Source organism: Lolium rigidum, chromosome 2 (genome assembly GCF_022539505.1).
Source record: "Lolium rigidum isolate FL_2022 chromosome 2, APGP_CSIRO_Lrig_0.1, whole genome shotgun sequence".
Lineage (NCBI taxonomy): Eukaryota > Viridiplantae > Streptophyta > Magnoliopsida > Poales > Poaceae > Lolium > Lolium rigidum.
Window position 1 is genome coordinate 22,996,526 of NC_061509.1, and position 72,089 is coordinate 23,068,614.

Sequence of the window (72,089 nt, forward strand, 5' to 3'; positions counted from 1 at the left end):
AAAAATATACACGAAATATGGAACAATCAGTATATAGTATTAATTAATAAATACATAAAAAAGGTTAAAATGAAACGCCATGATTTATCACAATTAAAAAAATTACAATTATAATACAATAGTGGCCTATGCATGATACTAAATTTTCATTATTTGGTAATGCAAGAAGAAGCAAAAGAAAAATGCAACGCCGTATTGAGAAATCGGCAAAGACTAAACCAAGCAACATCTTTAGAAAATAAAAGAGATAAACAACAAGAAAGTAGATCTATATTAACGTTACCCTATAAACCCAAATACTTTGAACGGGCAAACTAAGGGTCCTCACAAGAGTAGGTGACCATACTTATTGTCTAAATTTAAAAAAAATCATCTACTAAATTTAAATTCAATTATTGTCCCATCTTTTTTTAATCTCTAAGTCTCACTTGGGCTTCTTCTCCAACTCAAAATCTACGCACATGGGCTCGTTATTTAGGGGAAACCATATATCCAAAATTAACTATCGAAATATTCCATATGACCATGTGGTATAGTTGATAAGACTAGAATATATTACTACTTTTATTTAAAAAAAGGTTTTCAGTGAACAATCATCAACTTAGGTAAGAATCAAGTATATTCTTGTTTTTGTTCCATCATGCAAGAAAATTTGCTGATAATAGGGCCCACTCAATGATTCCATGACGAATGAGGAATCTGCTAAGGAAGAGCTAGGATTTAGCCTTGACTAGTGTCAAAAGGCCAAAATGAGTAGTACCTCTATCCGAAGGCTTAAGGCTTATATTTCTTTAGAAAGTTAAACTATGTCAAGTTTAATTAAAAATTTATCAGAAAATATTAATTTAAAAAATACAAAATCAGCATCATTAGATAGATAATGAAATATATTTTTATATGGTATCTACAAAATATCATTTTTGTTGATAAATTCTTCTATTAGTTTGATCGAACTTTGCTTGGTTCGACTTTTCAAAAAAAAAAAAATCCTTAAGCTTTGGGAAAGAGTTAATAGTATATTAGGCCAGTGAGGTCCATATCTAGTATTAGTTGGATCAAAATGTGTGTATGCATAGCTAGTGTAATGATGCTAACCAAATTTATTTGATGTTAATTGAAGTGAGCCACACACCTAATGGATACTTGTGAACTATCAATGCATTGATTACGTTAATCTCACCTATATGGATTCATATGGAATTTCAGAAGGTAGAAGCATTATTTTATATTATGATTTCTAGTTAATTAACATCAAGTCTCTTGGCAGTTGCTACTATTGACGTTGTGAAGCCATGTAAACTTTCTTATTAGCACTTTAGATCTCATTTAAATCCATTTTATATATTTTTGAAAATATAAATCATGTAGAATTTTCTATTTATTTATAACTAACATACACAACCCTTTTGTCTAGAAACATCTGATAACATATTTGGATCAAGACATTAGAGGATGCTAGTACAAAAGAGAAGAGCATATACACTATAATTTAAATTAATATCCAGAGTGATGCGATTTGTTTTAGTTTGGTGAGGTCCTTAGTGGAAAGTTTTTAAGAGGCAAGGTACTAAATGAGAAATAATCAATGTAACTTGTGTCGTAATATGTTATTGAACTTTCGTATAAAAATGTATTGACAACGAGCAGCTTCAAACATGCATCCTAAAAAATTTATTTTAATATATTCTGGTGAAAATATAACTTTATTATTATTATTTAAGTGTAATAGAAATTTTAAGAGTGGTGACCAGTGGTGATTGAGTTTTTAAAGTGGTAATTGCTCCAACATCAATGTTGCCTTGTTTTCCCCTAGTGAACAAACACACACACATATCGCAAACTAATAAAGTAAGATCATGCGGACTGGACCTCATCAAAGTGAGAAACATCAACCCAAGTTTCGTCCACAATACTTTCAACCCGACGCGTCTTCTTTCTCTGTTGTTCTATACATGGAGAGAGAAGATATAGACACATAAAAAAATATGTAGCTAGTGGAAATGGCACTAATAGAAAAGAAGGACGGTAAAAAATATTTGGATATGCGACGAGGCATTTGTTGAGGTGGTATCATGTTGGATTTAGCGCTTAATAAGATATTGTTATGTGCATTTTACTAAAATTCATGTCTCAAAAAATTATTATGAAGTTACTAATAAAAAATATAATATTAGGAGCATAAGAGAACATATGGTATCTTAGCTTGCCTTCTGCTTGGCCATGTTGAGCTTGCCTTTAGGGTAGCGATGTGAGAGAACACAAATCACCGAAGAGTGCTTGAAGAACTTCTTCGTGTCTTCGCCACTAGTTTGCATCCCACCTCCCTGTATAACATGTATACATCAAAAACACATAACCTATTCATGTGCATCAGAAGCCTGGATCCTAGCGTCTGAGCTATCACACCAAGGGTCTCTTTAATTTGTGTCGAAGAATTCCCTTTGGTATTTGAGAATTCTAATCAATACATAGGTAATTTCAAGGTCGCATTTAAGAGGGTCATGCACTATTCAATTATATATGTTATTTCTTTGTACTTACAATTATGCTATTTAAACAGATCTAAAATTTTGTGTGGGAAACTGTTCGGACACCACTGAGATTAATGATCAGTAATTTTAGAAATTAAGGTCTTTAGTTTAGCAAATGTCACAAAATTGGTACGTGTCACGTGATCCAATCTATTTAGCGATGAATATTGTACCGTATGCATTGTTGCTGTTCATGTTGCTTAATACATCTAGTATGTTCAATTTTCACATGTTAGTAGATGCTATAGTGATGTTCTATATTTTAGAATTAATCACGGAAATTGTGCCTAATTATCGAACAATATTTACACGATGTTTCATGTTAATATCTTTGTAATTACATTTCTGTTATTTAAAATAGACATGAAATGCTCGCCCAAGATATTTTCGTTTACAACCAAAGGTGACGTATTCGACTGATTTTACCGAGTTATACCTAGAATCAACACAAGTAGTTCCATACATGTATAGTAATCACGTTCCCAAAATTTTGTGTGGGAAACTGTTCGGACACTATTGAAATTAATGACCAGTACATAATTTCAGAAATTAATTAAGGTCTTTAGTTTAACAAATGTCCCAAAATTCTACTTGAAATCCACTACAGATTTGAGTAAATTGGGCAAAGGTGTGAATTACGATTGAAGTAGCTAGCTCCAGTTCATGATGTGTCACTGAGATAATCTGACGGAGATCAAACTTCTTGGTACTACATGAGATGAGCGAAATCTTACGAAATATCATTGGAAACAAGAATTGCGTGTGAGAGGATGAGGATATATACCGTGCTTAGGAAGAAGCTGTGATGTTCGGAAACGAGGAGGCAGACGCGGACGCCCTCCTGCGACTTGTACTTGAGCAGGTCTCCCAGCGTCATGGCATCCACGGCCACGCCGGCCAGCGCCCTGACCTCGGCCGCCTTCTCCGCCATGGCCGGCGACATGTCCTCCCGCAACAGCCTGACATTGGCGCCGACGGCCCACCCTGCGACGTACACCAGCTTCTGAGCCCCCAGCACCGCCATGCACACGTCCTCCCAGCACCGCGCACGCTCGTACGAGGACGGCACATCGACGGCTGACACATGTGCATCCTGGTACAACTTGACCTCGCACCCGCCCCGCTCCGGGAAGTACGCGGGCACGCCGTGGTGCCGACGGGAGTACAAGGTCGCCGGGGTGAAGGTGGCGGAGACGCGGATGGCGGATCCGGGCTTGGGCGGGCCACGGCCGTAGGGGCGGAGCAGCTCGAGCCACTCGCCGACGATGGGCTCGCCGTCGAGGAGGGCGGCGGCGGGGATGCTGGCGGCGCCCATGAGGTCGGAGCCGAAGGGGTCGGAGTCCCTGACCTGGAAGACAAGCCGCGAGGCGACGTGCGCGAGCGCGACGCGGACGCGCGCCGACCATTCGGGCGCCTCGGAGTTGCGGAAGACGTGGGTGCGGGCGAGCGTGGTGTCCGGCGGCGACAGCGCGACGACGGCGTAGGGGTCGGAGGTGGGGAGTATGCGGTGGCCGTGCGGCTGGCGTCGGTGGAGCGGGCTGTCGGCGTCGGTTTCGGCGTCGCCGGGGACGGAGCGGGTGGCGAGACGGCGGCGGCTGCGGCGGATGCAGAGGCGGCGGAGGAGGGTGGAGAGGACGTCCATGTTGGGGAGGCCGCGCGCCTCGTGGATGGTCAGGTCCAGGTCGCCGTGAAGGAGGACGAGCGGCTCGTCGTCGCCGTCCGTGGACGACATGGCCGGCCGGCGTGCCTACGTCTGCGTCCGATCGTCCGGGCCTAGCGGTCACGCTCTGGGTGCTTTATGAGCCAGGAAGGGAATCAAGGGAGGAGTCAACAGCGTTTACGATTCACTGACAGGTGGGTCAGAGATAGAGTTTGCCCTGCGTGTGGATCCTTTTCGTCAGTGACTAAGCAGTACGCATGCATGCATGGGTGATGTGTGTGCAGAGGCGGGAATGCGATTCTTGGCTTGCATTAAGGTTGATGCTAGTAATGCTCATGTATTCCACCTCCACGACCACGTCCCCACTGACCCACCACGGGAAACGGTAACAAGGCCATTTTTTTCAGGTTCGATCTATTTCATCAAACAAATATATTTCCTCGATTCATATTACTTAACACTAATACAAATGTATCTAGATATATTTTGATTGTAAATACATTAATTTTAGTGTCAATTAATATGGATTGGTCGGAGCCTCTCTTCTTTAGAGAAGATGTTCTAGATACTCCGTCCGTGCACGTGCACTAATGTAACATGTTTTAGATATTTTTGAAGTAGAGTAGATACAGACTAAAAGAAATGCACCTACACACTAAAAGTAGATTAGATAGAGATAAAAGTGAGTGAATCTATAAAAAAGCTAAAACGTCTTACATTTCTAGACAGAGGGAGTATCTTTTTTTGTCTATTTAGGTTGATGCCTGGCCAGAGGCTCCGCTTTTTCCCAATCCTTTTGTGCTGGGCAAGCCTAGCAGTGCGATCCATTTGATCTGCGTTAATTTTTTTCCCCATTTCATCTAATTGCACTAGTACAGACCGGGCCGTCATACACGGTTAAAATAGGTTGTTGCACATGATAAATCTAACGGTCGCTAACAAAAAGTGGGTGATCGGCCCAAACAAAGCACGCGGTTCTTGAAACCGTGTGCGACCGGGCATGCTATAGCACACGCTAAGTTTACGGAAACCGTTTCCGATAAGGAGACATGTTGCAAATGGTGTTATGTATTCTACCGTGTGTGTTCCTGACGATCAAAAACAATGCAACATTTCGCAGAAACACAGTACCAAAATTTCATTATACTTGATTGTACATTTGATACAACACTTGCATACATGCATTATGACATGCATTCGATTGCTAGCTATACGATGAGTCATTCTTGGTTACGTCTTTGCCTTCTAGACAGGTTCCCTTGAAAAGATCTACCAAAGTCTACCCAAGACCATGGTTTGTAGCCTTTTTGTTGAACCTTGTCCGTGGTTTTCGTGTTTGTTTGTTACTTGGGACTTGGGAGGTGGTTCCATAACCACACGCTAGCCCTCACAATCCTGACATGCTATACTAGCAGATGCACCACGTCACACACCTTCCTTCTTGGTAATGTTTTTGTCTATGTGATCTCAGCATGTCCTCAAATCACGACATAAGATTGGTAACCAAATCTTCTTATGTAGTGTTCCCAGAATTCTATCCCTATTATAAAATCTCAATGTATAGTTAAATATGTGAAACATGTAGCAAAAATAGTTCTAACATGAACATATTTGTACATCTAGACTAGCTAGAGATACACATCATGTCAATATAACACAATATTAGTACATCTGCAGTAAACATTAGCCAGAGATAATAGATCAGTGCCAATATAACGCAATATTGTACTACCTCTAATCTATTTTAATCAATGCGCTGAACTACCTATATGTGTGTCATGAGTACGTTAACTAGGTATACCACGCCAGGGTCTCATTTTCGGTAAGTCTGGGTGGCCCATAGATGGCGATGAGACATATGGCCCATCGAACGACCTAGTTACCGGAGGAATCAAGATGGAGGAGTCCAACCGAATGTGAGTGGCCGGATCCATACCGACCTTGGAACGCACTTCTCCTTAAGTAAACTTTGTCTCGTTCATGTATTTTAACTCGTATTATATGTAGACCTTCAGTCTATATGCATATAATATATGGATATGTAGTAACTTTATTTTTAATAATTAAATAATATATTTTAGAGTCACTGCTAGAAATCACCTGATAAAAATATCCACCTATAATGTATTTGGTCGTATCCGAGGTATTCATATCCACATCAACATTGTAGTAGTCGTTATTGATCGGGAGGGCTTGAGAAAACTACAAATTGTTTGTGAGACCAAAAAGCGCAACATTGGTCCGAAGAGACTTCAAAAAACCATTTTGAGAAAGGTTGAAGGTAACATACAATGCAGCCACTGCATTCACTTTCATTATCGATCTGCATCATCGTGAGATCACCACCGCCACAGCACGCGACCCGCCCAATAACCGAAAGTAAGAGTGGTGTATAGTCCTTGTGAAATGACTTGACGGTGGTGAGTCACACCAGCTAGTGAGATGCGCTTGACAAGTTAGCACAACGATGTTTGACCATTTGTCAGTGTAGGATCCAGTGTAAACATCGCGTACAATCCATGACACACTAATATAAATCTCCCTCCTCCACCGCGGCATTCCAATTTGCCGGTCATGCTCACCATGTACTACGACACCATTATATGCCATTATGCATTCTGCCATGACCCATACATGTTCGAACCCTCGCTAGTCGTCGTGATAGATCAATCGATTGGGTAGAAAACTGGTGCATTTATCATACAATGTTGAAAAATTCCGTCGGGATATGACATATGTTCTTGTAGTGCCTTACGAGGGCTGTGTGTCAAACAATTAATCCACAGATTTTGTAAAAACTTATTTTGTACCTGATGAAAAAAGTTGCTTCTATTTCCTATCGTATCGCATTTGGACACCTATTGGTGAAGTGTACATAGTTTTTATTTTAGATGAATTGTGTTTTTGCCAGAGCAATGGTCTACATTGATGGAATCATGAAAATGACCCATGGCCTTCCATCAATCGGCCCAAGCCTAACATACCTAGTATTAGGCTAGAACCTGGTTGCCATACAATACTTATCTCTTGGGAGGCCCGGTGAGAGCTCCTACCTAGCCCAGTAATGCATGTCTGAATCCACGATGAACTAATACACTGAACGTAGAGAGTATCTACGTCAGCCAATAGGATATGCCTTCTCCAATAACCGTACGAACATTTGGCATAAACCCTAATTAGCATATTAATTAACCAGCGGGCCTAAGCATCCGGTCGCTCGTTCGTCCAGGTTAATGATAAACTTGTGGCAACTGGCAAGTAGTTGCGGTGCAGGCTTTATCCGGTGTTGGCTGCCGCTGGAATCATCTTGCCTTCGTTTCGACACATCTTCTTGGATGGATTGATCTAAGAGTAGTGTACCGGTGAGTGAAAGCATATTCCACATAGATCTAATCCTGTCCATGTGTATGTGACGCGGCGGGTTGACAACGGCTACCGAGTCGCGCACGCATGCAGGTCCCCACGTCTCAGGCTCTCAGCTCCGCTAGTTTCCATGTCTAGCCCAAAGTCAAACTCTGCTACCTGTAGTACGTAGCGGCTATCCAAAATGGCAAGTACTCTATAGTATACACATGGAGTAGCCTAAAATGGCAACAGGGAGATGCTCTTGTTTTTTCATTTGCTTCCTTCTGATTGTTTAGGATATCCCATTGCCATTGGCCCATGTTGGGTTAGTTTAGCTTATCATGCTGTGGACGGCATCTAGGTTCAAAATTTTGATGTCAGTGTGGACTAGTGATCAAAACTAAGCTAGCTAATGTAGACATGATTGACCTATGTGTCTAGATTGGATGAACCCAGTGAGACTAAGTATTTGGGATGAAACTAGGTAGCTTTGCGGGGAGAAAGGCGAAATGGCTCCCGAGGGATGAGAGTAGTTCGATTCACGGTGAGAGACAAAATGGCTCCCGAGCATCGGGCAGAGCCATAATATGGACATGGGGATAAGGGGGCTAGGGTTTGACAAACATTACAAGTGTTCGTATATTTAGGGTGGGTACTATTGTCATTTATTTACCTTTTCTACAAAGTATTCACGCTGTATAGTGGGGGTGGGGGCAACTACAACATTACCGCCTTTCATTTCACTAGGGAAATGAAGCCCACGTGGATGGGCCTTTGGTCGCGGTTCGTAAGTAACTGCGACTAAAGGGGGCCTTTAGTCGTATATAATTAGTCCCGATTACGAATGCGGGATTAAAGCCCGTTACCAACAGAGACAGTGCGCGCGGGGACAAAGGAAGCTAGCTAGTCGCGACCCAGTGCAGCGCGCGGAGAAAAAGTCAGCGAGATGCGGTCACGCAATTCGAGCGATGTTTGCCCCAAATCGGTCGGCCGATTAGAATCATTTCCCTTTATAATTAGCTCACAACCGACAATCCCGCCCATTTGATTAGCTCACAGCCGAGAATCCCACCCATTTGCTTGATGATTTTCCATTTTTGGGATGCTTGATGGTTTCTTCGTGATACTCTGCAATTTTTGAACGTATATAAACATGTGGAAATAGATGTAACGAAGCAGGGTGGGACTAAACGTGAGTCTGCCATCGAGCCCCGGTCAGCCTTGAGTTGTTGAAAAGGCACTCAAGTGCCCAACTTTAAATTAACAAAGCCACCAACGGCGAACAGGATACAAAATGTTGAACCCAGCTTACAGATCGACACCACAAACCCACACGAACTACCAAAGAAGTTACAACCGGAAGCGCGGCCAATAGGCTCGGCCAAAACGCCTACGAGGACTCGGAGCAGAGCTGGAAGCTACAGTGTCGGGCCGGAGATCACTCGAGAGCGAGCCAATTTCATGCGTGCCGTCGACAGAACCCCTCCGTCGCAGAAACGCCACCGGAAGCCGACCACCACCAGGAGCCAACCCACGTTGCTCACAGACCGGAAAGCAGCACCAAGGAAGCTCGACAAGGGAAGGGCACGGAGCAAGCCTTGCCGAAGATCTCCGAAGAATCACCTCCGTCACAACCATCGGAGAGCCTCGTGTTGTGGGCTCCAAGACGGTGTCTTCAAGAAGATCACGACACCGGAGTGCCGCCACCGCCCGATCCGAGGATCTTGGGTTTTCACTCGGAGGAAGTAGAGGGACGGAGATTGGCCTCACGGCGCCTTCAACAAGGGAACGCCGTCCGCGGACGCCGCCACCGTGGCCCAAGGGGCAAAGGTTTCCCTTTGGAAAAATCACCGCCATCTACACCCCGCAACACTCAACTCGCCGACAACCACGCCACCCTCACGGCCGTGGTCACTGTCCAGCACCAGAGTCATTGACTCGCCCATCGCGACCAACATGACTCCCACCTTCCAGGGCGCCGCCCCGGGATCCCAACCCTGGCCACCACGAAAGCGAGGGAAAAAACGAGACACGTCGCTTTGAGGGCGCCGGGCGCCGACCGAGGAGCAGGCCCGCCACCACCTCCAAGCCCCGAAACCCGACGAGGGAGCGCCACCGGCCAGATCTGCCAGCTGCAGCCCCCATGGCTGCCGACGGCCACAGATCTGAGGCGAAAGTGGGCTCGAAACGGGCCCAGGGCCCCTGCCCCGACGCGAAAACGAGGCGACCAGATGCCGCATACCACCACCACGCCAAGCTCCCCACCGAGCCGGGTTGGATGGGTGCCGCGCCGCTGCACGCCGCGCCGGGCCCAACCCGCGCCGACCCCATATTCCACCGCCCGCCATGGCCGGGATTCGCGCCGCCCACCGTCGAGGATGCTCCCGAGAGCCGCCACCACCGCAGGCGCGCCAGATCCGCCAGGCGGCGGCGAGGGAGGGGGAGGGGGTGTTGAGGGGGGCGAGGGGCGGCGCCGCCAGGGGCCCTCGGTCGCTCGCGGGAGCGACGCGAGAGCCAACCCTAGTTCAGTCGAAGGAAGAGGACTCCAGTTGTTGAGAAGCTCGATAGCCTCCCAAGGAAGCTAAGCCATAACGTTATGTTTTATTGAATTAGCTTTTTTTTTTGAAGGCTTTTATTGAATTAGCTAACCCAGAACGTGGATTCCAGCGTAGAACGTGAGAGACAACCAGAACAAAGGCTGGGCCGACTTTTTGTTCCACCACGCCGACGGCCCAACTTAGCGACGGGTCAATGGAACCACAAAATGTTTGCCCTGTGAGTTTGCGAACCGGTAAGAGCAGTATTATATATTTCATACTCCTGTGGGTAATAAAAAGTTGAACGGAAATTTGGCAGAAACCTTAACTCCTTTTATGACGGATCAATGGAACCACAAAACGTTTGCATGCGAGTTTGCGAGTGCAACTGCAGTACTCCTATTATGTATTTCGGTGGGAGTGCGAATCGGTCCAATAAAAAATTGGACGAAAATTTTGGCAGAAACCTTAACTCCTTTATGATTAGGTATAGATTCGCCTATGTCGAGCTCAATGCAGTGAGAGATCACAAACCAGAAAGAAAATAGAAAAAAACTTGTGCAAAATCGATTTTCTTTTAAAAAGAAAAGGAGAAGCTGGTGGTTTATCGATTCCATGCCACCACGGTCTTGAAGCCATCCTCGCCGTCGCTCAAAGGTCACCAACGCGAGGCCTAGGAGCAGACAAGGCGAGTGCAAGGTCGGGGATAGCAGCAGCACAACCACGCGGGAGGGAACAACCTCCACCGCCCGATCTGGCGGTAGTCGACCGGAAGTAGCAGCAAAAACTAGCCAGCCCCGAACTGGCCTGGCAAAGTGCTCGCTGCCACGCTGCAACAGGCCGGTTGTGCGCCGCCGTCGCCAACCACTGCCACCACACCTTCGCTGCTACCAGGGGGACCAACATCGAGCTAGGGGCCGGAGGCCCGCCCCAACCCAGATCGGACCCAAATAGCGAGCGCCACCAGCTGCCCGGCTAACCCCGCCGCAACGCTGCCAACAGTAGCGCCTCCGCGCAACGGGTAAAGGCGGCCCCGCCAGGTCGACCGCCGCCATCGAGGATCCACCCGCGCCCCCTCCGCGCAACGGGTAAAGGCGGCCCCGCCGTTGCCGGCACCGCACGGACACCGGCCGGCGGCCCACGCCGACGGCGGCGGCGGAGAGATCTAGGGGAGGGACGAGTAGACTGAAACTAGTAGCTCCTCCGGATGGAAACTGGAAATGGAGTCCAAGTTCAGAGAGTCTTTTATGTTTAAAAGTTCGAGATTGTATCAAACAAGATCAAAAATAAATAAATCTGGATCGAGATAGTGAATGATGTATACTATAAGTATGAAAAATACAGTATATTTTGGGCTACACAAAATCAAAATGACAAAAGTGCAGACCAAAGTATATATACCGAATGATTAAATAAAAATTGAGCTCAGGACCATTTGTCCGCAGTCCTCCACGCCAGGTTATAAGGGTCACTCGTATTTTATGTTTTATCGATTATCAATTTAGTTAATTAAGATTTAAGTTATTTGTTATATTATTTATGCTACTTTTTTTTAAAAAAAAGAGACACGCTGTCTTTGGCGTGAGAGAAACAGTTGAGTGTTTTATAAGTTTGCCTCGATGCCCACAGAGAGGTATGCCGCAAGGTTAGAGTGGAGTTTGAGCGGTTGAAGAGAGCGAAACTCTGTGGATCATTATAAGAGAATACAATGGTAATTAAAAAACGATGTAATTTATCTCTAACAGGTAATTTAAGCACCGGTGGTCTCATTTGAGGGCTGTATGAACGAATTTAGCATTTGACTGGGACATAGACGTACACTACTATATGCGTGTCGTGAAAAGTAGGATAACAAATTACGACGGCGAAGACTGTCCAAATCCACGCGATGAACTAATACACTGAACATAAAGAGTATCTACGGCTGCCAATAGGATATGCCTTCTCCAATGACCACAAACCTTTGGCATAAACCCTAATTAGCATGTTAATTAACCAGCGGGCCTAAGTACTGCCGATCGCTCATCCAGGTCAATGATAAACTAGCGGCAAGTAGCTAGTTGCTGGTGGAAGCTGGCTGCCGCTGGAATCGTCCTGCCTGGTTCCGACACATCTTCTTGGATGGATTAATCTAATGAGTAGTGTGCCGGTGAGGGAAGGCATATTCCACATAGAGCTAATCTGATCCATGTGTATGTGACGCGGCGGATCGACAACGGCTACCGAGTCGAACACGCATGCGGGTCTCCACGTCTCAGCTCCGCTAGTTCCAATGTCTCACCCAAAGTCAAACTCTACTACCTGCAACAGCTATCTTATAATATGGCAAGTACTCTATGCAGTGAGCCAAGGAGTAGCCTAAAATGGCAACATAGGGATGCTCTTGTTTTTCAATGGCTTCCTTCGATTGTTTAGGATATCCCATCGGCCCATATTAGACTAGTTTAGCTTATCATGCTGTGGACGGCATCTAGCTAGGTTCAAAATTTTATGTCAGTACCGTGGAATAGTGATCAGGACAAATTAAGCTACCTAATGTAGACACGATTGAACTACTATGTGTCTATATTGGATGAACCTAGTGGGAGCAAAGTTTTTGGGGATGATACTAGCTGGCATTGTGAGGAGATAGGAGAAATGGTTCCCGAGGGCATAGTTCGATTTACAGTGAGATGTGAAATGGCTCTCGAGCATCGGGAGAGCAATAATATGGACATTGGGATAAGGGGCTAGGGTTTGACGACATTACATGCCTTTGTCTATTTAGGGTGGGTGTTATTGTCATTTACCTTTTCTAAATATAATATTCATGCTATATAGTGCAGTGTGTGTGGCTTTGCGGGGAGAAGGCGAAATAGCTCCCGAGCATCGGGCAGACCCATAACATTGACACAGGGATAAGGGCTAGGGTTTGACAGTATTACAGGCTTTTGTCTATTTAGGGTGGGTGTTATTGTCATTTACCTTTTCTAAATAGTAGTGCACAGTGTGTGTGGCTTTGCGGGGAGAAAGGTGAAATGGCTCCCGAGGGTATCCTATGGGATGCAAGAGGATTTACAGCAAGAGGCGAAATGGCTCCCAAGCATCGGAAAGAGCCATAATATGGATATATGGATAAGGGACTAGGGTTTGACGGCATTACAAGCTTTTGTCTATTTACGGATATGTACTCCCTCTGTCTCATGAAACTTAATTAGTATCTAGATACATCCAAATTTCATGAGAGAGAGGGAGTGCAACAATCCATGGACTTGACTTTCTAATTGAGTAAAAACACCTAGAGCAACAAATCTGAGAAAAATATTTAATTGCTTCCGTAGATATTTAGGATATCGAGTTGGCCCATGGATTACATACTTTAGCTTATCATGATGTGAAGGGTATCTGGATCCAAGATGTTGAAGTGTTTGCAATGTATAGACATGATTGAAGTATGTGTTTAGATTGCATGTACCAAGATTGGCTAACCATTTGGGATGAAACCAACCGATTATCTGGCAGAGAGGCGAAATAGCTCCATAGGAATTATCTGAGATGAACCAATTTATGGGGAGAGACAAAATAGATGGCAAAGCAAGTACTCGCATATATATAGGGGCGGATTGACGAAGAAAAGACATTACTTCCTTTCACCTGTGTAGAGAACCAAAAAGGTTTTCACCAAACTCATGATAAAACTAGGAAAAAGAAGGAGGTATCGTATTATGGAAGATATTTGATTAGTACCCAAAAACCATGGAACATATTAGAGACAAACATGATCAATAAAATGAATAGATCTATTTTTAACATAGTAAATCGGTTTCGGTAGAGACGTCCTCACCTTGTAGCATAGGATCGTCGATGGGAAGGAGCGAGGTGGATGACTGCTTAGGGCCCCCAAAATCCAAAGCCCACTAGGCTATGAATTATCCATCGACTCATATTCCAATTTACCTGACTAGGTCGCAAGACTCTGTATCGCGAGGCTTCAGAATAGACTTACTGTGTTCGACATGATTCAGACCTTGAATTCGAGCGTGATGTATGCCGGGTTGAATTAGAAACCAATTGACTAGGACGCGTTGTCGTACATTGGAGAACTTTTTTTTATAAAAAGATATTTTATGATGAAAAGTAATTAAAATGCGTTATGGAAAGCCATCAACTGTCCGACCGGTGAACCGTCGAACCACAACATTCACCGGTACGGATGTTTACACTATTGTTTCTCATCGCACATAAGCCATCTTAGGACCATATTCGCATTTCAATGCAGCGCCAAAGGGCTCGAGACAAAGCTAAAAAAAGAGCGATACACTACCATAGTCGATGCCATGTGGGCCACATGTTCTAGCCACATCCGGTGATCAATTCGATTACTACCCCCTAGACGTTTTTTTGAAGTAAAAAATATCATATATTAAGTCAGCAAGCCGCCTCATTAAAAACCTTCCAGTCCCCTTCGGTACCCTGGTAAGGAAAAGAGTGCGTCAGAAACTTGCTGTTGTGGTTCACAGGACGGTTACATCATTAAGGAGAGGCTCCCTAATGAAGCTAGGGGGTTCATCGACCCAGTTACAAGATGAAACAGAATTGAAACTATGACTAGCTAGTTCATGGGCAACTATATTACTCTCTCTCCCACAGTGGCTAAAAATAACCTTCCCTATCATCCCTGCAGTAGACAAGATATCAGCATAGATAGCAGTAGATTCGTTCCAAATCCTGTCTTGACTACGAGCACAGCTGAATAACTTCCAAAGAATCCGATTCAGCCTCAATCACATTGCATCCCAAAGAATTTGCAAACATTAAGCCGTGAAGCACAGCAAGAGCTTCCGCCATATGCACCGACGCCACATGCGGTATAAAGTTATTAGATGCTGCAACAAAAACACATTGGCTATTCCTCAACACGGCCCCAGATGCTCCATTCTTATTTTCTTCAGAGAAGGCTGCATCAACATTAAGTTTCAGTATATTTGCTCCAGGTTTTAGCCACATCTTTTTACCTTGGGTATACATTGGGACTTTCGTCCTTGCTGCATTAGCAGCCATCGCCCGAATAGAAGTTACACAATTTTGAATCGGCGTATTTGTTCTCCATGAGATTGGCGTTGGCGTAACCACCAAATATACCATGATGCAATAGCGATTATCTCTTGGACATTCATAGAATCATACCCAGGCAGTTTGGCCACCGGAGACTTGAGTAATTTTTCCAACAGCCTAGGCCCAGACATATCTATTTCTTTCACACGGTTAATGACATCCTCAAGGTCCAAAGCTCTCCAAACATTGACTGCTGTTGGACATTCAAAGAGCATATGCATAACATCTTCTTGTCCCAAACTACAAACCGGGCACACATCTGTAGTACCAATATGTCTTTTCATCAAGATAGCTTTAAGGGGAATAACACCATGCATGATACGCCAACACAGGATTTTTACTTTGGCTGGAACATTCAGATTCCACATTATTTTCCAGCTCGGATTATTCTGAGACGTGCCGGTGATCAAAGAGCGGCATGTCCGGCCATTGTATTGATGCTTCCATTCTATGTGGTAGGCCGACTTAACTGAAAATCTATCCGACCTAGTCCCATGCCATGAGATAAAATCATCAAAAGCATTGAAGTTCAGGGGTATTTGCATGATACGAGCTGAATCAATCGGATGAAAAATACTTGTAATGAGGTCCTCATCCCATCCTCCAGTAATAGGGTCAATAAGCTCATTTACTCTTGTTAGAATACAATCACCTCTCGGCGTGAGAACTTTCCGATCCGGGCTGCTAGGTAACCACGGGTCTTTCCAAATCTGTATTGAATCGCCATTCCCAATCCTCCAAATACATCCTCGCTTGAACGTTTGGATACCTGCAACGATGCTCTGCCAAGTAAAAGAAGAGCCCGCCTTGGGTCCTGCCTTCAATAAATCCCCCGAGGGGTAATACTTTGCACGAAGAACTTGGGCACACAGTGAATTTGGTTCATCAAGCAGTCTCCAAACTTGTTTAGATAACATCACCAGATTGAAAGAGTGGAGATCACGAAAACCCATACCTCCTTCATTTTTTGTAAAGCACATCTTCCACCATGAGTACCAATGCATCTTCCTTCCTTGTTCATCATCCCCCACCAGAACTGAGCAATAATATCAGTGATCTTTTTACAAATGTTCTTTGGCAACAGAAACACCAACATTGCACAGACTGGGATTGATTGAATTACAGCTTTTAAGAGAATCTCTTTCCCTCCAATAGACATGAGTTTTTCCTTCCATCCCTTTATTCTTTGTAAAACTCTCTCCACAAAATGCAAAAAACAATCACTGCGATCCGCCCCAACCAGAGCAGGGAGGCCTAGGTACTTATCAGAGAGAGCCTCAGTATTTATATTGAGGGTATTGCATATTTGGACCTTCACATCAACATCAGTGTTAGGGCTGAAGAAAATACTAGATTTAGACACACTGACCAATTGCCCTGAATTTGCACAGTAAGAGTCAAGAACTTGTTGCAATGAGACTGCAGTATTCAAATCTGCCCTCAAGAGAATTAAGGAATCATCAGCAAATAGTAGGTGTGATACTGACGGTGCATTTCTGCACACCTTAACCCCTTCAATGCCACCAATCTCCTCTGCATGCAACAAACCACTTGATAATCCTTCCGCACAAAGAAGGAACAAATAAGGGGAAAGAGGACCCCCCTGTCTAATGCCCCTAGTTGGAATAAATCCCTCCGTCATCTGAGAATTGAATCTGACAGAATATGAAACTGAAGAAACACAAGCCACCACCAAATCAACCCACTTAATATGAAAACCAAGTCTAATCATCATCCTTCTCAGGAAATCCCATTCCACTCTATCATAAGCTTTATGCATATCCAATTTAACGGCGCAAAGACCAGTTTTACCCTTCCTTTTATTCTTTATCTTGTGAACACACTCATATGCCACCAGCACATTATCAGTAATAAGTCTTCCAGGGACAAACGCGCTCTGTGTTGGAGAGATAATCTCCGGTAGTATCACTTTCAACCTAGCTACAAGCATTTTAGAGATGATTTTATAAACCACCACTACGGGAGAAACAGGCTTTGCCGTGCGAGGCTTTGGACGGCAAAGAGGGCCATACGCACGGCAAAGGCTTTGCCGTGCGTGCACGCACGGCATAGTTTGCACGGCAAAGTCTTCGACGGCAAAGCCGCCTTTGCCGTGCGCATGGACGGATTGCACGGCAACGCCCTTTGCCGTGCGTCGCCATCTCTGCCGTGCGCTGCGCGGACGCTGCCGTGCGAGGCATCTTTGCCGTGCGTCACCATCGCTGCCGTGCGCCGTTGCTTTGCCGTGCGCCCTGCTTCTTTGCCGTGCGCCCTGCGTTGCCGTGCGCAGCAATGTTTGCCGTGCGAGGCTTTGCCGTGCGGCCTCGCTCTGCCACGCACGGCAAAGAACCATGCAGGCACGCCCCCGGAGCTCCCGGGAGCACGGTTGGGCGACACGTGGCCCCTTTGCCGTGCGTGTGCACACGGCAAAGAGACCAAATGTCCTTTGCCGTGTGCACACACACGGCAAAGGGGCCTGATTTTTTCATTTTTTTTCTATTTTTCAATTATCCCTGCATTTCAAATATTGCATTTCACAAATATAGCATATATAACATATATATCAACATAAGATCACCAAACACATCAACAACACCACAAATACATCGAGCACACATAGTTCATGCATACAATCCGTTACATAGAGTCCACATCGAGCACACATAGTTCATGCATAGCAATGTCCATTATTACAATCCATAACAAGTGCGAACAATCCATTGCAACGACGACGAGTGCACGAAGACCATGCCATCAACCTTGTCCTCCTCCGCTTCCGCCGGCCCTCATTGTCATTGCCTTGTGACATAAAATCTATAAGCAGGTTGATGGAATGAACATTTGCATTTGCATATTGAACACTTGAACAAGTACAAGTAGCGGGTTGGGCACAAGAGGACTCACCGAGGTTCATGCTCCGGATGATGTTCATGTTGTTGACGGTGATAGGTGTCCCCGGGGTCCGAGTGGGCGGTGGCGGCATCCACATGGAGTAAGGTGGAGGAGGAAGACTCCCCGGTGGAGAAGACGAGCCGTCCGGCTCATGAGCCAGCTCATACGTGCCTGCTGCTGCTTGCATCATCTGCTGCTTGCTTGTTGCATCTCGCTGCATCATCCGTGTCTGCTGCTTGCTTGGTACTCCGAGATCTGCCGCTCCATGTTCCGTGCGTGCTCCTGGGCCGCCTGCTCCTTCGCTGCCATCTCCTCCTACGTTGTGTTGCCGCGATGTCATTAACATTTCAATGGAAAGCATGTAAAGGAAATGTAGAGACCCGAGGAAGAACATACCCGTAACCGCTCGACGACTAGATCCGAAGCCCGTGGCCGGGCTCTACCTCGGGCTGGCCGCTCTTACGACCACGACGGATCCGGCGGAGAGAGGGAACCCTCGGCGGGTCGACGCACCCGTCACCAAACCATAGGCGGCCATGCTTCAAGCCTTCTCCCGCAAGCACCGCGACCTCGGGGTCAAAGTCCTCGGCCTCCGGATTGGCCTCCTCGCCGTACTTCTGCTTGAACTTGGAGACATACGACGTGCCTTGGGTCTCGGATTGCGGGTTAACCCACACGGACCCCGTCTCGGGATCGGGCGTCTTCCTTTGCTTCATCTTCTTTAGCACGGCAAAGACGTTAGGCTTCGCTCCTGTCACGACTTCCTGCAAAAGAGAACATGTAATTGAGTGAAGTGACACACCCTTGGAGAGTTAACAAATATATAACATGAATTCAAAGAATGAAGGAACCATTAATTTGCTCACCTCCTTACGCAGGTGAAGAGAGATGGGGATGCTGCCTTGGATATGCGATCCACCTCGCATCTCTGCCCGCTTCTTCTTGCCCTCCTCGTGCTTCTTGAGGTGCTGGGGGCATGTCCACCACATGACCATCGCACGAAAGCACCTATCGTCGTTGCCGACGTGCGAGGAGGGTTCTACATGCACAAGATAAACCCATTATGGTAAAATAAACTACATGGCGATAAAGAAATCAATAACACATAAATGCAAATACACCGCAAGTACTGCCACGGCTGCATGAGCGTGTCGCGAGCGTCCTCCTTACTCATGTGGACGAAGCGGTCGGCGTGCCGATCGCGGACGCATTGAACACGTGCCTCGTAGTGCATGCCGGTCACCCTCTTCCTTGCAAGCTGGTGTAGGACATCATCGCACGCATTCTCCTTGCCCTCGGCCCTCTTGAAGAATTTACGCAACATAGGTAAAACAAGGGGCATTAGTGCAATTATTGTGAACCAAGGAGAGTGTATGAATGGTAAGAAGTCAAAAGTCACGTACCCGAATTTGGCAACAACCAAATCCGCCGCGGTGCCGCGGCCAAGAGGATCTTCCGCGAGGCTGTAGTGCGCCCACCTCCAAGCTACGTCGCGGCCACCGGTAGGGAGATTGACTATCCCGGGGAAATAAAATCTAAGTAGGCCCCCAAGGATGTTCGAGTACCCACGTGGCGGTCTCTGCGTCGGGTCTTCAAGCTGGAACGAGCTGCACCATGAAACGACAACATCAATATGTATGTGATAATAATTTTGATAATGACAAAATTGCGATAACGAAATGCCAAAAATTAACATGTACCTCCTTCCATAGGGCACAAGAACAACGTGCCTGTAGCGCCGGCTCTTCGGCGAGGGAGCTGTGTTATCCCACGCCGATATGGCTTCCTATCACGTGGCCTCGGCCTCTCCACGAGCTGGAACGTCTTGGTAATCCTCCGGCTCACACCACTCTAGGTTTGGATCAGGATCGAACACTAAGTTCCCCAACCCCTCATCCTCCGAGAGGTCCTCCTCGTCCCCCTCCTCCTCCTGGTCCTCCTCGTCCCCCTCCTCCTCCTGGTCCTCCCCACCCACCTCCTCCTCCTGGTCCTCCCCACCCCCGTGGTGCTCCTGGTCCTCCTCCTCGTCATCATCATCGGCTGCGGGAGGGGGGCTAGGACTAGGAGTGAGTACCCGCGTCGCATTCTTCCTACGCGGCCGCCACGTGGGAGCGACAGGGAGGGGGCTAGGAGGGGGTAGTAGCTCGGCCCCGCCTCGAAGTCCCTACACCTACCAAGTCCTTGAGCTTCTTTTTAAGACCGCCACCCCTTTTTTTGGCGCCATGCTTCAATCACACTGCAAACACAAATGAAGAGAGTGGTTTATTAGTACGCAATATTGCAAAGAGATAAATATTAGTGAAAGCAACGAAATATAAGTAGATGAACATTAATGAAAGCAACAAATAATGCAAAAGGATGAACATTAATTAGTGGAAGCAACAAATAGCTACCATAGAGTTCTCTCAAACATAGCACGGAGTTCTTACAAATAACCTAGCTAGACAATCTCTATTACACGGAGTTATTACAAATAGGCTAGCCTCACAATTACTACTACATAGATCAGTAGCTCTGTGTCGCCATCCGTGATTGGACCGCGTGTCTCCTCATCGTCATCGGGCTCGGCGAACCAATAATCATCAATGAAACCTGGAGGTGGTCCATGCTGCATCGAGGTCAATCCACTGCTTTGAACGCCTCAAGCAAACTCAGGTCTTCCGGGGCACGGACATCCTCGGCTTCATCTTCTGCATTGTCTCCATCCATGCCCGCGTCTTCTTGTTCATCGTCTACGACCATGTCATCGATAGTCGGCAAGCCGATTGTGAAATGGCCGGGGAGCCCTTCTTCTCGATAAAACTCGACACTCCTTGCTGAGGGGTCTACGCGGCGGTAATCGTCCTTGTTTGGCGGGGGCGGCCTATTGCGTGAAGGCACCGTCATCACAACATCCCATCCATGTAGACGTTTTGTCGGGTTTACGCACGCGTACGGGAGATAGAATACTTGAAAGGCCTGGGTTGCCAAGATGTACACATCCTCTCCCTTATAAACGGAGTTCCTTTCAACTTCGACCAACCCAATTTCGGGATCCCGTCTCACCCGACGTGGGTCAAACCAATGGCATTTGAAGACGACGGGATTTAGCCCTTTGTGAAACCCGTAATTCAGCTCGTATATACCCTCGACTCTTCCATAGTAATGGAGCCCATCATCACCTTGACATACCACCCCACTATTTATTGTCTTCGCGTTGGGCCGGCTTGTTGTGTATTGATGGGTCTGGAAGCGATACCCGTTCACGTCATAGGAGTTGAACGCTTCTACGGAATGGTCAAAGCCCCTAGCAATTTTTCTTAGCTCTGACTTCATCTCTTTGTCAGTTCTTGCCTACAAGTTTAGCACAAGAAGTTTAGAACGAGAAATGACCGATCAATGTAGGAAGTGCTAGCTAATTTGGATAGAATAGTACCAAATTACAAAACCAGCTACTGAAACCGAAACCGCCTCCCTTATCGAAAATTTGCTTGGATTCTTCCGGGGTAGGCTCCCTGTGGGTATTCTTCCAATGTATAGCCTTGAATTTCCTATACCGATGAAAAGAGGAAGAGTTAGCCACGAACATACGAGTGAATGTTTGCGAATAATTAAATGGTTCGCACTTACTCGATGTACGGCTTCACTTCGACCATGGTGTTTAAGACATACGAGTGGATCAAGGTCCGCTCGGGTAGGTCCGTTACTGTACGGCTTCGAGCCACTTGACTTGCCACCAAGCCCCACGAAGATGCTAAGCTTGGGTACTTCTTCATTGTTGGCGGCATTTAAACGGAGGACCGGGTTGTGCTTTGTGGGAATGTTGGGATCATAGTGCTTAGTGGTGAAGTTTGCCACCTCCACGTTCGGGACTGCCTCGGCTATGGATGCTTCGATCTTGCATTTATTGCCGGTCATTTGACGAAGCTTTTGTGTTTCTCTCTCGGGACCAAGCGCCAACGGCCCCAATTCGGGCCCCCCTTTAAGCACTCCTCCGCGAGGTGCGGGATCATGTGTTGCATCGGATTAAAAAACCCTGGAGGAAAGATCTTCTCCGGATCGCAAAGCAACACGGGTGCCTCTTCATCCGGCTTCTCAATCACTTTAGTGTCTAACTCCCTAGCACAAATGCGGCGGAAGAAAAAACTCAACCTCGCTAGCACTCGCCAAGTCTTCTCGGGGACATAGCCTCGAATCATCACCGGCATTATCCGCTCAAGCCATATGTGGTAGTCATGACTCTTCGAGTCCTTGTACTCGCGAGCGTTTCAATGTTCGGGCCCCTCATCCGGTTGGCTGCGAACCCATCGGGGAAAAACAAGGAGTCCTTCATCCATTGGAAGACCTCCCTTTTTTGGGCCTTTGTGAGGCGGAACGGAGCGTGTGGCTTAGTCCAAGTTTTTTGGCACCATTAGGTGGCTGCATGTTCAACTCCGGCCTATCACACCACCTTTCTTGATCAATTCGAGCCTTTATGTTATCCTTCGTCTTCTCGGTGTCCACAATAGTGCTCCAAATGGCTTCAACTGATATTCTTCTCGGTGTGCATTACATCAATGTTATGCGGGAGCTCGAGAAACTCAAAGTAAGGGAGCTTCCATAAGCACGGTTTGTGAGTCCATTGGTGTGTCTCCCCATATCCTAAGAAACCATTCCCATCAGGGCTAGGCTGAAGAGCATCTAACTCGGCCTTGATTTCCGTTCCGGTCTTCGGAATTGGCTTCGGGCCACGGACAACACGGCCTTTCTTGAAACTCTTTACATCACTCCTGTATGCATGCCTCCGCTCAAGGAACTGTCGAGCTTCATCAAAGCATGAATACTTGCCTCCCTTGTTTAGCCAGAAGAAAGTCACGGCCTGTATGCACTGTGGGCAAGGCCACTTCCCATGTGTACACCACCCGCGAGAACAAAGCACGTGCTTGGCAGGTCATGCGGGGACGTGTGGTACCACACATACATATCGAAGTACTCCTTCTTTGATGCGTCATATGTTCGGATCCCGCGACCTTCCCAGCCACGAACCAAGTCATCCACCAGCGGTTCCAGGTACACATTCATGTTCTTGCCGGGTATTTGGGCCACGGGATTATCATCGACACAAACATGTTCTACGATCTCATGCGGACGCCGGGGGGAGGTTCATGGGAATAACAAACAACGGCCAACAAGCGTATACTTGCAGCCGACATACCATATGGATTGAACCCATCGGTTGATATCGCAAGCTGCTACGCTCCTCGGGTCACTGCTTTCAATGGAAATTTCTTCACAAAGTTCTTCCATGCGGTACCATCCAGACGGATGTATCATCTTGTCGGTGTATCTGTTTCCTTCCACGGCCCACCTCATCTGCTGGGCGGTATCCTCGGTCATGAAGAGCCGCTGGATCCTCGGTAGAAGCTGGAAGATAGCGGAGGATATTCTTGGCAACCGTGGTCCGCCTCTTCGACCATCACCATTGCGGTCTACCTCAAAGTACCTAGAGGAATTGCATTTGATGCAATAATTTGTGTCGGCGTGCTCCTCTACGAATAGCATGCATCCCTTTGGACAAGCGTGTATCTGCTGAGATGACATCTTAAGGTCACCGAGCAATTTGGTCGAATAGTAGAAGTTTTGCGGCAAGAGGTGCCCTTTCGGCGGAAGGCTGCCTACGATGACCGGAAGTTCATCGAACCCATCTCTGCACAAGTTCCTATGGCACTTCAAGGCCATAAGGCGAGCGATGGCATCTAGTTGGGTAACCTCTGTATTTGCATGTAGGGGTTTCTGCGAAGCAAACGGAGCCTCATAGTACTCCTTTGTGTTTTCCTCCGGGTCCTCACTTGTCTCCGCATCCCGAGGTGTCTCCACCTCTACATGAGAGCTTTCGGGCACATTACCATTAGCCAAGTTTTCTAAGCACCTATCAAAACCGGTGTCATATTCCCCCTAGGTTGAATCTGCCGCACCTCCTTCCTAGCACGCTTCTTTGCCTTTTCTCCATGGTAAGTCCAAATCACTGTAGGACGGTGTGAACCCAAACTTGATCGGGTGCATACTCATAGTTTCCTTGTCCTGTGCCTTTCGGTTAGCGCACTTACTACAAGGGCACCAAACACTTATAGGTCTGCTAGGGATGGCAAACGCCCTATCCACAAGCTGCTCGGTCTTTTCTCCCCATTCATCAGTATAGTTGCACTGACTGATTCTGCCATCGTACATCCAGCCACGATTATCCATCCTCTAATCAGCAACAAAACAGACGAACATAGCATTTATATATCAAATAGGAAATAAATGCATCATATCTTTATTTTTTTACGCGTGCATCAACCTGAAACTCTACTAGGTGGGCTCCTAGCAGCCGCCGGATCCGTAGATTGAGTACGTTCTCCCAGCTCTACCCCGATCCGAGACAGAATTTCGGCGGCACCTCCCCGCTGCTCTCCCGATACACGTCTCGGCAAAAAGCCGAGAGGGGTGTGCATCCGGAGAACAACGGGGAGGCGCTACCGAAATCCTGTCTCGGATCGGGGTAGAGCACGGAGAACGTACCCAACTACGCATCCGCCAGGCTGTCCCGATAAATGCCGTAAGAGTTACGGTTCATAATATGCGAGACCACTAATGCATATTTATCCGCGTAACCCTTACGGTCGGGAAGAGACGCCTAGGTATCGCGACGGACTTGGTGATCTAGACATAAAGAAAAAACCTAGGTACAAGAGAGGCGAACGGATTCTCACCCTCGAAGCGTGACCGACAGCCGGCGAAGAAGACCAACGACCCTGCGAGAGAATCGTCGAAGAAGATCCGAAACGCCCCGTCAAACACCCCCGCGACGCCGCCCCTCGTGTCCACCTCGAAGCATCGCCTGCATAACAAAAAAAAACAATTAGGGGCTATTAATAATTACCATGTATGCGCGTATATAGAGTATATGGAGCAGTAGAAAGCCAATGTTACTTTTGCTGCTTTGTGAATGAGGTAATGCAATGTTACATCTAAGAAGAGGACAGCGAGGGCTTGGAGCATTTGTCTTAACATGCTCCATCTTCTGGCTTACTACAATAGGCGACGGGTTACACCGATGGGCAGCCGACGTTGCTCCGATGAGAGGCCGGACTTTGGTACTTCTGTTGACCGGTGTTGCTACAGGGCAGCCGGCGTTGCTACATGGTGGCGGCGGCACGGCCGTGTTGCTACGAGCTCGCCGGAGAGGCTGCCGCGGCCCCGTCGTAAGTGGACTCTCAAAGGTTCGAGGGAACGGGGCGGGTTTTTTGGTTGTATTACATATCTATGTCCATGCTACAACATACATTCTTGATCTACACATACGGAACATACAATGCTCGCTTATATAGTTGTGCATTTGTATTACTACCTATGTCCATAAAAGGATACTACAAGTTTGTTTGAACATGTCAAATCTGGGGAGGGGCACCGGGGCACGGAGCGGGGGGGGGGGGGGGGGGGGGGGGGCCTGACCTGGGACGGGTGGCGGAGGGAGGAGCCGCCGGGTGCACCGCGTCCGACCGCGACGCAGCGGCGAGAGGAGGGAGGCGGCGGCGGGGTAGGGCGCGGCGGCGTCGGGGTAGGGCGCGGCGGAGGGTGGGCGGCGTCGCGGGAGGCGGCGGCGTCGCGGGAGGCGGCGGCGTCGCGGGCGGCGGCGTCTGCGGGAGGCGGCGGCGTCAATGGTGTCGGCGGCGTGTGCGGGAGGCGGCGGCGGGGGGAGGAGTGAGGGAGCTCGGCGACGGCAGCGGGCGGGACTCGATCTGGACAGCGAAATAAAACTTGGTCGGGCCAACCCGCACCTTATCCACGCGCCTTTGCCGTGCGAGGACGGCTTTGCCGTGCGGCAGCGGCCTTTGCGCGTGCGAGGACGGCTTTGCCGTGCGGCAACGGCCTTTGCCGTGCGTCTTTGGCCTTTGCCGTGCGCTAGCGCACGGCAACGTTGTTTTTACCATTTAAATTTTCATATATGAAAATTTAGTTTTATTTCAAATTAAATTAAACTTGTTTTTCCAACATGAGTAATATTTCATAATGTTCTTATCATGTTTTCTTAAATCTATAGGGGTGCAAATTCGAGCACATAAATCCTAACACTAACCGTCGGGGTCACACACACCGCCGGAGCACCGGAACCCTAACCACTGAACCCTAAACACTAGCCCTACCCCTAAACCCTAGCCCTCACCCTAACCCTAACCTAAAAGAATGAAAAGTTACATTGGTGCACCCTCGCGCGGAGAAATCTAGGGGGTAGACCCGGCTAGGGCACACGTTTCGCTGTTTTGGGGGAGGAGGGGGATAACGACCGCCGGAGCACCGGAACCCCACCAAACCTTGCATGTGGACCTATGATATGTGTCAAAGTGTGGTGCAAGGTCTAATGGTGCAAAAGTAGGTCCCCTAAACCCTAAACCCTAAGCTGGGAGGCTTCGAGCCCTAAACCCCTCTAAATCCCTAAACCACGACGCCGGAGCTGCAGAACCATGCATCATAAACCCTAACCCTAACCCTAAACCCTAAACCTATACCTAACCATAAATACTTACCCTTTAACCTAAACCCTAGCCCTAGCCCCTAAACCCTAGCCCTAACCCTACACCTAACCCTAACCGAGTAGATCGAGCACACCGTCGATCGTGTGATAATGGCTCTAGCTGCGGGTATATGTTCCAAAGGGTGCCACACATAGTTTTCCATGTGTATATGGACTAAACAAACCTAAACCTATGAAAAGTTACATTGGTGCACCCTCGCCGGAGAAATCTAGGGGGTAGACCCGCGGGGCACAGCGTTCCAGTTGTTTTGGGGGAGGAGGGGGATAACGACCGCCGGAGCACCGGAACCCCACCAAACCTTGCATGTGGACCTATGATATGTGTCAAAGTGTGGTGCAAGGTGTGATTCACAAAATGGTGCATGGCATGGATCCCCGGTCGACATTCCTCACCTTCGGGCGATAACACTTAACGGATTCACGGACGTGTACTGTTGAAGTGTCCCGCCGCGGGTATATCGGGGGCTAGACTGTGCCAAAGGGTGCCACACATGGTTTTCCATATGTCCATGGACTAAACAAACCTAAACCTATGAAAAGTTACATTGGTGCACCCTCGCGCGGAGAAATCTAGGGGGGTAGACCCGCAGGAGCACAGCGTTCCGCTTGTTTTGGGGGAGGAGGGGGATAACGACCGCCGGAGCACCGGAACCCCACCAAACCTTGCATGTGGACCTATGATATGTGTCAAAGTGTGGTGCAAGGTCTAATGGTGCAAAAGTAGGTCCCCTAAACCCTAAACCCTAAGGCGGGAGGCTTCGAGCCCTAAACCCCTCTAAATCCCTAAACCACGACGCGGAGCTGCAGAACCATGCATCATAAACCCTAACCCTAACCCTAAACCCTAAACCTATACCTAACCATAAATACTTACCCTTTAACCTAAACCCTAGCCCTAGCCCCTAAACCCTAGCCCTAACCCTACACCTAACCCTAACCGAGTAGATCGGAGCACACCGTCGATCGTGTGATAATGGCTCTAGGCTGCGGGTATATGTTCCAAAGGGTGCCACACATAGTTTTCCATGTGTATATGGACTAAACAAACCTAAACCTATGAAAAGTTACATTGGTGCACCCTCGCGCGGAGAAATCTAGGGGGTAGACCCGCCGGGGCACGCGTTCCGCTGTTTTGGGGGGAGGAGGGGGATAACGACCGCCGGAGCACCGGAACCCCACCAAACCTTGCATGTGGACCTATGATATGTGTCAAAGTGTGGTGCAAGGTGTAATGGTGCAAAAGTAGCTCCCCTAAACCCTAAACCCTAAGCGCGGGAGGCTTCGAGCCCTAAACCCCTCTAAATCCCTAAACCACGACGCCGGAGACTGCAGAACCATGCATCATAAACCCTAACCCTAACCCTAAACCCTAAACCTATACCTAACCATAAATACTTACCCTTTAACCTAAACCCTAGCCCTAGCCCCTAAACCCTAGCCCTAACCCTACACCTAACCCTAACCAGTAGATCAGGCACACCGTCGATCGTGTGATAATGGCTCTAGGCTGCGGGTATATGTGCCAAAGGGTGCCACACATGGTTTTCCATGTGTATATGGACTAAACAAACCTAAACCTATGAAAAGTTACATTGGTGCACCCTCGCGCGGAGAAATCTAGGGGGTAGACCCGCCGGGGCACGCGTTCGCATTGTTTTGGGGGGAGGAGGGGGATAACGACCGCCGGAGCACCGGAACCCCACAAAACCTTGCATGTGGACCTATGATATGTGTGAAAGTGTGGTGCAAGGTCTAATGGTGCAAAAGTAGCTCCCCTAAACCCTAAACCCTAAACTGGGGAGGCTTGAGCCCTAAACCCCTCTAAATCCCTAAACCACGACGCGGAGCTACGAGAACCATGCATCATAAACCCTAACCCTAACCCTAAACCCTAAACCTATACCTAACCATAAATACTTACCTTTAAACTAAACCCTAGCCCTAGCCCCTAAACCCTAGCCCTAACCCTACACCTAACCCTAACCGATAGATCCAGGCACACCGTCGATCGTGTGATAATGGCTCTAGCTGCGGGTATATATGTGCCAAAGGGTCCCAATCTTGGTTCTCTATATGTATATGTCCTAAAAAAACCTAAAAGAATGAAAAGTTACATTGGTGCACCCTCGCGCGGAGAAATCTAGGGGGGTAGACCCGCCGGGGCACACGTTCCGCTGTTTTGGGGGGGGAGGGGGATAACGACCGCCGGAGCACCGGAACCCCACCAAACCTTGCATGTAGACCTATGATATGTGTCAAAGTGTGGTGCAAGGTCTAATGGTGCAAAAGTAGCTCCCCTAAACCCTAAACCCTAAAGCTGGGGAGGCTTGAGCCCTAAACCCCTCTAAATCCCTAAACCACGACGCGGAGGCTGCGAGAACCATGCATCATAAACCCTAACCCTAACCCTAAACCCTAAACCTATACCTAACCATGAATACTTACCTTTAAACTAAACCCTAGCCCTAGCCCCTAAACCCTAGCCCTAACCCTACACCTAACCCTAACCAGTAGATCAGGCACACCGTCGATCGTGTGATAATGGCTCTAGCTGCGGGTATATGTGCCAAAGGGTCCCAATCTTGGTTCTCCATGTGTATATGTACTAAACAAACCTAAAAGAATGAAAAGTTACATTGGTGCACCCTCGCGCGGAGAAATCTAGGGGGTAGACCCGCCGGGGCACACGTTCCAGTTGTTTTGGGGGGAGGAGGGGAGAACGACCGCCGGAGCACCGGAACCCCACCAAACCTTGCATGTGGACCTATGATATGTGTCAAAGTGTGGTGCAAGGTGTAATGGTGCAAAAGTAGCTCCCCTAAACCCTAAACCCTAAACTGGGGAGGCTTCGAGCCCTAAACCCCTCTAAATCCCTAAACCACGACGCCGGAGGCTGCAGAACCATGCATCATAAACCCTAACCCTAACCCTAAACCCTAAACCTATACCTAACCATAAATACTTACCTTTAAACTAAACCCTAGCCCTAGCCCCTAAACCCTAGCCCTAACCCTACACCTAACCCTAACCGAGTAGATCGGGCACACCGTCGATCGTGTGATAATGGCTCTAGGCTGCGGGTATATGTGCCAAAGGGTCCCAATCTTGGTTCTCCATGTGTATATGTACTAAACAAACCTAAAAGAATGAAAAGTTACATTGGTGCACCCTCGCGCGGAGAAATCTAGGGGGTAGACCCGCCGGGGCACACGTTCCGCTGTTTTGGGGGGAGGAGGGGGAGAACGACCGCCGGAGCACCGGAACCCCACCAAACCTTGCATGTGGACCTATGATATGTGTCAAAGTGTGGTGCAAGGTGTAATGGTGCAAAAGTAGCTCCCCTAAACCCTAAACCCTAAGCTGGGGAGGCTTCGAGCCCTAAACCCCTCTAAATCCCTAAACCACGACGCTGGAGCTGCGAGAACCATGCATCATAAACCCTAACCCTAACCCTAAACCCTAAACCTATACCTAACCATAAATACTTACCCTTTAACCTAAACCCTAGCCCTAGCCCCTAAACCCTAGCCCTAACCCTACACCTAACCCTAACCAGTAGATCAGCACACCGTCGATCGTGTGATAATGGCTCTAGCTGCGGGTATATGTGCCAAAGGGTGCCAATCTTTGGTTCTCCATGTGTATATGGACTAAACAAACCTAAAAGAATGAAAAGTTACATTGGTGCACCCTCGCGCGGAGAAATCTAGGGGGTAGACCCGCCGGGGCACGCGTTCCGCTTGTTTTGGGGGAGGAGGGGGAGAACGACCGCCGGAGCACCGGAACCCCACCAAACCTTGCATGTGGACCTATGATATGTGTCAAAGTGTGATGCAAGGTGTGATTCACCAAATGGTGCATGGCATGGATCCCCGGTCGACATACCTCACCTTCGGGCGATAACACTTAGCAGATTCCTGGACGTGTACGGGGAAGTGTCCCGCCGCGGGTATATCGGGGGCTAGACTGTGCCAAAGGGTGCCACACATGGTTTTCCATATGTCCATGGACTAAACAAACCTAAACCTATGAAAAGGTATATTGGTGGAACCTCGCGCGGAGAAATCTAGGGGGTAGACCATCCGGGGCCCACGAGACGGCCGTTTTTAGGGGGAATGACCCCCGGAGCACCGAAATGCAACCAAAACTTGCAACTGGACCTAAAACCTACCCTAACAAACCTAAGAGAATGAAAAAGTACATTGTGCACCCTCGCGCGGAGAAATCAACGGGGGTAGACCCGCCGTCCCGCTGTTTTGGGGGGAAGGAGGGGGACGGCCGCCGGAGCACCGGAACCCTGATATTTGTGGGGGATGAGCATGGAGACTAATTTTGTATTGCACATTGTCATAAGTAACACTAATAAATAGTCATCAAAAAGTAAAACTAATAAAAAAATATAAGTATTAGATGAAATAAAATAGAAAACAAATAAAATGAATGACGGCGCACGGCAAAGAAGAAATCGCACGGCAAAGGAGGCTTTGCCGTGCACTTTGCCCGGCCTCACGGCAAAGGAGGCCCACGGCAACGTCCCAGCCCCTTTGCCGACCAGGTTTTCTTTGCCGTGAGGCTCTTATGCTCTTTGCCGTGCTTGCTTCTTTGCCGTGGGCTTTCGAGGGACTTTGCCGGTGCGATGATACTTTGCCGTGCGGCGCTGCTCGACTTTGCCGTGAACCGAATCTTTGCCGTGCGCCGCGCTAAGACTTTGCCGTGCGTTTTTTCTTTGCCGTGGGTACAACTCGCGGCGCACGGCAAAGATTTCTTTGCCGTGCAGCACCTCACGGCAATGATGTGCTGCACGGCAACGCCTGTTTTTCCTGTAGTGCACATTACATAAAGAAATTTTGTGGATTTTGTGGAGTAGGTCAATTTATTTGCACATTAATAATTGTTTAGCATAAAGGTCAAGATATTATTGATTTTTTAGATTTGTAAATTGTTAGCCAAGGAATTGTTTTTGAGAATTGTCGGTCAAGAAATAACTTTACAGTGTGCATCCTCCATTCTCCGCATCACATCTGACTCCCCCTCCCCATTCTTTTATCATCACCCATCCTCCATGCCACCAAATCCTGTTAAATCAATATATAATAAACAGGGAGCAAATCACATCCCACTATCTTTGCTTTCCTCCCGAACACAAATCAAATCTCTGAATTTCTTTCCTTTCCTAACACAAATCAAATCAAATCAATTGGATCCCAATCCGATCCCAAAAGAAGCATTGCTAATTTGCTAATCTAATATAGCAGCCAGTAGTACATTGCTAATTTGGTTTCCGTCTTTGTTTCTTCTTTCTCTGATCTGAGTTGGCCGTCCGTCTCGATCGGCTACCGCTATAAAGCTCTCGCCTTTTTCTTCTCGCCGCGCGCCTCTTCACGTGCGAGCAGTCGCCACCGCCCCATGCAAGCAGCGCGGTAGGAGTAGCACTGCCGTCCCGTGAGCGCCGCCCGCCCCATGCCAGATTTCTTGCTGGATCGATCGATCGATCGGTCGTTGATATGGCCGTGGATGAATCGCGCCCACTCGTGCGGATGTGAACGCGGAGAGAACGGAGGACGTGGTTACCTTTCGTCAGCGCGGTAGGAGACAGAGTTTGCCATGCGTAGATTTCGTCAGTGTCTAAGCAGTGTGGGCGGGCCCACACGTACGCAGGGGCACCTCCACGTCCCCACTCTCTTTTAAGAGTTTGCCGTACGTGGTCAAATCCGTGGCGGATATTCGCCAGCTGCAGCCAGTCTGTTGAGCGAGCCACCAAATCCCCGCGTTATAATGCGTGGAATTAATACGCCGCCCGCGCGCTTCATTCGTTTCTTCGCTCCGCCCGCGCTGCACACCAAAACAAAGACCGCTAATCTAATCCATGCCATACCAAACTTGTCTCATGCGCGCATGCATGCCAAACGGGTCAAATAATTCCATCGCCACAAAGTACTACCTATACTCCAATTAAATGCCAAGATCGATCCAAAGTCCTTACTCCAATTCTTTTTTTTACTAAATGTAAGGATGGCGTAAATAGCTCCTATTCAAATTACTTCAATTTTTTTTTACTCCAATTAGTGACGCAAGGACGCAGCAGCGGGCGATTGTCCACCTCTCCGTAGAGCCGGCCGGGCCAGTAGGCTAGAGTTGAAGACGATTTCACGTGTCATCCAGAATCGAGAAATGAATAGTGTTTTACTGCCCGCGAAGCGAACCTGGATTCGCTCTGCTAGAAAATTATTCATTCCTCCATCCTAACTAACATGAAAATGAAACTTCAAGAAAATATTTGGTTTGTCTAAAAAATCCTATCGGGGCCGCCGGCGTGGGAGCAACACCCACAAATGGAGGATGAAGTGCCGACTCCCCCCATACTTCTATGTCGGCGCCTAATTGGGGGGCATCGGTGGAGATGCTCTTAGGCCATCTCTAGCGGCGTGACCCGGCCAATATTGACCATCTCGTCCCGATTCTGTCCGTTTGGGTCACGCCACGAACATAAATTGAAACGAGGAGCAGCATGCTAGGCTAGTCTTCCTAGCGACGCGACCCATTCGATTTGCGCTGGCCATTATGGAGGGCATGGCGTCGCCAAGGGGAGGATGTGTGGGAGCATGTGTTGGCTAGTGGCTAGCTGGAGGGCCTAGGAGAACGCGTGTTGTCCAACCCGACACATTCGCGACCTAAATTTGGTAAACGGATGCATCGGTCCTTTTAGGTCACACCGTTCGAGCGTGATGCATGATACTCTTCTGCCTTTGTAGCTGTAGCGAAGAAATAGCATGCAAAAAAGGTCTTGAGCTAGCTATCCAAAATTCTCGGTCAAATCTGATTATTGAAACAAATCGTTTCGCTGTTATTGAAGCATTCATGTAAGGGAGAATGGAGCACATGAGATTAAAAGGCAAAGAGTACCCATGAATGTTTGGTTACCTTATGGACTCCTTGCCCTCTTTAGTTTCTTTATCGTTAGATGCCTGCAAGAACCATTAACTCCATGTAGTTACAACACTCGTGGTCGGTAGCCTAGACCGATTGGTGCTAGAGGGGGTACTTCCGACTGACCGGGAAGACGAGCATGCAATGGTAGGAAGCGAGAAGGTATATAGTCTGGATGGACGCGAGAATATGGAAGGACAACTTGGCTTAGCGGAGGAACATAGTACACATTTTAGGTGGGAGACTGTAGGGAATCGCATGCTCAAGTTTCTCGTCAGTTATTTGAATCATTATCCATTCGTAGTCTAGGAGACCAATCAACGCCATGGTACACGTATTTGGTTGGTGTTGTTCAACTAAGAATCGGATGGACTAGGTTACATGTGAAGATAGACCACGTAAATGATCTCATGCTTTATGGATAGACGGTCTGCATCCGTATGCTTTCCTCCCAAAAAGTATTAAAAATTATTTTAATATTTTTTTTGTTGAACCGTATTACTCCGTATACAAGGTTTGGTCACAGTCAAACTTTGTAATTTTTGACGAACAATCTTTGATAAAATATCAATATATATAGTCAAATATAATGATATGATACTACACTAATTATTTTATTTTTATTTTCTATATAATAATACACTTTTTACACATCTATTAAGCATCCTGGAATTTAACTTTGACCAGATTTTACATACGTACGGAGTAATATGAAACAGAGGGAGTATTTGCTAAACTAGGTTTAACTCCGTTGGGCCATCATAATCTAAATTCAAACCTATACATCTGCAGGAAACCTAGGTACTTGTATGCCCCGTCCATGTACTCGTACAAATTAATACTCTTTTATACTCACCGCCACGTCTCCCCAACTCGCCGACGGTGCTTGATGTGGGATAAAAACGCCACAACCAACCAAGCCGACCATCATCGGCGGAGGATGAGGCCGCCACCGCAATGCCAGGGGCGCCGGGTTCGCGGCGTGGGTGCAAGGCCTACGGCGGCGGATCCACCAGCAACCGGAGCTAGCCTTCCAAGAGCACCGCATATCTGCGCTCCTGCGCGGGCGAGATCGACGCCCTCGGCGTTCCATACACATGTCCCGTCGCGCGCACCGGCCTCGTCGCCACCATTGTCGGTGGTGCCGGCCCTGGTGCCGTGTTCGTGCTCTGGGCTGACATGGACGTACAGGTCTATCAGTGAAAATGCAGGCAATCGCAACTGTACTCTTCGCTGTTAATTACGCATGCATGCAGAAGGAGAGGCTCCTTATAAAATTGGAAAAATATACTGTAATGTTTACTCCACTTAGATTTGAGATATCACTGATTAACTAGGCCGTAATCATTAGGCAAGTAGTCATCGAGATAGAGTTCATAGAAAATACTAAAGTTTAAGTTTCGCTACTCTTCAGGTAAGTCTGGCTAGACACCATCGAATGCAAAATCACCCCAATTTAGCAATGTGCCTTCTTTCTGTTGCGGCTATAGATTCGCGAGAATGGATAAGAGAGTTGACTGTAGGGATCTCGGATCGATCATGCAGACATTGTGATTCCCTATACGGTCTCGCAACGGCACCGTGCCGATACGGAAATCGACTGCTACTACGTACCAACAGAACAGATATAGTAATTTGACAGATGACTGCCAAAGCAAAGTGATTCTAGACGATACTGATATGGACTGCCAACAGAAAAGGTGCGTCTCACTAGACCACTTGTTTTGCGGATAGAAATTCCATCTTAATTAGTGGTAGGATTCGTTGACAAATCGATTCCCACTGGCCTATGCAGGAGATGGTAGAATGGGAGTTCAACACCAAGGAAGACGGCAAGATGCACGCGTGTGAGGGCACGAAGCTCACGTGGCCATGCTCCTGGGGCGCCGCCAAGCTGCTGCAGTCCCGCAAGGACGGCCTCACGGGCACGGTGAAGCTGGTGTTCCAGCAGGCGGAGGAGGGCCACGCTGGCGGGTACCACGCGCTGCAGGAGGTCCTGGACGATGTGGACGCCATCAATCTTCGCGATGCACGTCGACGCGGACCTCCCGGCTGGCGTCGTCGGGTCAAGGCCGGGGCCTCTTCACGGCCACCGTCACGTACGGGACAACGCGGGCACGCTGTCGTGGACCCGATCGTCGCCGCGGCCTCCGCCGTGCTCTACCTACAGAAGCTCGTCGATCGCCCCCGAGACGGACCAGCTGCAGGGCACGGTGGTGTCGGTGACCTTCACCAGAGGAGGCGAGGCGTTCAAGGTGATCCCAGAGTCGGCGACTGCGAGATGGAACGCAACGGGGGTACTGCTGTGGTGCCCGCGATGGTTTTCGGAACCTAGACAAGAACGGTGGCGAGAGACGGGGATGGCGAGCGTGGATGGCTCGGCGAGGCTTGCGGCAACTCGACGAGGCCTGCGGGAGGCTGTCAGTGGGAGCCGACGGCCGAGGAGAGTCGCAACGCGTAGCCGCCGTGGTTGTCGCCGTCGATGTACGGCAGCGGCCAGAGGTGGACCCAGCAATTTTTCCAAGCCTAGGCGGGTCACAAAGCAACTACATTTTTTCCCAGTCAAATATAAGCATTATTTGGAGCTAATCCTGTTTTCTCAATAGTTTTAATGCGGAAACACTGATATAATAATACATTACACGTTCACAACATATTCCAATGTTCGTCGGCGCTTGCTGCTGCCAGATTCGGTGGGGCTTGGCTGCCGCTGCTGCTTAGCCCGGCGCCAGAACCGCTCCACCTCCCGGGTTTCCTTCCTCCATTCTCTATCGTTGTTGGCATTGGCCATCTAGGGCTGGGTGGGATTGGGGTCGGCCGCTGGCGCCTGAGCGGGCGAGCAACCGGTCAAGGGTTTCGGCGTTTGCGGTGGTGTGGTTGGGGAACCGAAGACTCTGGGTATCGTTGCTCTGTTTCCATTCGAACCGCTGAAAGGTTGGATTCGCTTGCTAGTATGTTTCCTTCGCGTGGTGGCCAAGATGCTTGTCCTCCTGCCCCGGGCAAGGCCCAACAACTCGATGTTTTTGCCCTCGCGTTCTTGGCTTTTCTCGGTAAACTCAGACTTCGCGCAAGAAGCGAAAGCGACCGGAGCCTGGGCAAGCGCCGGGCGGTAGGGACGCTGCGTCCGCCCATGGCGGCGGCGGCTGAGATTCGTGAGGTGGAGAGGAACTGCGGCGTGAAAGAGAGGTGTGTCGGGATGTGGGTTCTTGTAGTGCGGCTGCCAACGTGGAAGCTACTAGAACTATGGCAACTAATGGCGCGGGCGGTTGACTATGTTTCCAGATAGGAATTTGGGTCATAAGAGCATCTCCAGTCGCGTCCCCCAAAGCCGCCCCCCAAACCGCGCCGGATCGAGCGTTTGGGGGACGTGTTTTGTTCGTGCTGCGTTTAGGGGACGTCGCTCCCCAGCCGCGTCCCCCAAACGCCGCCCCCAAACATTAATAGTACCTCTTTTGGCTAGAAGAAAACTATTTACTAATATTCAAATCAGTTGAACATAAACAAATTATATATAAAACTTCGAAAAAATATAATTAAATTACATATAAATTCCCGTTAAACTACTACTTCTACTTCTTCTTCTTCTTCTTCGCTGATGGCCCCGCCTTGTCGTCGTCATCGCGGTGGCGCTTCCTGCTCGTCACCTCTTCCGAAGAGGCGATGTCGGCGCCCGACGCGTCGGAGTCCTCCTCGTCGTCGTCGGTGCTCGTCGGCTGCGCCTTTGCCTTGGCCTTGGCCTTGGCGGCCTTGGCCGCCGCCGTCTCCGCCTTCGCACGGGCCACCGCCGCCGCCGGGTCCTTGCTCTCTTCTTCCTCCGCGTCCTCCTCCCAGCCCAGCCATTCCTCCTCGCTGTGAAGTGGCGGCGGGGAATCGTCGCCGCTGCATGGCGTCTCGGCTTTGTCCCACCAATGGCACTAGCCGCCTGGCTTTCCCTCGCCGGGAGGTGTCGGACGGGGAGTTGGGAGATGTAGCTCATCCTCGCCGGAGGTGTCGGATGGAGGCTTGGATGAATGGCGGCGTACGTACGGGTCTTATTGAGCGCGGATGAACGGCGGCGCGAAGTCGAAGAGAGCAGTGGTTGCTCTTCCGAGGAGTCCACGCTCCATTCCGGCGGGGTTGGCGCGTCGTCGACGCGGTTGCCAATGCGACGGTTCCGCTTCCTGGCAACTGCACCGTCGCTACGTAGGTGGCGGTTGAGCATCCAAGCCGCTGACGCGTCGGGCCCGCGCCTCCTCGCCTCTCATTTCGTTGTGTCCGGCGTGCCCGGTGCGTCCCCTGTGGGACGGGGACGGGCTCGGGACGCCAGACACCGTATTGGGCTGCGTCGGACAGAAAAGGTCTTTGGGACGCGCGGCTGGGAACGTTTTTTTGTCCGGCGCGCCCCAAATCGCTTTGGGGACGCTTTGGGGGACGCGAATGGAGATGCTCTAAGAGCAAGTACAATAAGTTACAGTCAGCTGACTATAAGAGATAAAATATTATAAGTTTACTTAGTTGGAGGAAAAAGATTAGGAGAGAGAAGAAAAGTGGGCTCTTATCTAATAGCCAGCTCTAGCACGTGCTCCTATGCACTATGTGAGACTAAAAGGTGAGCCATGTATTATAAAAGTACTACACTTTTATAGCTTGCTATTGTACATGCTAGCTATAAGTTGACTATAAATGGTGTGGCAAATTGTTATAGCCGGGCTGCCGGGCTACACTATTGTTCTTGCTCTAAATCGTATAATCTGCGGGTACTAATAATAGCTCTGCTGCAACTATAATTAATCGAAACTAACGATGCATGGGAATCTTGGCACGCACTTGGTACACGTACTGCAGCCTTGGGGAGAATGAACACGTAGCTAGCTACTGAAACGTGTCCTACCCATGCATGTGCATGCAGACGTATGGCATCCAGCAGCGCGTACAGTATATAGCAGGCGTGGGAGACAAGGAGAAGAAAAGGACCGATCGATCGTGATTTTGGTTCAAGCTATGAATCCGTCGATCGATCATGCATGCACAAAAAGGGTCAAGCTGATAAAACTAGCTTTCCTAGTCTGAATAGAAAGATCCATCGATTGGAGTATTAGATTATTAGAGTATAGTACATGCTCTGTTCCAAACACTAAAATACGCCTACTAGTCAAGAAAAACCTCCAAAATTCCAGAGTTTTTCTTTAAGAAAAAGAAGAAGAACTCGAAAATTCAAAAATGGGTAAGACACAAAAAAGAATAATTCTAGAGTTCGTTAGTTAACTTAATTAAACTTGCATTGGCTAATAATATTTACTAGTACATTTGATTTCTTAGGAAAATCCAAAAATGGCCTTTTTTACACTCAATTATTTGCGGTACAATTTATTTCTAGCTAACTGAACACATCCCACGGCATGATCATTTAGCTAGTGTCAAATACAGCCTTCTGCTTTTCCCGCCCGTCCTCGTACGAGCTAGCTACTATACCTAATTTCCCGCCCGCATGCACATGTACGCGAAAAATCAAGCGCTGCACTCTAGTGCATTGCCTCTCCTTTTCCTAGCAAGCTACTACTCCACGTTAGTGTGTATTAAGTATTAACTCCGTCCATTTTGTAGGTTACTACTATGTGACTTAGGCATGTTATATCGAAGTGCTAGCTAGCCTAGCGTTGCTAGCTTTTCCGCCGTGTTTTGCATCTTGCTACGCACTCTAAATTTTAAAGTGACTTGCAAGAAATAGTTAAGAATCCACCGCCATGATGACCAAGCATGCTAGTTTCCTTTTGCTTTTCCCGCCCCGCCTACTACGAGCTACCTACTACCTAGTTTCCCGCCCGAGCGCACACGTACAAAGAATATCATGTATACTTTGCCACTGCTTTGCCTACCTAGCTACTGCTTTTTTTCGGGGAAAAAGATTGTCTTACTCAAACAGTAGCATTACAATCAGCAAGGATGATCTCCATGATCTCATCCGGCCCAGACCCAAGCCATACAGCTGTGGTATCATAAACTCTACCAAATCTAGCTAAAGCATCACTAGCCTTATTTTGAGAGCGGATCTTGACAAAACCCACCTGATGGCCCAGTGCATAGCGATCTAACCTCGGACACGAGGTGACCTAAGCTAGATCTATCCCTACTCTTACAGAGCACAACACTGTCCGTTTCAAAAATGATCGGAGCTTGGGTTTGCTGTAGAGCAAGGGCAATGCCTTGCATACACGCCCCTAGCTCCGCCTCCAACACCGAGCCGCAGTGGTGGAGGGTCCGGCAGGCTGAGAAGACGATCCTTGCCTCCGCATCTCTGAGGATCATGCCAGCACCTACACCACCCGCCCTGCTCCATGAAGGATCCATCAACGTTGAGCTTGACCGCACCAGATGCGAGGCTTCTCCCACGCAATGTCCAGCTTCGGCTGACTCTTTACCTCTTCCACTCGACCATGACTCCCTGGCTGCTCCTTCTGCACGGGCTGCTTACCTTTCAAGATCTCTTCATTCGATAGCTTCCGAAGATTGTCCAAAGAATTGACGTAGCTGCACAGGAACCGCCGTGAACCCTCTATGGCTGGTAGCGGCTTCTCATGGGTGACCTCATTTCTTGCAAACCATGCACGCCATGCGATCATGATTATATGTCTGCATGTGCCCGTGGGTGCTCGCTAAGATGAGCTCCTCCAGTCCCGCAGCCATGCTTCCCAATCACTCGTCGCGAGTTCGGGAGCGACCACACTTGCGCCATGGCCTCCCATAAACCGCGAGCATGGGGGCAACGGAAAAGAGCATGATCCACGTCCTCTAGCTCATAATCGCAAATACGACACCGGCCTGAAACCTTCATATGGCGTCGAAGTTTGCTATCCTCTGTCGCCGGCCCATTAGACACGGCTTTCCAGGCGAAGATGCGTACCTTCTCTGGAACACGCCCCATTAGCAGCGCTAGAAGCACCCCTTTCCTGACCTTGGGTTTGAAATTTCAGCCCCAACCTATATGCGTTACCTAGCTACTGCTCCACGTGAGTGTGTATCGATTCCTTCAAATCTTGTACTCCACTACTACGACGTGACTTAGAGCACCTCTCCCAGATGCCTAACATCTTTGGCCCGTAAAATCACGAGTACAGGGCCCAAAAAAACTCGGTTTCACTAGCGTTCCATATCGCGTAGATCAGATCCCCGTAAATACAAACGAGATAAACTTGAAACTGAATTTCGTGAGAGAAATAAACTACGAGTTTTGAGTTCCTCGGTGCAATTCAACTACAAACATAATATATTTTACAAAAAATGCGCAATGAAACCTAATTGTACACGGCCGCTAACCCATTTTCACAAAAAATTGCCCCCATGATACCTCACCGGGATCTGTAGGTGCGGCGGCCAACGATGATCTCTAGTCGCCGTTGACGAAGACGTGCTCGGTCTTGACACGGTAGATGAGGCCCTCGGCTCTCGCGGAGGAGGAAGCATAGGAGGAGCGGGCGGTCCATGCGGGGTTCGACGTCGAGATGGAACATCGCAGGGTGGCGGCCGCCGCAGCCGCGAGAGGACGCCGACTCCAACATCTCATGGTCTTTCGATCACCCTGATGCGCCTACCCTGGAGGAGAATGCGACAGAACAGAGGGTGTTAGTTGAGTCCTTCGAGATGCTCAAGGACGACGCTGCCAACGCGAGGCTGCGGCAGTGCCTGCTAAAGGACGTGGCGGCTCACCGAGCCCTAGCGGCCGCACGGGAGGCGGCGGAGAAGCAGACGAGGGAGCGACGCAACGACTGGGCTGGCCTGTCAGGCAGCAAGTAGTCTAGGCTTCTAGAACTACTTTGTATAGTTTGAGTGTACTACTTTCTTTGCAAATCAAAAAATGGGTCGCCCCGGGGAGCGCACATCCAGACGCAAACGATCGCGCGTGACAAAATATGTCCGCGGGGCGACACAAACAGATGCTCGCGACCACTTTTCCAAACAAATTTGGTCTGACAAAAAGTGATTCATGGGTAGTCTCGTAATTGGTCGAACACATAGGTAGAGTAAGTGGCGTAGAGGTACCATGCAACGAAACGGATCACCAGCACGTGAGCCCTCGCTGAAACTGATTGCGTCGGATTGGCGCCTTTTCCCCTCTCGGGCCGCTACGGTAGATAGGCTAGTTTGAGAGTCCGCCGCTTCTCACCTCCATCGCCGGCCCGACCCGAATCTTCTCCGTCGGCGCCGCCGGCCGGAGAGGACGATGGAGAGGCGCCTGGTTGATTGTATATAGTAGTCTAGGTTGTAGATTTCTGCAGTTTACCCTTGTGGAGTCTGCGGGTAGGAGATCGGATCCCCTTGGCCAGATCCGGTCCGCCCTCGCTTCTTTCTTCGCGGCTGCTGTTCTCTGGTGGCAGGAGTGGCGGCAGGCGGCGAGGAGGTGGCGTGGCATCGCCGCCAATAAGGCCTCTCCCTTCTTCCCCTGTCATCCGATGTGGGTGCCTGTGAGCAGCACCCAGATCTTGGGTTTCCTCCTTCCTGGTGCTCGTCCATGGAGGACGGCTGAAGGAAGAAGACGATCCGGGGATGGCTTCCTCAATAAGCTCATCTACCGGGTCCGCCGACGTCGCCATCATCTATGCTTGCCTCCCCGAGTCCGTGGCAGGTGCTCCGGGTCTGGCGGGTCAATATCACCGTCGCGATGCGGAGCGGTGCCTTGTCGCTTCTTCTACCCGGACTCCTTTGCTTCTCCCCTTGTTCCAAGCACCAAGGCGGTGACGGACAAGGGACTTTGCGAGGTGGATGGGATGCGGAAGTGGTGTCGGAGTTCTTCTGAAGCAATTCCTTCGAGCAGCACATCGGCGGCGATCTTGCTTGCCGTTATCCTTGCCAGTGACTTCTGGCGCAATTTCAACCTCCAGCGGAGGCCCTTTCAGAGATTGGAGGTCGCATTCTTCGTCGACTCTGAAGCAAGTGGTGCCGTCCCCGCCTTGGAGTCCGGCGGCGGCTCTCTGGTCTCTTGCTCATCGGTGGGGATAGAGGAGGACCTGATTGCAATCTTATTTTTTCTTGTGAGGTCTTTTCTGCATTTACCAGGGACCTATGTGTTATTTTTCAATTTCATGAGGTCCTTTGTAATACACTGTACACCCACCGCTTGGATTGAATGAAGCTTCTACGCCCTTCGGGGCACTCCGTGTTCAAAAAAAAAAAACTGATTGCGTCGGCAATAATAGCAGTAAGAAAATAGAAAATAGCAACACTTTGAAAATACTGCTCACGTGCGTGCCAGGCTGGCTCCACCAAACCAATAAGCTGCAGCTTTTTCTTCCCTAAAATTTCAAATTACTCAAGACCCAATGCAAATAGACGACGATTCTTGTTTATACTATGAACCGAGAGCCTCACCCGTGTAGGAGTAGCATGCATGGCACTCTGGCCGATACACCAATATGGCAGACTTGATTCATTATTAATCGATCGTCCCTGTGCATGCATGTGCATCTTTGTGTGACTCTGTGCAAACGTGCTTTAACTGATTGATCGATCGGATATACCTAGCTCAGGTACGAAACTAGATTAGCTAGATTGATTCACGTGCTCAGCTAATCCGAATCTCATTATTAATCGATCGTCCCTGTGCATGCATGTGCATCTTTGTGTGACTCTGTGCAAACGTGCTTTAACTGATTGATCGATCGGATATACCTAGCTCAGGTACGAAACTAGATTAGCTAGATTGATTCACGTGCTCAGCTAATCCGAATCGATTTCAAGAAAATATTTGTACTATAGATAAACGTCTAAAGTTTTGTTTAAGAAATAAAATATATTAGTTAAGCTGATTAAACTTGCATTGATTAATATATAAGCTTAACTGGCACCTATGTATTTTTAAGAAGGAAATTCAGAAATGGACTCTTTTTTTACACTCCATTATTTTCTATAGGATTTATATCTAGCTAGCTAGCTACTCCCCTAGAGAGACATCAGCGAGTGCTCCGCTAGGGAGACACTACGCTAGAAGTCATTGATGTATAGACAGCTCTCAATAAATATCAAATACGTGTATGTACACATTAATGCATGCACCCACAAAAATGCATCCGACAAGTGGAAATGGGATGAGACTAACGCACCACACACCACAATAACAAAAAAGAAGCACACCACACACGACTATTGCATGCTCTTCACCGGCACACCACACACGACTAGTGCACGCTCTCCACGTTGAGGAGAGTCGTTGTTGTACTCTTCGACACTCCTGCCACCACTTCTGGCCGGCACGTTGTCATGCAGGGGACGACCTTCTCCGGGGCTCCGGCGTGTGGCCCGATGCCATCTTCACCTCCGTAAATGGTGCCCAAGGCGATGGCGTTAGAGCTCAAGGTGCTACTCGCGTGCATCACATCCACGAACCTTGCCAAAGGAGGAGGACTCGCGTGGCTCCCGGCGTGCCGCCCGGATGCCGGCCACATCGAAGACAGGGCATGATGATCTACCAACTGTTGGCGTGTAGCTTGTCGCCTTCTTTACCCTGGCATACCATGCATGTATATATGCATGCACCGGCACTGGAGGTTCATAATCGACCAGTACATGCGTTCCAGGCTAATGAGAGTGTTACGTTGTGCTACTCTTCCACACTCCCGCCAACATCTAGGTGTTGCTGGCGTGTGGCGTCTTCACCAACATGCCCAAAGATGACGACGTCGTGTCTGCCGGTGTGCAGCTTGCCGAAATTTCTGTTGGCGTTCGGTCACCAATGTCGAGGCGCTGCCGGCGTGAAGCCCCTAGATGTCTAGGCGTTGCAGGCTTACACCTTCTCGCCGTCCCACCACCATGAAAAATGCCCATGAGGACCAAGTACTTCCTGCCGGCGTGCAGCCCCGACAATAGACTCATCGAGTTGGCGCGACTCTCACCGAAAATGAGAAGCTCCATCTCATATGGCGCCCAGCCTCCTTATCTTCCTCTCGCTAGCTTCCTTTTCCTCGTCAATGTCCAGCCCGGCCTCCACACTAAGTTCCATTTTAAATCTCAATTGCTTCCTTCTCTTTTCTCAAGCTCGCCCCGTATGCTCACAATATCGGCCACCGATCCGCTCCCTTTCAGATCCGACACGGGGCATCTCATGCCGGTACAACACGCTGAAAACTCGTAATACGAGGAATTTCAAGCCAATACACCGAGCACGTTGGAACCCGGACAACATGCATCACATATCCCCATTGATTTGCCAATGGTACCGATACGATCCGGACGCCCTATCAGCTAGAGGAAATCTGCATTGGACTCTCACGCCACAGTGTTCAGGAGCTCAGCTTTGCACATTCATGACCCATCGAAGGTTGCATGCATGATCATTAAAATATTCCATACACTCTCATCCTCCCAGCAGGCCAATGTGTAGTAATAATGGTATGTGTATGGTCCGCCCTATTCAGCCCATCAACGTGAATAATGGGCCATGACCCAGTCCAGTTTCAGAAAATAGCTATACATACTAGAGGTGGTGGAGGCATGACCAATCTTTAGTCCCACATTGCTAAGGGAAGAAGGTTTGGAGCAACTTATAAGGAGAGCTCTTTTGTAACATCTAAAATGGTAGAGACACACATAGGGTTGCACCACACTAGCGCGTGCGCTCGCGTGAATATTCGCGACTTAAGACTTTGGACGCTTGGCGCGACCGCAGCCTTATTTTTTTCATTCCCATTATGCTAATCACACTATTTTTCTGCCACTGGTCAGAGTCCAATTCAGGCATGCAGTTTGCTACACGTCGTGTAGAATTTCTCGGTGAACATCAACATCTTCCCCAATTGATTGGTCCGATCTGTTCGGTTCAACATATTCTGTTGATTTATCCCCTCTGTTCACTGTTGCTTCCGTCCTATTTTATATAGCTTCTGCTCATATTAATTTCTACAAGAATATTTTTGCCCTGTTTGCCGGTAGTACGTAGCAGCTATCCAAAATGGCAAGTACTCTATAGTATACACATGGAGTAGCCTAAAATGGCAACAGTGGGATGCTCTTGTTTTTTTCATTTGCTTCCTTCTGATTATTTAGGATATCCCATTGCCATTGGCCCATGTTGGGTTAGTTTAGCTTATCATGCTGTGGACGGCATCTAGGTTCAAATTTTGGTGTTCAACATGACATATATAAATCCACTTACAAATAAAACCAGTTTCCATGAGATGCATACAGAATTACCCCACTCTTCGATTCAAATTAATTTGTCGCAGATTTAGGCAAGATATTGCCCAAATCTCAGTTAGTCATGTGTTCCAAAGATGACATTAAATAAGTAAGAAAAAATAGAAAAATGGAAACAAAACTCAAAAAAATACACGAAAGAATATGAAAACTTTATTTTATATGATGCTTTATAATTAAGGAAATTAAGTCTCTTGATAGTTGCTAGTATTGAAGCTATGAAACCATGCACACTTTCTAAGGCGTACTTCAGCTCTCATTTTAAATCCAGATTTACAAAATATTTAAAATATATGAACCATGTAGAAATTACATGTTATTTATATATGACATATATAACCATATAGTCTCGAAACTTTGAATAATTGGGTCATGACCGAACCCGAACCCGAATTATTGGGTACCCGAATTTATCGGGTAGTAAAAGTAACAAGTATATTTCGATCTTCATTTTTTTCTAACCGAATTTGACATAGACCAAGTATAAAAACCGAATTTTCGGTCATGCCCGAATGCCCACCCCTACTACACTATTGAGATAGTAACATAGATTGATAACATGTCGCGTCCTCCAAACGACACGTCCACCCGAACCTTTCCTATCGGGGCACAAGACAAACCAGGAACAATCCCATGGAAAGTTGTATGAGTTGGCTGCAACATGTTTTCTGTTATGCCGAGCGTACGCATGGTGTGCTTGTACATGATGTTTATGCTGCTACCATTGTCTATCAGCACCTTGCTGAATTTTACTCGAGTTTCCGGCCCCTTCATGATTGGGGGCCTATATTAACGTAGATCTATATTAACGTTACCCTATAAACCCAAAAACTTTGAACGGGCAAAGTAAGGGTCCTCACAAGAGTAGGTGGCCATACTTATTTTCTAAATTTTTAAAAAATCATCTACTAAATTTAAATTCAATTATTGTCCCATCTTTTTTTAATCTCTAAGTCTCACTTGGGCTTCTTCTCCAACTCAAAATCTATGCACATGGGCTCGTTATTTAGGGGAAACCATATATCCAAAATTAACTATCGAAATATTCCATATGACCATGTGGTATAGTTGATAAGACTAGAATATATTACTACTTTTATTTTAAAAAAGTTTTTCAGTGAAAAATCATCAACTTAGGTAAGAATCAAGTATATTCTTTTTTTTTTGTTCCATCATGCAAGAAAATTTGCTGATAATAGGGCCCACTCAATGATTCCATGACGAATGAGGAATCTTCTGAAGGAAGAGCTAGGATTTAGCCTTGACTAGTGTCAAAAGGCCAAAATGAGTACTACCTCTATCCAAAGGCTTAAGGCTTATATTTCTTTAGAAAGTTAAACTATGTCAAGTTAAATTAAGTTTTTATCATAAATTATTAATTTAAAAAATACAAAATCAATATCATTAGATAGATAATGAAATATATTTTTATATGGTATCTATAAAATATCATTTTTGTTGATAAATTCTTCTATTAGTTTGATTGAACTTTGCTTGGTTCGACTTTTCAAAAAAAAATCCTAAACTTTGGGAAAGAGTTAATAGTAGATTAGGCCAGTGAGGTCCATATCTAGTATTAGTTGGATCAAAAGGTGTGTATGCATAGCTAGTGTAATGATGCTAACCAAATTTATTTGATGTTAATTGAAGTGAGCCACACACCTAATGGATACTTGTGAACTATCATTGATTACGTTATATGGAATTTCAGAAGATAGAAGCATTATTTTATATTATGATTTCTAGTTAATTAACATCAAGTCTCTTGGCAGTTGCTACTATTGACGTTGTGAAGCCATGTAAACTTTCTTATTAGCACTTTAGATCTCATTTAAATCCATTTTATATATTTTCAAAAATATAAATCATGTAGAATTTTCTATTTATTGATAACTAACATACACAACCCTTTTGTCTAGAAACATCTGATAACATATTTGGATCAAGACATTAGAGGATGCTACAAAAGAGGAGAGCATATACACTATAATTTAAATTAATATCCAGAGTGATGCGATTTGTTTTAGTTTGGTGAGATCCAAGAGGGCGTGATTTAGTGGAAAGTTTTTAAGAGGCAAGGTACTAAATGAGAAATAATCAATGTAACTTGTGTTCTAATATGTTATTGAATTTTCGTATAAAAATGTATTGAAAACGAGCAGCTTCAAACATGCATCCCAAAAAAATCATTTTAATATATTCTGGCGAAAATATAACTTTATTATAATTATTTAAGTGTAATAGAAATTTTAAGAGTGGTGACCAGTGGTGATTGAGTTTTTAAAGCGGTAATTGCTCCAACATCAATGTTGCCTTGTTCTCCCCTAGTGAACAAACACACACACATGTCGCAAACTAATAAAGTAAGATCACGCGGACTGGATCTCATCAAAATGAGAAACATTGACCCAAGCTCCGTCCACAATACTTTCAACCCGACGCGTCTTCTTTCTCTGTCCTTCTATACATGGAGAGAGAAGATATAGACACATAAATAAAGATGTAGCTAGTGGAAATGGCACTAATAGAAAAGAAGGACGGTAAAAAATATCTGGATATGCGACGAGGCATTTGTTGAGGTGGGATCATGTTGGATTTAGCGCTTAAGAAGATATTGTTATGTGCATCTTTACTATTAAATTGGAGTTGGTCGTTTGACGCTCAACGCGTTTGGTGGTCGTCATTGAAAACATCTTGTCCATTCAATCTAATCTCACGGTCTCCGTTTCATCCAATCTAATTAGGAAACAATTGGTAGGGGTGGTATCAATTAATCCTGCACGGGTATTAAAATACTTGCCAAAAAAATTGAACGCTTGCCATAATCTCCTGCCTTTATCATTCCCATAATCTTTGACCCTTTCCTTCTATTGTTAGCCTTAATTAGTCAGGCTATCAGTCAAATCGTTACTTAACAAAAATAGCTTCATCTCGGTTGGCTAGAACCTCCAACAAAACGTCGTGATTGGCCTCGTTTCAACCCCGTCTTCCTCCTTCCATTATCGTTTCTCGGGTCCTCCCTGTCCCGCAGCGACGTTGGACTGTGTCGTGCCGTCGGAGAGCTGGCTAAAAGTTCCCTGCTCCACCTCCGCCTGCCCACATCCTGATTTCACAGATCAATTCAACTACTGTAAATTGCTTTGATAAGCTAGCTGGTCAACGCCAGTAATTCATCCTCCTCGCGTCGCACCACCTGAACCCTATCTATGCCATCCATGGCTGCCGCGGCCTCCCTATCCCTTCCCGCTCTGCCTGAATCTGCGTCGGCATGCTCACCGCAGGCCCCCTAGCCACGTCCCATTCCACATATCCCCTTCTCCGTCCAACCTTGTACCACCATCTCGCCCAAGGACGTCTCACTTCAGCGTGGTGCCGCTCCATGGGAGCGAGGACGCAACATCGAGGCGTCAAGCCTCGCGCGCCCTAGAGGCGTCTTGGAGAGCGACCGCCACCCCGCAGACATGCACAATCATGCCATGGACGATGTCGAGGGCTTCGGCCGTTGCTTTACCACCAGGGACGTCGCCTCCACTGCCGGCATGTAGATTGATCAGGCGGAGCGCGTGCTCCAGGCTTTGACAGCGGACAGTGGGGCTTCCTATAGGTGCTACTCTCTTAATACTCCCATACCCACTTCATGGTTAGTTGTTGTGTATGTGACGATCTGAGCATGCAATTGTTGTTGGATGTATATTTTGGTGGAAGTAGAGGTGCTCTACGAATTCCCAAAAAGCAATAGGGTGAAGGTCGCTTGCAATTTGCAAATCATCCATAATTTGTGGTTCGGGCCACTGGTCGATGAGGTGACCAAAACAGCCTGAACTCTGCATATGCTTTCATGTTTCTGAAGGGCATCACTTAAATTGGCGATTTTTTTGTTCAGGCGATTGTTATGCATGTATTACTACATCTGATATGATATGGTAACATTCTTTTCTCTAATGATCAGGATAACTAAACTTGATAAGAAGCTTGGGAACAGTCATTCACTGACTCAATACTACACACAGAAGAATCGTTTGCTTCTGGCCTACTTACATCCATGTTGGTAGACCTGAAGATACTGAGGTTATTTTTGATCCCATGAACCAGGGAATGGTGGCAAATTTGAAAAGGTGGAAGAATTATAAGTTTAGGACAGCTCTGAAACTTGCGGTTGCAGAAAGCATAGGGGGTCATTTTGAGGGTAATAAATCTACATGGGGAAGCGGTAAATCATTCTTATGGTTTTGTTACTCTTGAGAAATTATATCATCCTAATTTTTAAAATACTTTGCAGTTATATTTAGCACACAAAGCTTTATATTGCAAACATTCTGGGTGAATAAGCAATTGTTCAAATAATGATATGGAAGTAAAACATTGCGTATGTATACAGCGGTATGACATGATGTGCTCGAGGAAGAGGCACTTCTATGACTTCTATTTATGTCTTCATATGCGAGCATGGGAAGGTAGGCAGTGCAGTGGATTGTATCATCTTACTCGTAGGAAAATTCAGTACATTGGCATGTTTAGCACATGATGGAAATGACAGACTTATATTGTCCATTAACCTATAAAAAAGTGATGATTGTTTCTTTTTACTCAATTATTTGCAGGTTACTTGCGATGCTGTGGTGAATCGAAATCTAACTACTAATTGTTCAGAATAAGATTTGAAGAATCTATACAGAAAATTAAGAGGAGGCATCACCGTGTGTATTGCAAATTATTGTTACCTTATACCTCAATTTATTTGTGTTTGAATATGGTACCTTTTTTGCATCCTTTTTTTTATTTTTTCACAATCAAAAGCTCAATTTTCCACTACATTAAAGATATATAGCTAATGAGACCATTGTATAAGGTGAATTAATTTCATGTGGTTATCATTTTATCATATGATGGATTGTTTGCTATATTTTCTTCTTACAATACTCGGTTTATGCATGTTTTACTCAAAGTGTTCCTTAAGACATCACTATTGGCATACTTACCATGTTCATTCTTGTTTACTTTAGTTGCAGTCCACTAAAGTAAGCACTTTGAAAATTATAGTTTATGACGAATTTTACTACTACCTCTGTTCATAATAGGATGTCACAAATTAAGCTAAATTTATATGTACACTCTTTAGTGTGTAGATACTTCCGAATTTAGTCAAATCCCCGACATCCTTTTATTGACGGAGGGTGTATAACAACTCAGGCTTGGTTTATGTAACCATATGAACCAATCATATAGTGTATGTGACGCCAGTATGTCCATCTTTTGTATTTTCCTGGTACGCTATAAACTAAATCTGGTTCCATTGAATTATATTTCAGAAATCAGTTGTATTCTCTAATAGTGAATCATTATTCCCGTGGAAAATTGTTTGACTGCTTAGATCAAGGATTTATTTGCTTGCCATTTGTTAGTATACAGTGCCCACAGAATGAAGAATGTAGTGTTTGCTCATGTACTTATATATTCCCACGAGTTCCTAGCATTCATACTAACTTTCTAGCAAGTTCTTTATTCAGCGATTTGGTTGTCCGAGAGAAAGCATAATATTGAAGATTGGAGTATTGGGAACCTTTAGGATATGACCATCCTTCAACAGTTTGGTTGTATGCTTAATCAAAGCAAAATTCATTGAATAATCCTTCAGCAGTTTGGCTGTATGCAAAAGCATGTTTTGAAATTATCCTTGTACGGTCTATTCATACAATTTTAGGTGCTAATGTCTACAATGTTGAAACATAGTTTGGATTGCTAAAACCATCTAGATTTGTTGAACATTCTTATTACTTCACAAATTTATCTGTTTTTTTTTTTGCATTCTTGTTCATTACTTGGTATAGATTGGGTTGCACGTGCATGCTTGCTAGCACATGTAGACCAACTCAGTGTGGAAGCTGAAGGGATAGTTACTCCATGCAGGAACTAGCCACAAACAACAAACACGATGTGAAATAAAAGTGTCACTTTCAGATTGTAGTGATGAAGGGTAACAAGAGTATGACATGTTTGAATAACCCACATTGCATTACTTTCCCTTGGCGGTTGATATTGCTCTGAAAACGATGATTATGAATGTGCCATCACTCGCACATCCTCCACACAACCATACTTTTTTCGAGATCTTTGAGGGGTGGGGATGGGTTAGAGCCATAGAGATTCCCCATGGTTTGTTGCATTCGTTCAGACACAACCATTATTTTTACTTCTATATCTATACATGTTCTGCGGTAAACAAATATAATGAGCCGTGGCAATCGCACGGGCAGTCAACTAGTTTTACTAAAATTCATGTCTCAACAAATTATTATGTAGTTACTAATAAAAAAATATAATATTAGGAGCATAAGAGAACATATGGTATCTTAGCTTGCCTTCTGCTTGGCCATGTTGAGCTTGCCTTTAGGGTAGCGATGTGAGAGAACACAAATCACCGAAGAGTGCTTGAAGAACTTCTTCGTGTCTTCGCCACTAGTTTGCATACCACCTCCCTGTATAACATGTATACATCAAAAACACATAATTAACCTGACATATTCATGTGCATCAGAAGCCTGGATCCTAGCGTCTGAGCTATCTCACCAAGGGTCTCTTTGTGTCGAAGAATTCTCTTTGGTATTTGAGAATTCTGATCAATACATAGCAAATGTCACAAAATTGGTACGTGTCACATGATCCAATCTATTTAGCGATGGATATTGTACCGTATGCATTGTTGCTGTTCATATTGCTTAATACATCTAGTATGTTCAATGTTCACATGTTAGTAGATGCTATAGTCATGTTCTATATTTTAGAATTAATCACGGCAATTGTGCCTAATTATCGAACAATATTTACGCGATGTTTCATGTTAATATCTTTGTAATTACATTTCTGTTATTTAAAATAGACCTGAAATGCTCGCCCAAGATATTTTCGTTTACAACCAAAGGTGACGTATTCGACTGATTTTACCGAGTTATACCTAGAATCAACACAAGTAGTTCCATACATGTATAGTAATCACGTTCCCAAAATTTTGTGTGGGAAACTGTTCGGACACTATTGAAATTAATGACCAGTACATAATTTCAGAAATTAATTAAGGTCTTTAGTTTAACAAATGTCCCAAAATTCTACTGGAAATCCACTACAGATTTGAGTAAATTGGGCAAAGGTATGAATTACGATTGAAGTATAGCTCCAGTTCATGATGTGTCACTGAGATAATCTGACGGAGATCAAACTTCTTGGTACTACATGAGATGAGCGAAATCTTACGAAATATCATTGGAAACAAGAATTGCGTGTGAGAGGATGAGGATATATACCGTGCTTAGGAAGAAGCTGTGATGTTCGGAAACGAGGAGGCAGACGCGGACGCCCTCCTGCGACTTGTACTTGAGCAGGTCTCCCAGCGTCATGGCATCCACGGCCACGCCGGCCAGCGCCCTGACCTCGGCCGCCTTCTCCGCCATGGCCGGCGACATGTCCTCCCGCAACAGCCTGACATTGGCGCCCACGGCCCACCGGTACAGCTTCACCTCGCAGCCGCGCCGCTCCGGTAGTACATTGCTAATTTGGTTTCCGTCTTTGTTTCTTCTTTCTCTGATGATCTGAGTTGGCCGTCCGTCTCGATCGGCTACCGCTATAAAGCTCTGGCCTTTTTCTTCACGTGCGAGCAGTCGCCACCGCCCCATGCAAGCAAGCAGCGCGGAAGGATCGAGTAGCACTGCCGTCCCGTGAGCGCCGCCCGCCCCATGCCAGATTTCTTGCTGGATCGAATCGGTCGGTCGTTGGTATGGCCGTGGATGAATCGCGCGAGCCGCCCACTCGTGCGGTGCGGATGTGAACGCGGAGAGAGCGGAGGACGTGGTTTGCCGTGCGTAGATCCCTTTCGTCAGGCATGTGTTGGCGGGCCCACACGTACGCGGAGGCCTCCACCTCCACGAGGTCAAATCCGTGGCGACCGAACGGATGGATATTCGCCAGGCTGTTGAGCGACCCACCAATTCCGCGCGTCATAATTAATTAATTAAAGCCTCTCCCGGCCTTGTTGCGGAGAATTAATTAATTAATTAATATAATGAGGACGGAGTCAGACATGCATCCGCGCACGCAGCACATACCTACGTACATGCTTAATTAGCGGCCGCCCCTTCGTTACGTTCCGTGCTGCACCAATATATAAGTATATGTGCGCCTAAGACAGCCACGAATGAATTAATGCGTGGAATTAATACGCCGCCCAAGCGCTTCATTCGTTTCTTCGCTCCGGCCGCGCTGCACACCAACACAAAGATCGCTAATCTAATCCATGCCATATATATGTTAGTACCAAACTTGTCTCATGCGCGCATGCATGCCAAACGGGTCAAATTCCATCACCACAAAGTACTACCTATACTCCAATTAAATGCCAAGATCGATCCAAAGTCATTACTACAAAAAATGTAGAGGGCGTCTAGCGGGCGGTCGCGTGCCCGCCGGTAGTCTCTGGCACACAACCAATTTAGGAAAGTCAATATCCCCGCCCGATAAAAAAGGAAAGAAAAACTGCGCTCTTCTTCCTCATGATTCCTCCGTGTGCGGGAATTGCTGAGCTACCTAACGGCACGGCGGAGTCGCTCCCGCAGAATCTCTCCGGCCAAGGAGCCGGCCTCCTCCACGGCCGCCTCGGATTCATTCCCCGCCGGAGGGCCCTTCTTTTCCGCCGGGAGCACCGAAGGCGAAGCGAAGACAAGGCCGGAACGGCTTCTCGCCGATGGGGAATTGGGGCAGAGGGGATGGCGGTGCACTTGCTCGGTTAGCGGCAGCAGGAGAGGACGGCGGCGGCAGCTGGAATCCCGTGGCTCGAGCGCCGTTATCGGGAGTGCGAGAAAGAAATTAGGAAGGATGAAGGAGAGAGAGACGTGTGAGGAAGAAGATAAGGGTGTGTGAGAGAGAGAGGAGGTCCCACACTCGTATTATTGGACGCAGGCAAAAAATTGATATAATTTGGCCACTACATGTGCGACTAGGCAACAATCGAACAGGAATGAGCAAAATATACATCAGACACAAAACTTTCTTTATCTGGCACTAATGTTGCCTTGTCGGATACAAAAATTGCTTTTTTAGGTATCAATGTTGCGTCACCGAGCATCAAAAGTTATACCGTTAGACAACAAAGTTGCTATGTTGGACACCAAAATTGTGCCGGCATCTCCAACGCTATGACCCAAAGGGATAGTGTATTTCGTCCGTTTGGGTCGTCTCGCGGACACGCGGATGTCGTGCGGATGCGCACCGACGTCCGTCCCTATTTTTATTTTCCAACCCCACGCACGACCCAAATCGGACAAGCATGCCGCACATGCGTCCACCGGCACATGCGAGAGCAGCGGTACGGCCGGGATGGCGTGGTGTGCGAGGCCGGCGCGGGCGTGCCGAGGCGCGACGCGACCATGGCGAGGCGCGGCCGCACGTGACGCGGCACGGGGCGGCGGCGAGGCGCGGCCGGCCGGGAGCCGGAGGCGCGGCCATGGAGAGGCGGCACGGGGCGGCGTCGAGGCGCGGCACGGGGCAGCTCGCTGCTGTCCATGCTTGCGGCCGGCGTCGTGGCGAGCCGGCCGGCGGCCCGGCGGCGCGGCACGGGGCACGGCCATGGCGCGGCGCGGGGCACGGCTCTGGGCGGCGCGGCGCACGGCCCGGGCGGCGCGGGGCATGGCCATGGCGCGGGGTGGGGCGGGGCTCGACCCTAGGCGGCGCGGGCCGGGGCTCGGCCCGGGTGGCGCGGAGCTCGGCGTGGCGGGTGAGGGCGGCGCGGGGCGGCCATGGCGCGGCGCGGAGCTCGGCCATGGCGGGTCGGCCTGCGCGGCGCGGGGCGGGGCTCGGCCTAGGTGGCGAGGCGCTCGCGTCATGGCGAGGCGCGGCCAGCGGCGGCCCCGAGGTGCTGCAGCTAGCCACGACGAGCTCCACCCCGTCGCGCCCCTGCGAAGCACGCATGGCGAGCTCCGTCCCCGTCCCGGCCCAGTGAGCTCCGCCCCGACTTCGTCTTGCTCGGCGGCGTCCGTTTTTGCTCCGGCGACTTCCAGCATGGCTGGAAAAAAAGGAGGAGGCGGCGGAGGCGACCTCCAGGCGAGGGTGGCGGCGGAGCTTGGCTAGTCGACATCGATTCCGGCGTGGAGCGATGGCTTTTTCCATGGAAAAAAGCAACCGAGAGGAGAGAGAAGGGTGGGGGCGCATGTGGTTGTATTTTGTGTCACTCGTCCGATGGGCCGGACGCGGACATAGGCGGATACGGTGGACGTCCGCGTGCGTCCGGCTCGCCCCAAAAGTCTCTCAAATTTGCGCCAGCTTTGGGTCAGATTGGACACCGCACTCGTTCGTTTTTAAGTTGGGTTGCCCCGTTGAGAGCAGGTTTTGTCCGGGAAGACCCAAACGGACGTTTTTTTGCATTTGGGTCTCCCGTTGGAGATGCCCTTAGACACCAAAGTTACTCGAGCGGGCACAAAAGTTATGTCTTCCGCATCATAGTTGCTCTGTCGGGTATTAGTGTTGTTGTATTATTCAACAAAATTGATTTGTCATGTATCAAAGTTGCTCAGTCGGGCACCAAAATTACTCCGTCTAGCACCAAAATTACTCCGTCGGGCAACAAATTTGCGTCATTGGGCACCAAAGTTATGTCCTTGGACACCAAAATTTACATGTTGGGCATTGTCACGCACTATTGGGCCTAGCGAAGGGAACTCCCTTCCCCTTTTTCCCAGCTCACGAACACCGATGTTGCATCCCAAGCAATAAAGTTGCGCCGTCGGGTTAAAAGTTGCTCAAATTTGACACACGTTGGTGATGGCAGTACGGCGCGACGCATGCAGTCCATTAGCACAAACCTATCTCCTTCCTCCAACCGACGATGATCGCTGAGTTGGAATATCGTGCATAAAGTTGTAGGCAATAAAGTTGTCTACCTATTTCTATATAGTTCGTCTATGATTGTTGTGAAATTGCATATTGCCTACTACGATTATGAAGATGGAAGATTAAAGTTGCTCTGTCGGGTTTCGAAGTTGCTCTACTGGGTAGCAAAGTTGTTTCGTCGGGTTCCAAAGTTGCTCCATCGGATTTTAAAGTTGCTCTGCTGTGCAGCAAAATTGCTCCGTTCGATGCCAAAGTTGCTCCGTCAGATTTCGAAGTTGCTTTGCTAGGCAGCAAAGTTGTCCCATCAGATTCCAAAGTTGCTCCGTCGGGTTTTAAAGTTGCTCGATGAACGGCAAAGTTGCTCCGCCGAGTTTTGAAGTTGCTCCGGTGGATAGCAAAGTTGCCCCGTCAGATTTCAAAGTTGCTCCGTCGGGTTTGGAAATTGTTCTGCTGAACAGACAAAGTTGCTCCGTCGAGATCCAAAGTTGCTTCATCAAATTTTAAAGTTGCTCTAGTGGACAGCAAAGTTGCTCCGTCGAGTTCATAAGATGGTCCGTGTTCGGAAGTTAACACGAGCTGCCGTCTTTGGTATCTCTTTATGACTCTCCCACCGAAATCCTCTCAAAAATCAATGGAGCCAGGCCATGCCCGAGGGGCCGAGACCTAAGTGCATCGAGCAACATGTAAAATCCAACGTCTTCAACTCTTGCTTCTTCTTTCTTCTCGAATCTCTCTTTCCCGGCCAAGTGCGCTCGGTGTGTGGGCGCCGCTGCTCCGGTTTCGACTCGATCTATCGCTCCGGTGTGTGGGCGCTACTCCGTATGCTCGTCGGAGAGCGCGTGAGGGCAGCGAGCTGGCCAGCCGGGAGACCTTCCCTCCGTCCGAGAGCCGGCCGGGACTCGCCGGCAGGAGATTGCGGAAGCCCGGACGCTCCGCCGCCTCCCTCTTGGCGCCGGCGACTAAGAAGTCCTAGGCGGCGCGACGAGCAACAGCTTGGAGCTCGTCCCGGTGGATGGCCGGGCGTTGCTGCGGTTGGTCTGTGTGGAGCGTTGCCCGCCGGCGGCGCGATTTGGGGGTGGAAATGGATGTCGGGGTGGGACTGGTGATGACGAGTGCGGGACTTCGGTTGTCGTGTAGTGTGCGTGCTCGGCGCGTCGTTCTGGCACGCGCAAGCCAACAAGATTTCAGGAGTGTCTAGCGGGCGGCCGCGTGCTGCTTGGTCCATTTGGGCGGTCAACCCGAAAAGGAAAGTTCCCTCTCGATCCCCTTTCTTCAAGCGACGGGGCGGCAGGGCGGGATCTCCCTCCGGGCATGGCCATGGCAGTGGAGAGCCAGGGAGCACAGCACAGCACGACGGCGCTCCCCTGCTGGGTAGCCGAGGACTCCACCTCGACGGTGCTCCCCTGCTGGGCATGGGTAGCCGAGGGCTCCACCGCGACGGCGCTCACCTGCAGGCTCGCCGAGTGCTCCACCGCGATGGCTGCCGAGGGCTCCACCTCGGCGGCGTCCGCGCGGGCAGCGTTCGACCCACCCGTGCTCAGCTTACCCCCCGCGTCCGCATCCGCCATGGTCGGCAGCGAGCTGGTCCTAGGGAGCGCAGCGGGCGGCGCCTCCTCCGGCGCCAGGATGCAGGCGACCGACGACGACCTCGGGAGCCGGGTCCTGTCCGGCCCGAACCGGCCGCCGAGCGACAACCCGAGGCTAAGCTCCACCTCCTCCGTCTCCGTCTCCAAATCGAAGCGCTGCTGCCTCTGCTCCTGCTCGTCTCCTCCCCCGCCGATGTCGCGCAGCAGGTCCATCGAGTAGCCCCTCCAACGCCCGCCGCCGCCGCGCAGAACCGCCAAGAGGAAAATCACCCATGCGCACGCGCGCGTCAGGGAAGAAGAGCCTGGCGCGGGAGGTAACCACGGGTGAGCCAACAACTCAGGCAACGAGGGACAGCACGGAAGAGGAGGTAACCAGTCATGGCGTACAGGGACGCGACTTACGAGGATTGCGAGGGGAAGCCGGCCGAGGAGGGCGGGGGACGCCATTGACGCCATTAACTTGTTGCCTTAAATCACATAGTAGTTGCTGCAAAATGCTAGTTCATTGCCTATGTATTTTTTCTATGTAAATTGATGAAGTTTTTTTCTAAAGCAACTTCTACTAGCGACAAAGCAATTATAACGTGAGATGATGCAACTTTAGTGTGGAGCGAAGCAACTTTGCTGCACAGCAGAAATCTACATTCAAAACGAAAGTTGCATCGCTCGACGCCAAAGTTGCTCAGCCATCTATCAAAATTAATTCGGTGGGCACCAAAGTTGCTTCGCTGGACGCCAAAATTGGACCGTCATAGACCAAATTTGCTATGTCGAGTATCAAAGTTGCTCTGCAGGACACTAAATTTGCTCGGTCGGGCGCCAAAGTTGCTCTGCACGGTTCGAAAACTGCGTCGCCTGGCACCAATGTTGCTCTGCAGGGCACTTAAGTTGTTTCGTCACACATTGAAATTGCTCCGATGGAAACCAAAATTGTTGTCGGGCACAAAAGTTGTGCTTTCGTGTACCAAAATAGTGTACATGTTCGTTGCACACCAAAGTTGCTTTGGCGCACACCAAAATTGTTTTGCTGCACAATAAAGTTGCTCTGTCGTGCATCAAAATTGCTTGTTAATAAATTTCGTCGAAACATGTGAAAATGTAGTTGAGCAAGGCAACAAAATAAATAGATTAAACAACTAACATGTGCAGTTAACCAACTAATATGTGCAATTAAGCAACTAATATGATAAATAAAAAATCACTACAATCCCGGCCATATCCCCTCTCTCGCAGAAACAAGCCTGGGTGCGGCTCATCCTGTCATCCATGGCGATCCCAACCATGCGCGGCTCAAGCTCGGAGCTCCCAGATCGATTTGGGAGGAGGAGACGGTTTGGGTGGCGGAGGAAACCCGCTAAGTTGCTCTGTCTGGCATCAAAGTTGCTCCGTCGGGTTTCGAAGTTACTTCGTTGGGCTGCAGAGTTGTTTCGTCGGTTCCAAAGTTGCTCCATTGGATTCCAAAGTTGCTTTGTGGGATTTCAAAGTTGCTCTGCTGGGCAGCAAAGTTGCCACGTCGGATTTCGAAGTTGCTCTGCTGGACAACAAAAGTTGCTCCGTTAGGTTTCGAAGTTTCTCTGCTAGGCAGCAAAGTTGCCCCGACTGGTTCCAAAGTTGCTCTATCGGGTTTTAAAGTTGCTCTGCTGATCAGCAAAGTTGCTCCATCGAATTTCGAAGTTGCTCTGCTGGACAACAAAGTTGCTCCGTCGAGTTTGCAAGATGGTCCCTCGGGTTCGGAAGTTAATATGGGCTACCGTCTTTGGTATCTCTTTCTGACTCTCTCCCTCCGAAATCCTCTCTCAAAAATACATTATTGAGATTATAGGCAACTTCGCAATTCGCCGAGGGAATAGGGGTTTCGCAGTAGCATAAAAATACATTATTGGGATAACTTTTAAGCAACAAACTAACATAATCGAGCAACTCTTATTAAGTGACTAATTGAGTAAGGCAACAAATTAATAGAATTAAGCAATTGATATGTGCAATTAAGCAAAAAATATCTGCAATTAAGCAAAATACAACACGACCATATACTATTACGTACTTGTCATGAATTAACAGAGAATAATTAGCAATACACTACGGTTCAGAGAACAAGCAAAATTACAACACGACCAACCAAATGAATTAGTAAGACTGAGATGCAGAGCACGGAGCCAGATGCAGCGGATTAGACTCCCGACCGCACACCACACTGCCTCCTGTATAAGAACCAGCAACCGCCGGCCTCGAGGTCGCACCTCGCCGTGGCTCTCGGAGAGGCTCGGCGGCGCATGTCGGAGCTGCAACGAGAGGGGCGAGCCGCGCCCGCGCCAGCGAGCAGTAAGGGACCTCGTTGTTGATCTGGATCGGGCGACGAAGGGGTCGCGGGCGGCGCGACGAGCAGCAGCTTCCTCATGGGATTCCGGTACCGCGGTGTGGTGGATCGCCGGGCGTTGCTGTGGGTGGCGTAGGGCAGTGGCTCGACGCGATTTGGGGGGAAAAAGCGGATCGGGGACTCGGGGTGAGGTTGGAGACGAAGCGAGTTGGCGTTGTTTGTCGCGTAGCGTGTGCGCCCGCAGCGTCCGTCTGGCACGCACCCGCCCGGAAGAATTTGGGCGTCTAGCGGGCGGTCGCGTGCCCGCCGGTAGTCTCTGGCACACAACCAATTTAGGAAAGTCAATATCCCCGCCCGATAAAAAAGGAAAGAAAAACTGCGCTCTTCTTCCTCATGATTCCTCCGTGTGCGGGAATTGCCGAGCTACCTAACGGCACGGCGGAGTCGCTCCCGCAGAATCTCTCCGGCCAAGGAGCCGGCCTCCTCCACGGCCGCCTCGGATTCATTCCCCGCCGGAGGGCCCTTCTTTTCCGCCGGGAGCACCGTAAGGCGAAGCAAGACAAGGCCGGAACGGCTTCTCGCCGATGGGGAATTGGGGCAGAGGGGATGGCAGGCACTTGCCGGTTAGCGGCAGCAGGAGAGGACGGCGGCGGCAGCTGGAATCCCGTGGCTCGAGCGCCGTTATCGGGAGGCGAGAGAAAGAAATTAGGAAGGATGAAGGAGAGAGAGACGTGTGAGGAAGAAGATAAGGGTGTGTGAGAGAGAGAGGAGGTCCCACACTCGTATTATTGGACGTAGTGCAAAAAATTGATATAATTTGGCCACTACATGTGCGACTAGGCAACAATCGAACAGGAATGAGCAAAATATACATCGACACAAAACTTTCTTTATCTGGCACTAATGTTGCCTTGTCGGATACAAAAATTGCTTTGTTAGGTATCAATGTTGCGTCACCGAGCATCAAAAGTTATACCGTTAGACAACAAAGTTGCTATGTTGGACACCAAAATTGTGCCGGCATCTCCAACGCTATGACCCAAAGGGATAGTGTATTTCGTCCGTTTGGGTCGTCTCGCGGACACGCGGATGTCGTGCGGATGCGCACCGACGTCCGTCCCTATTTTTATTTTCCAACCCCACGCACGACCCAAATCGGACAAGCATGCCGCACATGCGTCCACGGCACATGCGAGAGCAGCGGTACGGCCAGGATGGCGTGGTGTGCGAGGCCGGCGCGGGCGTGCCGAGGCGCGACGCGACCATGGCGAGGCGCGGCCAGACAGACGCGGCACGGGGCGGCGGCGAGGCGCGGCCAGCGGGAGCCGGAGGCGCGGCCATGGAGAGGCGGCACGGGGCGGCGGCGAGGCGCGGCACGGGGCAGCTGCTGCTGTCCATGCTTGCGGCCGGCGTCGTGGCGAGCCGGCGGCGGCCCGGCAGCGCGCGGCACGGGGCACGGCCATGGCGCGGCGCGGGGCACGGCCCGGGCGGCGCGGCGCACGGCCCGGGCGGCGCGGGGCATGGCCATGGCGCGGGGTGGGGCGGGGCTCGACCTAGGGCGGCGCGGGCCGGGGCTCGGCCCTCGGGTGGCGCGGAGCTCGGCGTGGCGGGTGAGGGCGGCGCGGGGCGGCCATGGCGCGGCGCGGAGCTCGGCCATGGCGGGTCGGCCTGCGCGGCGCGGGGCGGGGCTCGGCCTAGGTGGCGAGGCGCTCGCGTCATGGCGAGGCGCGGCCAGCGGCGGCCCCGAGGTGTCTGCAGCTAGCCACGACGAGCTCCACCCCGTCGCGCCCCGCGAAGCACGCATGGCGAGCTCCGTCCCCGTCCCGGCCCGGGCGAGCTCCGCCCCGACTTCGTCTTGCTCGGCGGCGTCCGTTTTGCTCCGGCGACTTCCAGCGATGGCCGGAAAAAGGAGGAGGCGGCGGAGGCGACCTCCAGGCGAGGGTGGCGGCGGAGCTTGGCTAGTCGACATCGATTCCGGCGTGGAGCGATGGCTTTTTCCATGGAAAAAAGCAACCAGAGGAGAGAGAAGGGTGGGGGCGCATGTGGTTGTATTTTGTGTCACTGTCTGATGGGCCAGGACGCGGACATAGGCGGATACAGTGGACGTCCGCGTGCGTCCGGCTCGCCCCAAAAGTCTCTCAAATTTGCGCCAGTTTTGGGTCAGATTGGACACTGCACCTGTTCGTTTTTAAGTTGGGTTGCCCCGTTGAGAGCAGGTTTTGTCCGGGAAGACCCAAACGGACGTTTTTTTTTGCATTTGGGTCTCCCGTTGGAGATGCCCTTAGACACCAAAGTTACTCGAGCGGGCACAAAAGTTATGTCTTCCGCATCATAGTTGCTCTGTCGGGTATTAGTGTTGTTGTATTATTCAACAAAATTGATTTGTCATGTATCAAAGTTGCTCCGTCGGCACCAAAATTACTCCGTCTAGCACCAAAATTACTCCGTCGGGCAACAAATTTGCGTCATTGGGCACCAAAGTTATGTCCTTGGACACCAAAATTTACATGTTGGGCATTGTCACGCACTATTGGGCCTAGCGAAGGGAACTCCCTTCCCCCTTTTTTCCCAGCTCACGAACACCGATGTTGCATCCCAAGCAATAAAGTTGCGCCGTCGGGTTAAAAGTTGCTCAAATTTGACACACGTTGGTGATGGCGTACGGCGCGACGCATGCAGTCCATTAGCACAAACCTATCTCCTTCCTCCAACCGACGATGATCGCTGAGTTGGAATATCGTGCATAAAGTTGTAGGCAATAAAGTTGTCTACCTATTTCTATATAGTTCGTCTATGATTGTTGTGAAATTGCATATTGCCTACTACGATTATGAAGATGGAAGATTAAAGTTGCTCTGTCGGGTTTCGAAGTTGCTCTACTGGGTAGCAAAGTTGTTTCGTCGGGTTCCAAAGTTGCTCCATCGGATTTTAAAGTTGCTACGCTGTGCAGCAAAATTGCTCCGTTCGATGCCAAAGTTGCTCCGTCAGATTTCGAAGTTGCTTTGCTAGACAGCGAAAGTTGTCCCATCGAGATTCCAAAGTTGCTCCGTCGGGTTTTAAAGTTGCTCTGATGAACAGCAAAGTTGCTCCGCCGAGTTTTGAAGTTGCTCTGGTGGATAGCAAAGTTGCCCCGTCAGATTTCAAAGTTGCTCCGTCAGGTTTGGAAATTGTTCTGCTGAACAGCAAAGTTGCTCCGTCGAGATCCAAAGTTGCTTCATCAAATTTTAAAGTTGCTCTAGTGGACAGCAAAGTTGCTCCGTCAGGTTCATAAGATGGTCCGTGTTCGGAAGTTAACACGAGCTGCCGTCTTTGGTATCTCTTTATGACTCTCCCACCGAAATCCTCTCAAAAATCAATGGAGCCAGGCCATGCCCGAGGGGCCGAGACCTAAGTGCATCGGCAACATGTAAAATCCAACGTCTTCAACTCTTGCTTCTTCTTTCTTCTCGAATCTCTCTTTCCCGGCCAAGCGCGCCGGTGTGTGGGCGCCGCTGCTCCGGTTTCGACTCGATCTACCTGCTCCGGTGTGTGGGCGCTACTCCGTATGCTCGCCGGAGAGCGCGTGAGGGCAGCGAGCTGGCCAGCCGGGAGACCTTCCCTCCGTCCAGGGAGCCGGCCGGGGACTCGCCGGCAGGAGATTGCGGAAGCCCGGACGCTCCGCCGCCTCCCTCTTGGCGCCGGCGACTAAGAAGTCCTAGGCGGCGCGACGAGCAACAGCTTGGAGCTCGTCCCGATGGATGGCCGGGCGTTGCTGCGGTTGGTCCGTGTGGAGCGTCGCCCGCCGGCGGCGCGATTTGGGGGTGGAAATGGATGTCGGGGTGGGACTGGTGATGACGAGTGCGGGACTTCGGTTGTCGTGTAGTGTGCGTGCTCGGCGCGTCGTTCTGGCACGCGCAAGCCAACAAGATTTCAGGAAAAATGTAAGGATGGGGTAAACAGCTCCTATTCAAATTACTTTGAGCATCTCCATCGACGCTCCCCATGGCGGTGCCGACAGCGTTTTAGGGCCAGCGGCCAAAATGGGCTCACACCGACGCGCCCCAAAAAGCACATGCTAGTTTTCCAGCCCAACAGAAGCGCCGGCAACCCCGTGTCGGCCCCTTCGTAAAGGGTGTGAATCGGGCGCGCCGGCGCATCGCGTTTTGCAATGGGGTCGCGCTGTTAGTGACGCAAGGGCGCACCAGCGGGCGATTGTCCACCTCTCCGTAGAGCCGGCCGGCCAGTAGGCTAGAGAGTTGAAGACGATTTCACATGTCATCCAGAATCGAGGAATGAATAGTGTTTTATTGCCCGCGAAGCGAACCCGGATTCGCTCTGCTAGAACATTATTCATTCCTCCATCCTAACTAACATAAATTGAAATGAGGAGCGGCATGCTAGGCTAGTGTTCCCAACGACGCGACCCATTCGATTCGCGTTGGCCATTATGGGAGGGCCTGGCGTCGCCAAGGGGAGGATGTGTGGGAGCATGTGTTGGCTAGTGGCTAGCTGGAAGGCCTGGGAGAACGCGTGTTGTCCAGCCCGACACATTCGCGACCTAAATTTGGTAAACGGATGCATCGGTCCTTTTAGGTCACACCGTTCGAGCGTGATGCATGATACTCTTCTGCCTTTGTAGCTGTAGCAGAAGAAATAGCATGCAAAAAAGGTCTTGAGCTAGCTATCCAAAATTCTCGGTCAAATCTGATTATTGAAACAAATCGTTTCGCTGTTATTGAAGCATTCATGTAAGGGAGAATGGAGCACATGAGATTAAAAGGCAAAGAGTACCCATGAATGTTTGGTTACCTTATGGACTCCTTGCCCTCTTTAGTTTCTTTATCGCTAGATGCCTGCAAGAACCATTAACTCCATGTAGTTACAACACTCGTGGTCGGTAGCCTAGACCGATTAGTGCTACAGGGGGTACTTCCGACTGACCGGGAAGGCGAGCATGCAATGATAGGAAGCGAGAAGGTATATAGCCTGGATGGACGCGAGAATATGGAAGGACAACTTGGCTTAGCGGAGGAACATAGTACACATTTTAGGTGGGAGACTGTAGGGAATCGCCTGCTCAAGTTTCTCGTCAGTTATTTGAATCATTATCCATTCGTAGTCTAGGAGACCAATCAACGCCATGGTACACGTATTTGGTTGGTGTTGTTCAACTAAGAATCGGATGGACTAGGTTACATGTGAAGATAGACCACGTAAATGATCTCATGCTTTATGGATAGACGGTCTGCATCCGTATGCTTTCCTCCCAAAAAGTATTAAAAATTATTTTAATATTTTTTTTTGTTGAACCGTATTACTCCGTATATAAGGTTTGGTCACAGTCAAACTTTGTAATTTTTGACGAACAATCTTTGATAAAATATCAATATATATAGTCAAATATAATGATATGATACTACACTAATTATTTTATTTTTATTTTCTATATAATAATACACTTTTTACACATCTATTAAGCATCCTGGAATTTAACTTTGACCAGATTTTACATACGTACGGAGTAATATGAAACAGAGGGAGTATTTGCTAAACTAGGTTTAACTCCGTTGGGCCATCATAATCTAAATTCAAACCTAGCTATACATCTGCAGGAAACCTAGGTACTTGTATGCCCCGTCCATGTACTCGTACAAATTAATACTCTTTTATTACTCACCGCCACGTCTCCCCAACTCGCCGACGGTGCTTGATGTGGGATAAAAACGCCACAACCAACCAAGCCGACCATCATCGGCGGAGGATGAGGCCGCCACCGCAATGCCAGGGGCGCCGGGTTCGCGGCGTGGGTGCAAGGCCTACGGCGGCGGATCCACCAGCACCCGGAGCTGGCCTTCCAAGAGCACCGCATATCTGCGCTCCTGCGCGGGCGAGATCGACGCCCTCGGCGTTCCATACACATGTCCCGTCGCGCGCACCGGCCTCGTCGCCACCATTGTCGGCGGTGCCGGCCCTGGTGCCGTGTTCGTGCTCTGGGCTGACATGGACGTACAGGTCTATCAGTGAAAATGCAGGCAATCGCAACTGTAATGTTTACTCTTCGCTGTTAATTACGCATGCATGCAGAAGGAGAGGCTCCTTATAAAATTGGAAAAATATACTGTAATGTTTACTCCACTTAGATTTGAGATATCACTGATTAACTAGGCCGTAATCATTAGGCAAGTAGTCATCGAGATAGAGTTCATAGAAAATACTAAAGTTTAAGTTTCGCTACTCTTCAGGTAAGTCTGGCTAGACACCATCGAATGCAAAATCACCCCAATTTAGCAATGTGCCTTCTTTCTGTTGCGGCTATAGATTTGCGAGAATGGATAAGAGAGTTGACTGTAGGGATCTCGGATCGATCATGCAGACATTGTGATTCCCTATACGGTCTCGCAACGGCACCGTGCCGATACGGAAATCGACTGCTACTAAGTAGTACCAACAGAACTGATATAGTAATTTGACAGATGACTGCCAAAGCAAAGTGATTCTAGACGATACTGATATGGACTGCCAACAGAAAAGGTGCGTCTCACTAGACCACTTGTTTTGCGGATAGAAATTCCATCTTAATTAGTGGTAGGATTCGTTGACAAATCGATTCCCACTGGCCTATGCAGGAGATGGTAGAATGGGAGTTCAACAGCAAGGAAGACGGCAAGATGCACGCGTGTGAGGGCACGAAGCTCACGTGGCCATGCTCCTGGGGCGCCGCCAAGCTGCTGCAGTCCCGCAAGGACGGCCTCACGGGCACGGTGAAGCTGGTGTTCCAGCAGGCGGAGGAGGGCCACGCTGGCGGGTACCACGCGCTGCAGGAGGTCCTGGACGATGTGGACGCCATCAATCTTCGCGATGCACGTCGACGCGGACCTCCCGGCTGGCGTCGTCGGGTCAAGGCCGGGGCCTCTTCACGGCCACCGTCACGTACGGGACAACGCGGGCACGCTGTCGTGGACCCGATCGTCGCCGCGGCCTCCGCCGTGCTCTACCTACAGAAGCTCGTCGATCGCCCCCGAGACAGACCAGCTGCAGGGCACGGTGGTGTCGGTGACCTTCACCAGAGGAGGCGAGGCGTTCAAGGTGATCCCAGAGTCGGCGACTGCGAGATGGAACGCAACGGGGGTACGTGGGCGGGTGCTGTGGTGCCCGCGATGGTTTTCGGAACCTAGACAAGAACGGTGGCGAGAGACGGGGATGGCGAGCGTGGATGGCTCGGCGAGGCTTGCGGCAACTCGACGAGGCCTGCGGGAGGCTGTCAGTGGGAGCCGACGGCCGAGGAGAGTCGCAACGCGTAGCCGCCGTGGTTGTCGCCGTCGATGTACGGCAGCGGCCAGAGGTGGACCCAGCAATTTTTCCAAGCCTAGGCGGGTCACAAAGCAACTACATTTTTTCCCAGTCAAATATAAGCATTATTTGGAGCTAATCCTGTGTTCTCAATAGTTTTAATGCGGAAACACTGATATAATACATTACACGTTCACAACATATTCCAATGTTCGTCGGCGCTTGCTGCTGCCAGATTCGGTGGGGCTTGGCTGCCGCTGCTGCCTAGCCCGGCGCCAGAACCGCTCCACCTCCCGGGTTTCCTTCCTCCATTCTCTATCGTTGTTGGCATTGGCAATCTAGGGCTGGGTGGGATTGGGGTCGGCCGCTGGCGCCTGAGCGGGCGAGCAACCGGTCAAGGGTTTCGGCGTTTGCGGTGGTGTGGTTGGGGAACCGAAGACTCTGGGTATCGTTGCTCTGTTTCCATTCGAACCGCTGAAAGGTTGGATTCGCTTGCTAGTATGTTTCCTTCGCGTGGTGGCCAAGATGCTTGTCCTCCTGCCTCGGGCAAGGCCCAACAACTCGATGTTTTTGCCCTCGCGTTCTTGGCTTTTCTCGGTAAACTCAGACTTCGCGCAAGAAGCGAAAGCGACCGGAGCCTGGGCAAGCGCCGGGCGGTAGGGACGCTGCGTCCGCCCATGGCGGCGGCGGCTGAGATTCGTGAGGTGGAGAGGAACTGCGGCGTGAAAGAGAGGTGTTTCCAGATAGGAATTTGGGTCATAAGAGCATCTCCAGTCGCGTCCCCCAAAGCCGCCCCCCAAACCGCGCCGGATCGAGCGTTTGGGTGACGTGTTTTGTTCGTGCTGCGTTTAGGGGACGTCGCTCCCCAGCCGCGTCTCCCAAACGCCGCCCCCAAACATTAATAGTACCTCTTTTGGCTAGAAGAAAACTATTTACTAATATTCAAATCAGTTGAACATAAACAAATTATATATAAAACTTCGAAAAAATATAATTAAATTACATATAAATTCCCGTTAAACTACTACTTCTACTTCTTCTTCTTCTTCTTCTTCGCTGATGGCCCCGCCTTGTCGTCGTCATCGCGGTGGCGCTTCCTGCTCGTCACCTCTTCCGAAGAGGCGATGTCGGCGCCCGACGCGTCGGAGTCCTCCTCGTCGTCGTCGGTGCTCGTCGGCTGCGCCTTTGCCTTGGCCTTGGCCTTGGCGGCCTTGGCCGCCGCCGTCTCCGCCTTCGCACGGGCCACCGCCGCCGCCGGGTCCTTGCTCTCTTCTTCCTCCGCGTCCTCCTCCCAGCCCAGCCATTCCTCCTCGCTGTAAAGTGGCGGCGGGGAATCGTCGCCGCTGCATGGCGTCCTGGCTTTGTCCCACCAATGGCACTAGCCAGCTGGCTTTCCCTCGCTGGAGGTGTCGGACGGGAGTTGGGAGATGTAGCTCATCGTCGCTGGAGGTGTCGGATGGAGGCTTGGATGAATGGCGGCGTACGTACGGGTCTTATTGAGCGCGGATGAACGGCGGCGCAGAAGTCGAAGAGAGCAGTGGTTGCTCTTCCGAGGAGTCCACGCTCCATTCCGGCGGGGTTGGCGCGTCGTCGACGCGGTTGCCAATGCGACGGTTCCGCTTCCTGGCAACTGCACCGTCGCTACGTAGGTGGCGGTTGAGCATCCGAGCCGCTGACGCGTCGGGCCCGCGCCTCCTCGCCTCTCATTTCGTTGTGTCCGGCGTGCCCGGTGCGTCCCCTGTGGGACGGGGACGGGCTCGGGACGCCAGACACCGTATTGGGCCGCGTCGGACATAAAAGGTCTTTGGGACGCGCGGCTGGGAACGTTTTTTTGTCCGGCGCGCCCCAAATCGCTTTGGGGACGCTTTGGGGGACGCGAATGGAGATGCTCTAAGAGCAAGTACAATAAGTTACAGTCAGCTGACTATAAGAGATAAAATATTATAAGTTTGCTTAGTTGGAGGAAAAAGATTAGGAGAGAGAAGAAAAGTGGGCTCTTATCTAATAGCCAGCTCTAGCACGTGCTCCTATGCACTATGTGAGACTAAAAGGTGAGCCATGTATTATAAAAGTACTACACTTTTATAGCTTGCTATTGTACATGCTAGCTATAAGTTGACTATAAATGATGTGGCAAATTGTTATAGCCGGCTGCCGGGCTACACTATTGTTCTTGCTCTAAATCGTATAATCTGCGGGTACTAATAATAGCTCTGCTGCAACTATAATTAATCGAAACTAACGATGCATGGGAATCTTGGCACGCACTTGGTACACGTACTGCAGCCTTGGGGAGAATGAACACGTAGCTAGCTACTGAAACGTGTCCTACCCATGCATGTGCATGCAGACGTATGGCATCCAGCAGCGCGTACAGTATATAGCAGGCGTGGGAGACAAGGAGAAGAAAAGGACCGATCGATCGTGATTTTGGTTCAAGCTATGAATCCGTCGATCGATCATGCATGCACAAAAAGGGTCAAGCTGATAAAACTAGCTTTCCTAGTCTGAATAGAAAGATCCATCGATTGGAGTATTAGATTATTAGAGTATAGTACATGCTCTGTTCCAAACACTAAAATACGCCTACTAGTCAAGAAAAACCTCCAAAATTCCAGAGTTTTTCTTTAAGAAAAAGAAGAAGAACTCGAAAATTCAAAAATGGGTAAGACACAAAAAAGAATAATTCTAGAGTTCGTTAGTTAACTTAATTAAACTTGCATTGGCTAATAATATTTACTAGTACATTTGATTTCTTAGGAAAATCCAAAAATGGCCTTTTTTACACTCAATTATTTGCGGTACAATTTATTTCTAGCTAACTGAACACATCCCACGGCATGATCATTTAGCTAGTGTCAAATACAGCCTTCTGCTTTTCCCGCCCGTCCTCGTACGAGCTAGCTACTATACCTAATTTCCCGTCCGCATGCACATGTACGCGAAAAATCAAGCGCTGCACTCTAGTGCATTGCCTCTGCTTTTCCTAGCAAGCTACTACTCCACGTTAGTGTGTATTAAGTATTAACTCCGTCCATTTTGTAGGTTACTACTATGTGACTTAGGCATGTTATATCGAAGTGCTAGCTAGCCTAGCGTTGCTAGCTTTTCCGCCGTGTTTTGCATCTTGCTACGCACTCTAAATTTTAAAGTGACTTGCAAGAAATAGTTAAGAATCCACCGCCATGATGACCAAGCATGCTAGTTTCCTTTTGCTTTTCCCGCCCCGCCTACTACGAGCTACCTACTACCTAGTTTCCCGCCCGAGCGCACACGTACAAAGAATATCATGTATACTTTGCCACTGCTTTGCCTACCTAGCTACTGCTTTTTTTCGGGGGAAAAAGATTGTCTTACTCAAACAGTAGCATTACAATCAGCAAGGATGATCTCCATGATCTCATCCGGCCCAGACCCAAGCCATACAGCTGTGGTATCATAAACTCTACCAAATCTAGCTAAAGCATCACTAGCCTTATTTTGAGAGCGGATCTTGACAAAACCCACCTGATGGCCCAGGCATAGCGATCTAACCTCGGACACGAGGTGACCTAAGCTAGATCTATCCCTACTCTTACAGAGCACAACACTGTCCGTTTCAAAAATGATCGGAGCTTGGGTTTGCTGTAGAGCAAGGGCAATGCCTTGCATACACGCCCCTAGCTCCGCCTCCAACACCGAGCCGCAGTGGTGGAGGGTCCGGCAGGCTGAGAAGACGATCCTTGCCTCCGCATCTCTGAGGATCATGCCAGCACCTACACCACCCGCCTGCTCCATGAAGGATCCATCAACGTTGAGCTTGACCGTACCAGTGCGAGGCTTCTCCCACGCAATGTCCAGCTTCGGCTGACTCTTTACCTCTTCCACTCGACCATGACTCCCTGGCTGCTCCTTCTGCACGGGCTGCTTCCCTTTCAAGATCTCTTCATTCGATAGCTTCCGAAGATTGTCCAAAGAATTGACGTAGCTGCACAGGAACCGCCGTGAACCCTCTATGGCTGGTAGCGGCTTCTCATGGGTGACCTCATTTCTTGCAAACCATGCACGCCATGCGATCATGAGTATATGTCTGCATGTGCCCGTGGGTGCTGCTAAGATGAGCTCCTCCAGTCCAGAGCCATGCTTCCCAATTGAAAGAACATCTCTCACGTTATGTTTTGTATGTTTGATGTCAATATATGTGATACACTAATGCTTGATTAAGTGGTACAGGGATTACATAGTTTCATATTTGCGTGTGTTGGATTTGGTCGTTCTGTCAAAAAGCAACAGGAAAAGTTTGGCCAGGCCGGATAATCCGGGCCGGATATTCTTGAAATATCCGGCCCCCTGATTTTGGCTAAGTCGTCGAGGGAAAGCAGCGC

At 48.9% G+C, this 72,089-nt stretch overlaps 1 protein-coding gene and 2 pseudogenes across 1 annotated transcript in view; 2 read left to right on the forward strand and 1 right to left on the reverse strand.

Moving 5' to 3' along the window:
* LOC124689347 (phospholipase D delta-like) overlaps nt 1-4,263 on the reverse strand; it is a 6,353-nt gene extending 2,090 nt beyond the window's left edge. The window contains exons 1-2 of the mRNA XM_047222896.1: nt 3,316-4,263; nt 2,208-2,324 (exon numbers count right to left, since the gene is read on the reverse strand). Of these exons, the coding sequence (XP_047078852.1) occupies nt 2,208-2,324; nt 3,316-4,263 (1,065 nt within the window). The remainder of the gene's footprint in view (nt 1-2,207; nt 2,325-3,315) is intronic.
* A 13,023-nt stretch (nt 4,264-17,286) lies between these two features.
* Nucleotides 17,287-36,666, forward strand: LOC124689348 (annotated as a pseudogene).
* Nucleotides 36,667-62,111: 25,445 nt separating this feature from the next.
* LOC124689349 lies at nt 62,112-68,419 on the forward strand (annotated as a pseudogene).
* The last annotated feature ends 3,670 nt before the right edge of the window (nt 68,420-72,089 follow it).